General features: G+C 41.1%; 1 protein-coding gene, 1 long non-coding RNA gene and 1 pseudogene across 5 annotated transcripts; 1 reads left to right on the top strand and 2 right to left on the bottom strand.

Annotated features, from left to right (window-relative positions):
• Positions 1–11943: 11943 nt before the first annotated feature.
• LOC141374525 (uncharacterized) lies at positions 11944–23324 on the top strand. Its single transcript, XR_012381472.1, has 3 exons — positions 11944–12064; positions 21539–21703; positions 22822–23324. It is a non-coding gene; the product is annotated as an uncharacterized lncRNA (long non-coding RNA).
• Positions 23325–31776: 8452 nt separating this feature from the next.
• On the bottom strand, positions 31777–39163 carry CUNH11orf87 (chromosome unknown C11orf87 homolog). Of its 4 annotated transcripts, XR_012381470.1 has the most exons (3): positions 39029–39163; positions 38683–38822; positions 37476–37589 (listed from the first exon to the last, which is right to left on the bottom strand). XR_012381470.1 is itself a non-coding variant. In XM_073903704.1 (2 exons), the coding sequence occupies exon 2, from the start codon at positions 37328–37330 to the stop codon at positions 36737–36739; it is 594 nt and encodes a 197-aa protein (XP_073759805.1). In that variant the 5' UTR covers positions 37331–37589; positions 38409–38537; the 3' UTR covers positions 31777–36736. The 4 variants fall into 4 exon arrangements, 3 of the variants coding, with proteins under 3 accessions (XP_073759805.1, XP_073759803.1, XP_073759804.1); XM_073903704.1 differs by lacking the exons at positions 38683–38822; positions 39029–39163 and adding an exon at positions 38409–38537 and having other exon boundaries at positions 31777–37589; XM_073903702.1 differs by lacking the exons at positions 38683–38822; positions 39029–39163 and adding an exon at positions 38266–38394 and having other exon boundaries at positions 31777–37589.
• A 15009-nt stretch (positions 39164–54172) lies between these two features.
• The window catches only part of LOC112840213 (52 kDa repressor of the inhibitor of the protein kinase-like), a 24521-nt pseudogene continuing 6604 nt past the window's right edge, over positions 54173–72089 (bottom strand).

The following is a 72089-nucleotide window of genomic DNA, read 5'->3' as shown; positions in this document are numbered from 1 at the left end:
AAGATCATATTGTTACTAATTTCTAATTTAATTCCACAGTTTCACAGAGTATGTACTGTATGATTCAATCTTTTGGCATTTATTCAGACATATTTTACAGCTAAGCATGTAATTTTTATACTTGAAAACAATGAATATGTATTCTGAAACTGGTGGGTGCAATGTTCTATAAATGTCAATTTGGTCAAGTCATCCATTCTATATCTTTAATGATTTTTTCTGTGTGTATCTATCTCAGGCAAATCAGTTAATACATTTCTGAAAATAGACGTAGATTCTTTTCCTTTTCCCTAAAGTTTTGTCTGTTTTTCTACATGAATTTTTAGGCTCTATTATTAGCTGTATATATATTTAGAATAGTTTTTTTTTAAGATGAGTTAACCTTGTATTATTATGAAATAACCCTCCTTATTTGTAATAATACACTTTGTCTCAAAGTCTACTTATTTGTATTAATATGGCCATATCAGCATCATCTTTGTATGATATACCTTTTTTCACCTTTTGCTTTCAACTTGTTTCTTTACATTTAAAACATTTTTCCTACAAATCACAAATATTGTTTTTTTTTCAGCCTTAAAATCTCTTCCTTTTAACTTAAGAGTTAGTATATTTACAGTTAATGTAAATATTAATATGGCCAGGCTTAGGTCTCTCATCCTCCTATTTAGTTGTCATTTCACCCATGTGTGTACTGTTCCTCTGTTTCTCTTTCCTGTTTTCTTTTTAGTATACCTTTAATTTTTTTATTATATTGTATCGTTCACATTTTCATTTTTAATGGTTGCTATAGAGATTTTATTATGCATCTTTCAATGATCACAGTCTACCTTCAAGTAATATTGTACAATTTTATAAAGAACATAAAAAACTTACTTTATAGTTTGATTTACCTCTGCCCCATTCCTTTTTATGCTCTCTTGTCTTCTGTGTATGCTATAAACCCATAATATATTGTTGTTGTTTAGTGAGAGGACTTTTAATGTATACTTTAACCAAGAATTTTATATTTACCCTTTCTGGTGCTATTAATTCCTACTGACAGATCCTCAGTTTCATCTACTGTCATTTCCATTCAGACTTAAAAACATTTTACTTTTTAGCACCTCTTGTAATGGAGGTTTACTAAAGATGAATTTTCTGTCTCTGTCTGCAAACATATTTATTTCATCTTCATTTTCATTTTTTTATTTTGAAATAATTGTAGGCTTATAGATAAGTTGCAAATATAGTGTAGAGTTTGCATATATATTTTACCAGTTTCCTCTAGTATCAACACTTACAAGAAAACCAAGAAACTGCCATTCATACAATATAATGTACTAAACTACACAATAGTCTAAACTAAATTCTGCCATTTTCAAATTTCATCAGTTTCCCCATAGTGTCATTTTTCTTGTCCAGGATCCAATCCAAGTCCTCACATTGCATTCAATTTGTGCGGATCCTTAGTCTCCCCCAATAAATGACAGATTCTCATTCTTTGTTTGACTTGCATGACCTCGAAATTTTATGAGCATGGGTCAGTTATTGTGTGGACCGTTTCATGATTTATTATTGAGTAAATTGTTCTTATACATTTTTGTCAAGAAAACCACAGGCATGATATTGTATTCCTGTCTCACGGATCCCATGACTACTCACTGGTTTGGCAATTACTCACAGGACTCAAAGATATATTCACAGCTAAAGTTGCTACAGCAAAAGATGATGTGCAAGAAGAGCAGGAAAAAGATATATAGGCATATGCTAAAGAAGTCTTTGCCATCCCTTTGTCATCCTTTTGCAGGACAAAGATACATAGACACATTTTTCTTTCTAGCTGTGAACTACAGGAATGTGTATGAGATATCTTTGCCCAAGAAAGCCAGCTGGAGTCTTGGAATCCAAAATTCCTAACAGGAGCTGGTCACACAGGCACATCTCTGCCACATGGCCAGACCCTGGACCAGGTTCTAAGTAAATACCATGAATCTTCATATTTACTTCAAACATGCCAATAACCTGGTTTATCTCAAGCCACTACTTTAGGCATGTGGAATAACATCATTACCAATTAATTTTGTGATTATTCTAAAGTATTCAGAATTTGACAGAGTCATCATTCTGGCTACAGAGATAAGCAAGAACTCAACAAATCGGACCTACTACATTAACTGTATTCACAGTTTTTAAGTGTCTTATATAAGGGGAGCACAAGATGTTAATTTGTCTTACTACTAGTTTTACTGACTTTGATCATTTAGTTAGGGTGCTGTTGGGCATTTATCCCAGAGAAAGTACAATTTATATTCACACAAAAACCTGTACATGAATGTTCATAGCAGCTTTATTCATAATAGCATTTCCTTTTTAATTGATAAATACTTTGGGAGAAATATTTTGAGGCTATGTTAATAGCCTATTTCTCCTCAAATTTTTGACCACCGATTTTAGCTTTCTTCTCCATTTGTATTTGGGGTTTTTCTGTATAAAAGAGTGGTCTCTTCCATTTATATGTTTATTCATTAATTTGTATCAGTTTACTCCTATGGACATTTATTTTATCATATGAATTATAATCTGATACTCTTTATTATTTGTTTTGTTGCTCAAATTATTCCAGCATTAGGCACTGGGAACTCCTTCTGTTGACATTTGTGTTGGTATTGTTGCTTTGTCATTCCACCATCCTTTTTCTTTAATTAAACTTTCTGTTTGGAGATAAATATAAATTTGTATGCACTTGTAAGAAATAATACAGAAAGAACCCTGTACCTTTTATTCAAGCTCTTCTACATGGAGAGCTTGCAAATTATAGTACAATATCACAATCAGCATACTGACATGGATACAATCCACCTATCATATTCATATCTCTCCAGTTTAATTTGTATTTATTTGTGTATTTAGTTCTGTGCAATTTTATCACTTGTTTGATTTTATGTATTCACCACTATAGTCAAGATACAGAACAGTTTCAATACCATAGGATCCTTTGGGTGTCCATTTTATAAACTCCACCTTCCTCTGACCACCCTCCCCATCATGGTCCCTAACACTTTGCAACCACTAATCCATTTTCTATCTCTAAACCTTTGTCAATTCAAAAATGCTATATAAATGGACTCACAGTATATAATCTTTAGGGAATGGCTTTTTTTCACTCAGCATAATCCACTGGAGATTAATCTAAGTTCTGGTGTGTATAAATTCATTCTTTTTTATTACTAATATGCCAGGGTTGAGATATTCAATAGGTGTTTTACCCATTCACTCATCAAAGAACATCTCTTTCCCCCCCTACTTTTGGGCTATTATGAATAAAGTTGCTATAAACAGTCATGTACAGATTTTTGTGTGAACTTAAGTTTTTATTGCTCTTGAATAAATTCCCAGAGTGCAATTTCTGGACCTAATGATAATTGCATGTTTAATTTTATATAAGAAAATGTTAAACTGTTTTCCTGAGTGACTGTACAATTTTATATTCCTACCAGAAACATATGAGTTATCCAGTTTCTCCTTATACATGTTTAAGCACTTCCTTATATTCTGACTTCACAAGATGCATAAGGTTCACCTTGTACTTTCCATGTTTCAATCCTAGAATCAATTTCTCCAACAAGTTCTGGTTCCTTTTGTTGCAAAATGGTATTTTCTCAATATCTGAGCTCTAGCTACTCTTATTGCTCCTAGGCTCTTTCAGCAAAGAGCTATGAAATATACTGAAGTATTTAAACACCTGTGTGTGTATGTACAGAGTGACATATATTTCTTTATCTGTATATATATTTTTAAAAGCCATGGATAGTACATACTGATACCTTTGACTGCAATCCAATATTACAAGTTTTATTCCACTGTTTACTGCTTCCTTATTTGTAAATTCTTTCTGTGAGAAACGTTGTTCTCCTTATCTATACAGCATTCACTTATTTGCCTACTCTTACTATACACATAAAGTAGTCAGAGAATTCGTAACCCATATACTTATGTATAATAGATTTACTAATTAGACCACCATATTTCCCTGTAGTTCTTTTTGCCTTTAGCCTTATAATATACAGTCAAAATACTGCTTCCCAACATTATTTAGGTTAGTTCTTTTCTTCCCTATACCCTTTAATGTAGTTATGTTATTCATTCATACACTGCATTTGTAGTAAAGTTGGGTTAATTGGATACTGTCTGAATTCCATTTTAAGTTTTCCTTACAACATGGTTAATTTTAACTATTTTCTGGAGCATATAAAATGTTACAATGGTTCTAATAGCCAAAATTATACAAGCTGTTATGCTTCAAGAAGTTATCACCCCATCTTCATCCCTACTAACCTGTCTTCCATTATCCACTCCTTTCCAGCACTTTCCCAGCCTCCTCTAAGTATCCAATCTCTAGTATCTGGTGTAGCCTTTCTGTATTTCTTTTGTACAAAAGACTGATATGTATATTATTACACCTTCTCTTTCTTCCTTGAATGGTAGTACACTATAGCGACTCTTCTTTTGTTTGTTTTTTTTACTCATTAACATATTCTAGAAATTATTCAAAATCTGTTCCTAGAGATCTATCTTATTTTTTTGACAACCGCTTAATACTTCCTTGTGTGGATATTCTATTTATTCAACCACCACTCTCCTATGCATGGACATTTTGATTATTTCCAATATTTTGCTATTATAAACAATGCCACAATGAATAAGCTGTGCATATGTATATTTGTACTGCTAGAGGTGTATCTTTTTTTAGTTTTTTTTTTTTAAGATTTTATTTATTTATTTGAGAGAGAGAGAATGAGAGCCAGAGAGCACGAGAGGGAAGAGGGTCAGAGGGAGAAGCAGACTCCCTGCCAAGCAGGGAACCCGATGTGGGACTCGATCCCGGGACTCCAGGATCATGACCTGAGCCGAAGGCAGTCGCTTAACCAACTGAGCCACCCAGGCGCCCTAGTTTTTGTTTTTTTAAAGATTTTATTTATTTATTTATTTGAGAGAGAGGGAGTGCATGAAAATGAACAGAGGGGAGGAGAAGAGAAAAAAGCAGGCTCCCGGCTAAGTAGGGAGCCCAACACCAGGCTGGATCCCAGGACCCTGGGATCATGACCTGAGGCAAAGGCAGACGCTTAACCAACTAGGCCACCCAGGCGCCACGGCTAGATGTGTATCTTAAGGTTATATTCCTAGAAGTGAGATTTATAGGTCGGGGGTAAGTGCATATACAGTTTTAGGAGAGATTGTCACGTTTTCTTTCAAAAGAGTTGAACCAATTTGCATTTCCAATTGCACTGTATGAGGGCCTGTTTCTCCACATTATTGCCAGGAGAATTTTGTCAGTCTAATAATCATCTCTCTAAATTTATTTGCAAATTATCTCTTTATATCTGTTATTTTTTTCTTTTTTTTTTTTTTTTTTTTTTTTAGTCTTTTTTTTTTCTTTTTTTTTTTTTCATGTCATCAAACTTATCAATCTTTTACTGGTTCAGGATTTTGGATCATATTTAGATCACATTCCCCTACACCATGGCTAAATAAGAATTCATCTTTACTTTCTTATAGTACTTGAAATTTAGTCTTGTATATGGTGTGAGATATGGATGTAATTTTAACTTCTTGCAAATTGCTACCCGGTTGTCCCAGAATCATCTATCTATTTTTACCACCAGTGATTTGAATTACCTTTTTAAAAATGTTTTTTTCTAGAAATAGAATTTTAGCTTGACAGTATTTTTTATTCTAAGCTCCTTGAAAATGTCATTTCATTGCTTTCTGGTTTCTATTGTTCCTGGTGAAAAATCATCCTAATTTGTATTATAATCCCTACATGCGCAGTCTGTTTTATTTTCTCTGGCATTTTAAAGATTCTCTGTCTCTCTTTCTTTCTCTCTCTCTCTCTTTTAAATAGCAGTTGTGATGTACCTGCATGTGGATTTATTTCCATTTGTCTTTCCTGGGATCACTGGTCCCAGGTCTTTGGTTTGATATCTATATTAGAAAGTTTTTAGCCATTATTTCTTCAAATAATTTTCTGCTTTCTTTTCAGGGACTCCAAGTACATCCATGTATGACTTCTTGATATTATTCCACAAGTCTCAGTCACTGTTTCATTTCCTATTTTCATAAAAATGAAAATGTCCACATAAAGACTTATACATCAATGTTCTTAACAGTAGTATTCAAAATAGTCAAAAACTGGAAGCAACCCAAGTGTTCATCCACTGGTAAATGGATAAGCAAAATAAAATGAGATACTATTCAGGATAAGAGGCAATAAAAAGGAAAGAAGTACTGATATATGATACAACATGCTTACCGAAGTCCGAGGGCAGGGAGATGGGAATGGAAAATAACTGCATATGGGCATATGAGTTTTTTCTTATTTTTTTCTCCCCTTTTACCTCTTCAGGCTGCCCCCTGACCTCCTAGAGCAGTTTACTCAACCTCTTCTTTCCCGAATCATAATTTTTATTTAAATGTGTTTCCTCTATTGGACATAAGCTCCTAAGGGCACAGACTATGCTAGATACATACATATATATTATATATTACATACTACATATTACATATTATATGTTATATATATGCATGTGTTTGCGTATGTATGCATATGTATATAAAACAATTTTTTTACTTATCAATGGGCATCTAGGTTGTTTCCACATCCTGGCTATTCTAAATAATGCTACAATTAACATGGGAGTAGAGATATCTTGTTGAGTTCATGCTTTTCTTTTTATTTTTGGATAAATACCCAGAAGTGGAATTGCTGAATCTTATAGTAGTTCTATTTTTAATTTTTTGAGGAACCTCCATTCTGTTTTCCACAGTGGCTGTACCAAGTTACATTCCCACCAATAGTGCACAAGGGTTCCCTTTTCCCTGCATCCTTGCCAACACTTGTTATTTCTTGGCTTTTCTATAATAGTCATTTTTAACCTGTTTTAGGCTCACTGATTCTTTCCATTGTTACATCTAGTCTGACCAGCTAATGAACTGTTAATTTCTTTTATTTTATTTTTCACTTTTAGCGTTTCTATTTGATTCTTTTTCAATAGTTTCCATGTCTCTGCTAAAATTTCCCATTGGTTCACACATTTGTCCACCTTTTCTACATCCTTTAGCACTTTAAAAATCACAAGTAACTTTTCCGTCTGATAACATCAACGTCTGCATCAGCCTTGGGTCTGCTTCAATTGACCACTTCTTCTGTTGTCTATGGGTCATATTTTCTTTGGCTTTATACATATTGTAGTTATTTATATTTTTTAAAAGTACACACTGAGGTAAATAATACTCACCCTCAGAAAAAGGGCACATTCCATGTTGTGTCAGGCTCCTAGATTAGCTGCTTAATTTTATTCAGTTCTCCAACACCTTCAAATGTTTTGTTGGTAAAAGCAAGGCTTTCTTTTCTGTGTGACTTAAGTAAGATCTGAGCACTGGTGAGTTTCCAGAGTTCTCATTATGATTTAAAGTTGAGCCACCATCCTAACCATAAAAGATCTCCCTTTCTGCACTGTGGCTGGCTGCCAACTTATTAAGCAACTGGGGAGTTCTTATTGCTTTCTGATACCACTATCAGCTTTCTGTATCTCTGTAGAGACACCTTGCATTTGATGAAGGCCTTTAATGCCTCAAAGGGATTTCTCTCAGTTCTCTTGTCTTTCCCCCAAGCCTTTGGTAGATAAATTCCTAAAAAGGATCAGATGGATTTCTCTCAGCTCTCATGCTCTTTCCTTGTCTACGGGGAGTGGCCGACTTGCATTTGGAGTAAATACGACTTGTTTCAGGGGGTGTCTCTCTTAATTCTTCTGTCCTACCTCCAGGTGTTTAGTTTACTGTCCCTGAGCCCTTGGTGAATCCTTAGAGAAATGGCTGGAAGGTAGTTGAGATTCATTCAATGGCTAAGGCGCACTGGAATTCTAATCTATCGTGACTGTCTATATTCTGTTAAACTACTTAATGTTTTGACTGGTTTCTCCTTTTTCCCATGTATGGAAAATTAGACCTCCCAACACTCTACCAGATGAGAACAGCCATGGGTCTCCTTCCTTCTTCTTTTTTTTTTTTTTAAAGATTTATTTATTTATTTAAGAAAGAGAGAGCACGATCAGGGGGAGGGGCAGAGGGAGACAGAGAGAAATACTCAAGCAGACTCCCTGCTGAGTGTGGAGTCCTACATGGGGCTTGATCCCAGGACCCCAAGATCATGGCCTGATCCAAAACCAAGACTCAGACGCTCAACCAACTGAGCCACCAGGTGTTTTGTTGTTGTTGTTTTGTTTTGTTTTGAAGATTTATTTATTTACTTTAGGGGGGAATCTCCTTTCTTCTACGAAAGACTTGTCATTTTCTGGAAGCTTAGTTAATTTAAGTTTCTTTGTATCATATTTAAGCTCTTTAGTTAAAAAAGAAAATGTGATTTTGTACCTTACCCAGATTATTTTGGTTGTTAAAATAAGAGTTGTAGTCTCTTGTGTTTTCTACTTGCCAGGTCAGTCAAAGATACGCCTCCTTGGAGACAGCCACAACCCATTCATACCAGCATTTCTCTCACCTTGAATCACCAGCTAGCATAAGAAGGAATGGGGATTGCTTTTGACAACACCCACAAACACTATGAAATTCTCATTTCCCTTTAAACAGATATTATAGTTCCTATACTTACATTTCTTTTTTCTTGATGTATTTATATCTGTAAACCTTACTTTCTCTGGGGATTAATGTAAATGTCCACCCAGCAATGTGTGAAGCATCACTTCTTTCTGAAAAATAATTCCCAATCCCCATAATTAGTTGTGACCTCATTTGAATTAGTTGTTCACAACTCTAGCCAATGCTTACTATAGAATGTAATGATGTCTTTATACTTCCCCCTAGAGATATATTTTTAGCTCTGTACTTCTAGATCCATGAAACTCTAATTAAAATATTATCTGAATATTTATATATAATATGGGCCTGCTCAGATTTTCACAGATGGTTCCTCTCCATCATCAAATGTCTATATTTATTGGTGGGCTATATAAATCCTGTAGCAGCCTCCTCACAATGTCATGCTGCTATGGGGACAGAAATGCCTATTTGATTTCCTATTGTTTTAGAAATATCTATAGAATGGTGCATGTGCCTCAATTAGAACATTTAGTGCTTCTCCATCTTGTATTAGTGTCACTTGGATGTCTGCCTGTGTACGCCTCCCCTGACCAGAATTGCAGTACTTGAGGTCAGGAACTGGTCCCCTTCAATTGTGTATTCTGGATTTTCAAAAGTCAGGGCTCCAACACGAGGCTATGCAGCTTGCACACTACACCAAAGTGCCTAATCAACATGGCGAGTCAGGGTTGAAAATGATTGCTAGCTCTAATAACCAAGCTTTGTGCCCTGGGCCAGGGCTTGAAGAAAGGTATGAGTTACTATTTTTCTGGCAGATAAAGTCTTTATCCCACAAATTATCTTCCTGTAGGTGGTGCTTTTTTTTTTTTTAATTCTATAAAGGCACGGTAACCTTGAGTGCAGTCCATTAAGAATAGTAGGTACGCGATATACAATTTTTAGTTAAATTGAATCCCACAAAAAGCTTCAAATTATAACTCTACCTCTGTTAGTGTTCTTGGAGACCAAAAACGCTGTCAGGAATTCTTAAACTTGAATTTCTAAAAAGTCCCTTCCATGAACAGGAGTGCATCTGTTGTATTCCCAGGCGATTAGATCTTCTGCCCTCTAGCCATGCCAACAAGTATTGGAGACATAAAACAAACATTCTCATAAAGAATATTCTCATCATTCATTCTATATTTCTGATTGTCTCGAGATCGACTGTAAAACAACAGAGTCCCTCCTACTGACCCTTTCTTTAAGGATCTGTTAGGTAATAAATCTACATAAAAGAACATAAAAATATACTACCTTTATTTTTGGTATTTGTATACAGTTGTGTCTCCAGAAAAGCTATGACTGTGGCTAATTCCAAAGGCTCTTAAACCTCAAGTTATTTATAGAGTCTTACACACATTTACTCACAGATTGGATCCATAATGAGTTGCAAGAAAGCACATTTACTGCTTATCTACTATGCTTCATTTACTGTATCAGATATGAGTATATAAAAAAAGAATAAGACATAGCCCTCCCCATATAAATACTATAGTTTGGTTACAGTGAAAGTGGGGGAGACAGTATTCTCTTCCTTTGAGGCAAGAATGCATGGTAGTAGCTTCCAACCTCATCATCTACTTTCATAGACAACTGACAGATTTGATTCAGAGTTCCACGGGAAAGAAAACTCTCCTATAAAGGTCTAATTTCTGCCTGAGCTATAGACGCAATTCCTTTCTGATTTCTTGGGACCACATTCCAGCAGTTATCTCCTCTCTCCTTCTTCTCTACGTCCTCTCCGACTCTTCCTGATTTGTGCTTCAAAAACATCCCTTTTCTTAGCCCATACATCTCTTTCAGGCTCTCATCACAAATCACAACCTTCTAAGTCATCTCCCCAAATCTAGGCATGATGTCCTATGCAGACAGTGCCATAGTTCTAAAATCCAAATCTGACCACATTGCTCCCCTACTCAAAACTTTCAAATTCGTTATAGAATGATATCAAACTCTTTTGCATGGCTACAGTTCTTTATAATTGGACTGCATTTAATCATTCTTCTCCCACTTCCCCCATCTTTCTTTTTTAACAGCTTTATTGAGGTATAAGTGATATACAAAGAACTGTACATATTTAATGCGTACAGTCTGTTGAGTATAAACATGTAAACACCTGTGATACCATCACCACAATGAAGGGAATAGACATATCCTATATCTTCCTTTGTGTGTGTGTGTCTGTGTGTGCAGTAAGAACACCTGACCTGAGATCTACTTTTTTTTTAAGCATTTATTTATTTATTTGAGAGAGAGAGAGAGCACGAGTGTGGGGGGGAGGGGCAGAGGGAGAAGGAGAAGCAGGGTTTCCCTGTCTCAACAGGGAGCCATTCATCTCTTAGTGGGACACATCAGCTATTTCCATGTCTTGGCTATTGTGAATAGTGCTGCACTGAACATTTCCCGTCATCTCTTTTTAATTTCTCCTTCTCCTTACCTGGCATGCTATACTTAGCTAACTCTTCCATTACCATCACACATCATAATCTCTTGTCTCCCAGGGTTTGTAAGAAACGTCACCTTTCTCCATTCTCTCCGAAATCTTCCCTGATAAGCAATTCCACCTCATCCCACACACTCTAATTCCCCTCCTCTGTGGTCTCATAATATCTTACATATACCTTAATACTAATGCCTACAACCCACTGTCTCAGCATCTGTCTCCCTCAAAGACTATAAACACCTTGAGGAGAGAGACTGTGCCTTTTCATCTTCCTATCTCCAAGATTTCTTACAGAGTCTGGCACATAAAAGACTCTCAATAGATATTTGATGAAAAAGTAATTTATTTTCTACATTTTATCTGAATCTCATTCTATTCTTTAAAAGGCGTACTCTGTTGTATGGCGAACAACAGGGGCAGTAAGAATGGAAGGCTTATTTAGACATCTGAAAGATAAAAATGCTCATCTATTTTATAATCCAATTGAATGGCTTGCAATCACTTGTAAACCCATTGCTTAGGCAAGCAACTGTGTATGAAGCATTGGTCGGTTTTGCCAGTGAGAAACAACTCTAAACTGAGGCCGTATGGACATGCCACTTAGCATCGGTAGTTTCAGATACATAAACACACACACATAAACACACAAATTCATTTGATACCGTATTGAACATCTATTTTATCCCCCGCTTTTCTTTCCCTCAACAAATATTTATTGATCCACAGTGTACTAATGCTGTGCTCAGTGATGGGATAGAATGATGTACAGACACAGACCCGACACTGTGGAACTTTAGTGTTCTAGAATGCCTTCCATCAATAATTATGCTTACCTCCTTGGAAACTCAGAACAATGCTTTCTGCCCTGGAACCCTTGCCTGGCTCCTCAAGGAAAAGCTGCGTGCCTCTGGGACTGAATACCTCTACTTGGAATTGAAATTGTTAACTCATTCTCTACCCCACTTGATTATCAGTTGAAGAGGACGGGTGAAGTATCTTTCATTTTCGTTTTGTGTCCCCGGTACTCAAACAGTGGCCAGTGCAAGGGAGGCAGTAAATAAGCATTTTTTAAATAAATAAGTGAAGAGATGATCACCTGGCATTAAGCAGAGCACTCACTGCTCTAAAAAGTACGTGTTTCACCGTCAATAACCACAGTCTACGACTTAGTGCCCTGCTACTTTAAAGACAATTTTTCAGCTCTGTTTCACCTCAAAGGGAAAGGATGCCATTTTAACTCTTTGAAGCTGCAGCTTTAACATGAACGTTTTTATTTTTTTCTCAGAATAAGAAGCAGACATAAGATTTCATGGCTCTCCTGCTGTTAACTTCCATATTAGGTAGTCTTCAGGCTACTAAAGCCTGACAATGCATTATTAGTCCATTAATAACTATGCCATTCATTTTATACATCACCTTAATGTGCCCTCTTTGTGGTAAGTTAATCTACCTCAGGAAAAAACTAAAAATAATATTTGTCGAACATATAACAGAGTCCATTTCCAAAGCAGACCTATAGTGAGAAAGTAATAGGAACAAAGCATTCATCCCAGCAATTTAAATGCTAAGTAATTTGGAAAAAAACCTTAAACTTCATAAGAGAATTTTTACTTTTCTGCATTCCGATGAGCTAAATAACAATTCCAGGCAGACTGGACACCTATTTTCCACATAGAATTATTGGCAAGATTAAAAAATATGAAGATCTGGGTGATATCATTGAGAAACTGGTTTTAAAATGTTAAATCATGTTTGAAAAGGTGTTCTGTGCTTTTAGATTAATACCTTCTGATAGAATTTGAGTGCTTGTAACAAGGATCTCTGGGGATTAGGAAAACTCTTAATGTAGGACCTCAATTGAAACTGAGTCCAGGTGGGGATATCTAAATTTTTCATAAGCCTATTTAGTCTAACTCATCTAAAGAACAAGGTGACTAACAATTGTGTTAGAAAATGCAGTTATAACTTCATTTAATATTGGTGGGTTAGCTGTATATGTTTATCTTTGCTCTTTTCCCAGAACCTCATTAAAATAACTACAGAGGATTCTTTTTTTTTTTTAAGTAAAAACACAAGATGTGAGGCAAACAGAAAAAGATGGCATATGAGAGTCTACTTTATCAGAAAGTAGATCCTGACCACTCTTTAAAACATGAGAGACTCTCGACTTCAGGAACCAAACTGAGGGTTAGAGGAGGGGGTGGGGGGATGGGGTAACTCAGTGATGGGTATTAAGGGGGGCACATGTTGTGATGAGCACTGGGCCTTACATGCAACTAATGAATCGTTGAACACTACATCAGAAACAAATGATGTACTATATGTTGGCTAACTGAAGATAATAATTTTAAAAAATAAATAAATGATAAAATAAAATAAAATAGCAACCCAAATCCCCATTCCCTGGCTTGATTACACTGTTCATGTCTCTATATGGTACTTATATGGTAAATAATCTAAGAAGGTCGTGAGGGGATCAGTAAATATAATAATGAGGAATCTCTAGGCAGGTCACCCTTAGAAATCCAGGCATGGGTGGATATCTCATTAGGAAGCATGACTCTAATGTAGACAAAGTTCAGTCTTTAAGAGCACCTGGAGACAGCAGGGCTAGCAAGGTAGGACCCCATTTATTAAGACTAAGACTCAGATGCAGGGAAACAAGGCAAAGCCCGATCAGGCTCCGAAAGAGGGCCTGAGGACAGGCCAGATAGGAGCAGGTGTGCCCATGAGCCGTCCTGTCTTGGGGAAGAGTGGAAATCAGAGCCTCGAGGACCCTCAGAAAGACAACAAATGGCCTCAATTTTAGAAGCACAGAGGTGAGAGTTAGAGCCTAGCTCCTTCCATTGTTATCATACTGGTTAACAAAGAAGTTTTTAAGTGCTAAAAGGAACAAAAGGAAAAAAAAATTCTATCAATTCTATTGATAGAATACTAAACAATGTTCCATGTGAAACTTTTCTTGTTTGCAAGTAGACACATCTCTTCATTCATCACTCTATATTACAATGATCAATTTACTTTTCTGCTTCTTCCACTATAAATTGAACTCCTTTAAAAAAGCCGATTTTAGGGGGGAAAATGTTCACAAAATCTTTAAGTTTCCTATAGCCCTACCTCATTCCTGAAAGGAGAGACCTTGTCTTATACTATTTGTATTCTTTATAGGACTGCTTATTGACCACAATATGAAATCACCTGGGAATCTTTTTAAAAGGCAAATTCTGATTGAGTACCTCTGAAGTGGGGCCTAAAACTCTGCATGCTGTCTAACAAGTTCGCAAGGGATGCCTGTGCTGCTGGTCTGAGGACCACATTTTAAGTGGGAAGGTTCTATATGAGCTCAGTAATAGAAGTAAACTTGTTTATGTGATCCATTCACTTGCCTTCATAACCAGATAATATCCTCCCTGTTGTAATATAACGGTCCGGTGAATCATGACGGGCCAGTCACACCCTCAGCCTCCCTTCTGCAGTCGTCTTCTCCTTCCCGTCCTTGTACGCTCCCCCATGCACCACCTCCCTAGCTCCATTTCCTACACAGTATTTCTTACAAGATAGGGATTGTCCTTTTACCGAGGTCAAGTCGCTTTATACACAGAATGTGGTCAATAAAGTTTGAGTTATAAATAAATGCAAGAGGTTCAATAATTTAACCCAAAGTGAACAGAGAATTTCAATAATTTCACAAATCATCTCAGAGTATCAGATCTTAATAAGAAAAATCTTTGGCAGTCTCCCCCAACACACACATGTAGCACTTAGTCACTGCCTTCAAAATGCCAGACGTGGTGGCACTATCAGACGTGATGGCACTAAAACGTTCTCAGGACAGCTCTGAAAGAAAAGTTAACTTGTGTATTAAAATAATAATAATATTTAGCAATAAATGAAATAAATATATTGATGTTAAGTCATTCATTTTAATGGATTTTGAAATCATCTTCCCTGGTGTTAGCACAATTCTGTTTTTCCGGGAAGCTAATCTTGGATAAAAGTTGGCTAACTTTCGGGCGCCTGGGTGGCTCAGATGGTTGGGCGCCTGCCTTCGGCTCACGTCATGATCCCAGGGTCCTGGGATCGAGTCCCGCATCAGGCTCCCTGCTCCTTGGGAGCCTGCTTCTCCCTCTGCTTCTCTCTCTCTCTCCCTCTGTCTCTCATGAATAAATAAATAAACTCTTAAAAAAAAAAAAAGTTGGCTAACTTTCAACAAGACAAGGAGGACTTCAGGTGACTACACTCGGTAAGAAGTATTCTTACGGAATCTTTCCATTGGACTTTCTTCAGCAAATCTCTTGTGGAGCCTGAGGAACTCGCTTCCCCATAGGAATTACTTGGATGTCAGAGATAGCAGAAAATGGATCACCAGAGAGCTAAGGGACACAATTGCTGAGGCTTTCACAAGGATTCACAGAGATGATTCACAGCAACCAAAACCATAGGCTAGAGACAAAGATCAATATACTAATCATTGCAGTCACAATCATATGAATAACTTGCCTTAGGACATTGTTTTACAACGTCTTTTAATACATGTTTTAACCTGATCACACAGTCACTCTGTGAAGGATTCAGGGCAAGTCTTTTGAACGAGTTTTATAAAAAAGGAAAGGATGCCCAACAGAAAAGTGACTTGCTAAGACCCATACAACTGATAGGTGGTAAAATCAGGATTCATGCTCAGGCCTCCTAACTGTGAACCCAGGGTTCTCCCACTACCTGCCTTTGCTTGCCAACTCTGTTAGACATTAGTAAACAGAGTACTTATGGTGTGAGGGGGAAAACGGGCTGGTGGGTTTCTCATAAACCAAGACTTTTCTAGATGCAGAGATGAGATCTGAGTGCAAATTCAGAGCCCCCAAGATTAGCAGGAAGTTTTAGGAGGTATCAGAGGGAGAGACGCTTTTACAAGTGTTCCTTAGTAATAGCCAATGACTACGAAGTCCAGCAAGAAGTCACCTGCTTGGGGGCTGGGGAGGGAGGAAGCAGATTACTGGTATACTTTGTATTACCAATTGATCAAGAAGCAGGATAAGCATTGGTGGATTTTTTTTCTAATTACCATGGCAGAAATTACTGTAGATAATATGATATACATTTTATGGAAATAGAGAAGTTCAACAGTAACTGATGGTGTCCCACTTGGACACTCTTTACCAGTGTGCCCATCCCCCAGCTACTGGGAGTGTTGATGGCTAACAGTTCACAGATGCACCCTTCTGCTGAGAAGTGTCCTCTGCAAATGAAAGCCACCTCCCCCGGAAATACCTAGGAGGTTATGCCTTCCCTGGAGGTACACCATACGGGGACTGACTGACTGACTGACTGACATGGGGGTACAAAAGAGCAGCAGCTCTTTGTACCCCTTGCCTCAGTATGGAATAACTCTGTAGAGCCATTCATATTCCAGCGCTTCCTGGGATCAGGGATTAGGTTGAGTCTAAATTCAACTGAATCTACATCTTGGCTTAGCTGCTTTTTCTGTCCTACCCTGCCTTCCTCACTCCCTTACAGGTTTTACCTGAGTGCTTCCCCAACAATAAATTACTTATACAAGAATGCCCATGTTGGGCTCTGCTTCTAGGGAACAAGTGCCCAAATCAGGAGCAATGTGTTAATCCAGGGGGATCATATCCCCTCCCCCAAACCCTGACCCAAATCTCCATTTATTATGTAGCAGGAAAATGAAATCTACAGATTTCTGTGTCTATCCATACCTACTTTTCTCTTTCTTAATGAAGGGCATAATGTGGTATGTTATGCCTTGGGACATAATATGGCATATTAATGATAGCAGCTACCTATTTGGGTATGTATGATGTGCTGGGCTCTAATGACAAGGGCTTTAGTATTATGGCATTTAACTCTCCCACCTTTCTGAGGTAGGTTCTATTATTATCTTCCCCATGTTATGGTCAAAGGAACTGTGACCTGGAGAGGCTAACTACTCTGCTCCAAGGTCACATACATGGCAAGAGTCAGAACTAGGATCTGAACCCAGTTCTGTGTGACTCCAGAGCTCAAGCTCTTAACCACCATATTGTGTTATTTCTCCATATAAGCCAGATATATACAAAATGATTGCTGACATGCTCAAGTAAATTGAGAAAGTTCTTCACAAACTGTCTACTTTCTCTACACACTTGAATAAGTCATGAAATTCTCCATCAATTTAGTTAATTGCAATGTCTCAAGCCCCTCCTGCCTAGAGGAACCTGGGTGAAGGTCATGTTTACCTGGGGCATTTCTCAGGGGGCTATGGTAGCATTGAGGGGCTGGGATCTCTTACTCTACGTCTCCAGAGGCAGATATTAGTCCATGTACTAGAGGAGGCTCGTGTCTAAAACTGGAACAGTATTGTAAGTTGGATACTCTGAAAAGCAGACCCTGAGACAGGATTTAAGTAAGATTAGTTTATTTGGGAGGTGATTCCAGGAAGCACTCATAGAGGAGGGTAAAAATGGGTCAAAAAGAATCTCTAGGAGACTATAGACTACGTGCCAGTATTGGTCCATCTTAGGAGCAAGGAGGCTGAGTTATTTATCTACCATTTCTCCTGTGTCATTGGTGGTTATCTGCTCCCAGGGGTGTTAACTCCCTGGGACTTCTGGTTACCATGTGAGGAGCCTTGGCATTCTCCTGCAGCCTGAAAAAGCACTCAGAGAGTTGTGGTATTTTCTGTAAGAAGCCATTCACATGGAAGGAAATCCACATGACATTCACGGGTGTCAAGGGAACGGGGAGAAGCACTGACAGCATCTGTTACAGATGACAAGACTGAAACTGGGTCATGGATGTAAGGGCTGGAGGGGAGAACAGGAGCCAATATTCAGCATGCTGTAAAGACAACAAAGAGAGAAGTGGCAGAGCAAGTAAATCAGAGCGGCTTGATGCAATTTTGAAGAAGACTGCTGGTGGTCGTCTGAGAAATACCCAACTTGCATTGGTGTATTGGACCCATTTAATGGGGACACATATGGCAGACGGTTAGGATAGTGAGTGGTAACTCATTTTTACCAGTATGTGTGCCATCCCTAAGACCATCTCTGTAAAATGGCCTGTCTACCTATCTCCAGAGTGGAAAGATAAAATATCCTTAATCCTTTTAGAAGAAAATAGTCTCATTCTGCACAAAGGTACTCCTAACCAGAAAGGAAAATGTCTCACACAATGTGAGATGCATCAGATGTATGCAAGTGTGTGTGCTGTGCATATCATTTTCATTTTGGTTTCAAGTCTAAGGAGAATGTCCCAGATGGTGAAGCCCACTAGGGAACACTGCCTGTGCTATGGGGTTTTTTGCTATTTTATTTGCTTCTCTCTCTCTCAAGCCGGGGTAGGTGAAGTTCATTACTTAGGGGGATTCCCAGCTTAAATGAGCTGTTCTTATAAAACCGTGAAGTCCATATTTCACTGACTGTCCAGGTACATTAGTTTCCAAATTTGGAGGCCCATTAGCCTTCCCAGGATTTACTATTATAAGAAGGAGTAATAGAAGTCAAGGAGGTGATAACATGCCCAGTGAACTACTGGAAGGTGTTTGGGGACCTCATTCAAGGATAAAAATGAGTGAAAACATCATTGATTATCATGTGCTAGAGTTTTAATCAGAGGCCTTTAATTAAGCCAGTATGATACCTCCAAAACTCTGTTGTGTAACAGCAAGACTCAGCGTGTCTCTTCTGGAGCAGGTTATTTCAGAACTATAGGATTAGAAGAGCTGAAAATCATGGGGCGCCTGGGTGGCTCAGTTGGTTAAGCGTCTGCCTCTGGCTCAGGTCATGATCCCAGGGTCCTGGGATCGAGCCCCACATTGGGCTTCCTGCTCAGTGGAGAGTCTGCTTCTTCCTCTCCTTCTGCTGCTCCCCCAGCTTGTGCTCTCTCTCTCTCTCTCAAATAAATAAAATCTTTAAAAGAAAAAAAAAAGAGCTGAAAATCAGCCCCTCAAGTGCATCTTCCTTTTGAAGATAAAGTGCATCCAACAGGATCGGTCAGGTCTGCTGCCTGGCCCTGCTTTGCTCACCCCCAGCTGCCCTGGCCTTTTCTGAAGGCCTGAGGATAAACACAGACCCTGGGATCACTAACACTGTAGTCCCTATGTTTGCTCTCAGAGTGGGTGGTCTTCAATGCCATATGTTTACCTTTGAACAAACCAGAATGAAGTAGAGATGGCCAGGGAATGGGCAGTATGAGAGAGGCAGGGGTTTAGACTCCAACAAAACCAGGATGGAACCATAAATCTCACCAGTCCTAGCCACGTGACTCTGGGTAGGGCATTTTACCTTCACAACCCCAAGTTTCTTCATTTACAGAGAAAAGAGTTAATAGAACTTATCTCCTAGAGCCTTACAGAGATAAAGGGACATAATGAATCCTAAGTGCCTGACACAGAGCCTGGGTGCATCACAAGTACACAATAAAGGACAGCCGCTATCCATGGGGAACCACAGCTCTTGTTCTGCTTATGTTAGATGCACAATATGGATTAAAAAAAAAAATCAAACTTACTGTATAAGTAGGCATTAGCATCCCCATTATAAGGTTGAAGAAATAAAGGCTCAGAGGGTCTGAGTAAGTTGTTACAGGCCCCATGGCTGGTAAACGATGGAGCAGGAATTCAATGTAGGCTTGACTAATTCCAAAGTCCATGCTCTTTGCACCACAAGATGCTTCTTCATGTGTCCTGCAGAGGTGCTCACCCAAATGCTCAGATCCATGGGGCACGTAACCGGGTTTAGCATTGCCAAAGGACGCTCTTGTTGGGTTTGCCATGGGCAGGGTCTGGGAGTGCCCATAAATGGGAGGCTGTTTATGCTGCTACTCTCCCCCTACACTTCCTGAGGTGTGAAGGGGCACTTTCACACCATCAGAGGAAGATCACGCAGCTTGAGGCCCGAATTTCTCAGAGCATTATCTGGGGCCTGTGGTACCTGCAAGAGTTTCCTTGATGGTCAGAGAACTGCTCCCAAACTGCAAGCCTTGTTTTCGGTTCTCACTATTTTTATTTTTGTATGTGATCACAGAAGCCCCTAAGGCCTTCAGTCTAAGGGCTACTGAGATTCGGTGTTCATAAGCTGAGGTTCACACATTCCCAGAGTTTGCTAACAAGTCTGACTTCAACAACTGGCAAAGTTGGTCTTTTGTTGTTTATTAACCAACACGTAGGCAGTTCTTGCTATGTCCCAGGCATTTTCTAAACACTCTGGAAATGTTAACTGGCTGTTAATCTTTATAATATGACTTTGAAGGAAATACTCTTACTATTACTATTTCTGTGTGAAAACTGAGGCAAGAAAAAGTTGAGCGAACCACCCAAGGTCCTACAGCTAGTGAGTGTCAAGCCAAGATATGAAGACAGGTGGTCTGGTTCAGCCTCCACACTCCTAGCGTCTCCCTGTTTTATCTGAAAGTTACTGTTGCTCGCTTGTGGATCGTTTGGGTAGCACTGCGTATCACTGCACTGAGGGCCCCAAAGTTTCTCATTATGAATCTTTCATGACAACAACAAACACAGCAACAGTATCTGCGGAGTGTTCACTGTGTGCTAGTCACCGCCCTAAGCGCATATGAGTTCATCTAAGAGATTAACTCATTCAGCCCTCCCTCCGGCCCTCCCACTCTCTCATCCTCACATCAGTTTTGCAAACCACAGGAATGGGGAGGAGACAGCTTGGTAACCTGCACAATGCCACCTGCACACAGCCCGAAAGTCATGGCGCAGGGCTCAAGCCCCGGCAGTCTGCCTCTACACCCGATGCTCTTCGCCGCAGCCTATCACATTTCAGAATGGGCCATCGGCACCTGTCCAGCTCTTCCTCCATCAGAAAGCAGGGACAGGTCCAGTACCTACGCTGGGAGGGCGTCTGAACCCCTTGCTTACAGACCATTTTCAAAACAGCGGCAAGAGACGTTGGCTGGAGTCAGCGTTCATGGAGCAGCCACGCACAGAGGATGAGTTCTTGTTTTGGACCAGGCATCGCCTGCTGTTAGCAGAGAACGGGGATGGGGATGCAGGGGCAATGCAGGAACTGGATGAATCAGCCAGAACCAGAGCTGTGGGGCCAGATGGTCTCTGTGACTCACCATGTGGTCACAGGCAAGCCACTCACCTTCCCCGAGCCCTGCTTTCCCCCCAGTAGTTTTTGGGTGAGGACAATCTCCACTTCAGAGAGTATTGTGAAGAATGAATGAGATAATAAAAGTAAAATTCTTAGCATCATTCAGGCAGCTCATTATTACTGCATAGATCATAGTGAAACGTTTCCAAATATTCCATTTACATTACTTAAAAAAAAAAAAAAAAAACAAGCAAGCTCAAATCTCTACCAAACACTTGATACCAGTCTCTTCAAACACGGGACAGCTAATGGTCCTTTTTTTTTTTTTTAAAGCACCTTTCCTCATTCTTCCTTCCCCCTAAAGCCTAATTTGAAATTTTTCCCCTCTCTATTCGGCTTCTAGGAAGAGAATGATATTATTAGTATTTCTGATATAACATATGACCTTCTTTGGTCCTAAAGGAGAAACTGATGATTTCCACCAGCAATGCTAATATACCAACAGCGATATCAGTAGCATTTTATTTCACAGCATTCGGAGCTGCTGTGTGCTTCCTCTTGGCCACAGGTCTGTTTTATGCAATTCGGTGGGTGTCTGTGGCTTTTGGGCTTGTTTCAGAGGCAATGACTGTGCCAACCCAATCTGCATAATTCTATTTACTTGCCCTTGTGAAAGAGAGACCTTGCCAGATCTACTGACTCTGACATGAGGGCCATGGGGTTCTTTTGTCTCTTTCACGCCAACAAAAAGGAGCCAAGCTCAAAAACCTGGGTAAGTCCATTCAGTTCCAATGCTGTGTGTTAGTACACAGAGAAGTAGCATCTCTGTTCCACCCATACAATAAATAATGCATATGCCCTCCATAGAATCCTGAAAAATAAGCTGTTTCCCTTTCTGATCTTGATAAAATGTACAGAAATGTACAGATTTCCCTCAAGGTCTTCATTCTTCTTCATCAGGCACCCCTCTAGGATGGTGGTTTTAATTTGCATTAGCCATCACATGGGGACTTTGCTAAAGGTGCTTTTTCCTAAAGACGTATTTCCAGAGATTCAGATTCAGTGAGTATTGGGTAAAGCCAGGTCACCTGTAAATTCCATAGGTTGATAATCCTCTCCCTCCTCCACACACAGGCCTTCAGATTCTGATGTAAATGGGTTCTTGTACCCCATCCTGAGGAGTGCTCTTGTATATTTTTGTCATGTCCCTTTGTTACTGAGGTGAGTGTCACAGAAATAATTTAATTACTTGAAATTGGTAAGAAAAAAAAATCACAGGAATGCTATTGTCTTCTAGCAGCATGGAAAAGAAAGATGAGGGGCTTTGGAATTAGGAAAAACCTTAATGCAAATCCAGACTCGAACACTTACTAGTGATCTTGGGGAAATTACTTAATATCTCTGAGCCTCAGTTTTTCATCTATAAAATGGGAATAATAACCCCCAAGAAGTTTACCCTGAGGGTTAACGGAGATATCCTGGTTAAATACAAAACAGGCACAATCAAAGCACTTACTTCGAGTCTGGATAGGATAGTTCCTAAGTGATGCTAAAGTATCCCTTCGTTTAAATGAAGTTGATATGTTTTTACAAGGAATAAGTATAAAGGTCGATGATGCTCTGTTGGGTTAACATGGGGTCTTCCTGGAGATTTGGCCCCTGACTTGTTTTTCTTCTGCATTCAAGGAAAGGAAACAAAGCCTGGGAAGACTCTACTGTAGGCCCACAGATGGAGTGACCCAAGGGAGCCTATGTCAGTGGTGACTGATGGCCCTGGACAAACTCCTGAAGTAGATCTGGCATCCAAAGAGGCAAAAGAGCCTACTGATGAGAGTCTGCAGGAGTGAGCACACTCACATTCCACCTAGTCAAGCTGACCCTGAAACCCGATAGAGAGTACAGAAAACAGTGTCAATCCGGCCTAACAAGACCCTGTGGCCCCAGCATTTCCTCCCTGCATGGGAGGAACCACACCGATGTGAAGCCAAAGACGTCCCTTCCTTGAGGACTAAGCCCAAAGCGTTGAGAGGGTTGGTTGATAAACTTTCCACAGACAACCCCTCAGTCATGACCCCAAATGTGAGCCTTTGTAGAGGGGGCACTAGGTTGCCAACTCACTCCCTTAGGTCTGCTTGGTGCTGGCTAGATTCTTCCATCAGGCAGCTGGAGCGTGAAAAAATAAAAAATTGTTATCATAACAAAGCATTAAAATAGTTGCCATAGGAAAAATTCAGAACTTTATTAATGGACTCCCTTATTTATTTTACAGTTTTGTATTATTTTTAACCAACTGAGCCACCCAGGCGCCCTGTATTATTTTTATATTGAATCACATGATGAGGATAGACTGGGAAGCCACATTTTTTTTTTTTTTTAAGGCCAGAGGTCTCTATAGGTCTTAATCCATCCTGAGCGTTTCCTGCTGAGCAATGAGTTGAGTAGGTGGTTACTTCCTTGATCAGATCTTAAGGGTCTTGAGACCAACACTCCTACACCCAAAGTCCTGCCTTGAAATATGCCCTCCTACCTAAGGCACTGTGAAAATGAGAATAGTATCTTAAATTATTCAGTCATTATTAATACCAAATACACATGCTCAATATTGCAGAGTACAGTTCTGAGAAGGAAAAGTCAGATAACGTTACAAGAGGAACACACCTTCATACTGAATTTTCAGAGAGAGAGACAATGGTCCTAAATAGAAAGTACTGTAGAATACTAAATAGAAAGTATTGTACTTTGGGAAGTACAATATTGTGATTTATAAGAAAAATATATATTTGCTCATTCAGATGACCAAAATATATTTCCCATATATATTTGGTCTTGATCCATGTTTCCTGGCTCACAGCTCCGGAAACCCTAGAAATTTTCAAAGTGTTGTGTGTCATCAAGGTGTCTTTTATTATGTTAATGAAGTCACTTTTGGCTAAAGCACAGTCATGGGTGGAGCCAACTATGTGATCAGAGGGTTGGAACTTTCAGTCCAACCTGGGGAGCAGCTAGCGAGGGAGATGGGAAAGAAGGGCTGGAGATGGAATCAATCACCAATGGTCAATGATTTAATCAATCACGTCTATATAATAGAGCCTTCATGAAAACCCAAAAGGATGAGGTTCAGAGAGCTTCCAGGTTGGTGAACACGTGAAGATTTGGGGAGAGTGGTGCAGTCACAGAGCATGGAAATCCACACCCTTTCCCAATACTTTGCCTTGTGCATTTCTTCAATCTGGCTCTTCCTGAGTTACATCTTTTTATAATAAACTGATGGTCTAGTAAGTAAAACGTTTCTCTGAGTTCTGTGAGCTGCTCTAGCAAATTAATTAAACCTGAGAAGTAGGTCTTGGGAATTGCTGATTTGTAGCTAGAACTGCTGGTTGTTACCTGTGCTTGCCATTGGCGTCTGAAGTGGGGCGGGCAACACTCTTGTGGGACGGAGCCCTTGACCTGTGAGATCCGATGCTATCTCCAGGTAGATAGTGTAAGAATGGAGTTGAATTGTAGGACACCCATCTGTTGTCAGAGAATTGCTTGTTCCTGGTACGGGAAACATCCCCCTCCATAGGTTGGCATTGGGTCCAGCAACCCAAAAAGAGGAGGATAGATCTTCAAGTGGAAGTAGGGCACCGAGTGGGACATTGGGCAGTTCAGAGAACCTAAAAGCATACTGGAGTAGGTGAAAGGATTAAAAAGAGGAATGATAAATTGTGGCAAACCGGCCACAATCTGCCAAGGGCCTGTAGTATGTCTAACCACTGAAGGATAGTGACACCTTTTCTAGTCCAAAGGGACAGAGCCTAAGCCTCTCTTTGCCTCAACTCCAAATCTTTCTGTCAGATCCAGATTTCTCTGTCTACATGTAAGTGGGATGCTATGGCACCCTTTTTGGACAAGAGAGTGAAATAAGATGATATAATAAATGATCAGCTTGTGTTCATTCAATTTGGCTTATTATTTATATAATTGCAACTTGAACTTGGTTTTGCTTGTATTATTTCTTTCTGGAAGTCTTGTATCCATAACTGAGTCATAATCTCTTTGAGAGAATTGGGTCCTACCTTCTTCTTTAGCATCTCCCTCAGTGCAGAACTGATGGGCACTGAGAAATGCCAGGTGACTGACTGCTTTCCTGATTCTTTTCCTTCAGTAAATGTTCATTTGGCCTCAGTTCTGATGGCTGACTCACTGTTCCTATACCAGCCATGAGAAGTATTAAGACTCAGGTCAGCTTTGCTGGCTATTCCCACAAGCATGGAGTAGGGATAGTGTGTGGTGGAAAAGCATTGTATCTGCCAAACATTTCTTTGAAGATACAGAACACTGAAAATGCCAAAGATTCCAATGATGCCATGCTCCTTGTCATCCAGGAGTCAAATGAAATTGGTGACTGTCACAAATATTCTGTTAATTTTTGCTTTTCTGCTGCTGGTGTGATTCAGGCTAGATTCCTACAGTAGTATCAAAGTACTTCATCAGGCACGTGTCCATAGCATTTCAATTGATTCACTCACTTGTTTATTCAACAACATTTATACTGAATAACTAGTAGTTATATGCCAGGCACTTTGCTAGAGACTAGAATGTGTTGTCAGGGCACAGAGAACATGAGTTTGTTACTAACGATCTACCAAAAAACTATGCCCTCCCTTTGCCACCCAATCCCCATAAAAGAAGCAAAAACAGGAACTACCAGGCACTCATTGCCCACTATTGGTAGGCCTTTGCATTTATTTTCTCATGTAATCCACACAACAAGCCTTCACAAACTAAAGCATGGAAAGGTAAGGAACTTGTCCAAGGTATCATGACCACCAAGTGAGAGAACCATGCCTTTCCCCATAATACTGGTTGTACTGGTAGTTCAACAAATTCACCAACACCCTAGGATTCCTTCTCAGCAGCATACAGATTCTTATCACTGCCAATGGTGTCATGTCTGATTATTTCTCTCCTCTAAGAGAGCCAAGCAGGGCTTGTTGTAGATCCTGTATAACTTCACAATTCTCTGCAGGCATGTCTCAGAATTGCAACAAATGCCCTAGAAGCTAATGTCAGAACACACACACTTCCAGACATACGGAGAACTCCTCCAACGTGACAGACGAGGAGTTGTCATCCAGGAATTACATGATGGTGACAGTGCTATTTCTTGAAGCTCATATGCCAAATTGCAGGCTGCTCCATAGAACTAGGCTTCACCACAGGCTGAGCATGGCCTGGGGACAAACCCATTCAGGCTATGCCAGCAAAGCCCAGACCTCTGTTTGAACTCTCATTATTAATGATTAATTTTGTCCCCAACTCATGACAGCTAAGCAGCACCCCGGCTGGAGTTGCTCTCATCAACAAAATACAAAGTACCCATCTATTCCCTGCTTTTTCCTTCTCTCTTTGCTTCTTCTCCCTCACACCACGCATCTATTAATCACCAACTCCATCAATTCCATAACCTAACGTATTCTTGAACATACCAGTATTCTTCATCTCCACCCCTATTGGTTCATTCCCTCATCTTTTGTGGCAGGATTTATGAAGCTGTATTCCATCTGATGTCTCTACATCCAGGTCTGTTACCACCATTACATCTATTCTGTATGTTGAGGCTGCCAGGGTAGTATTTTAAAAATGCAAAAAAAAAATGTACAGTTCTGCTCTATATTCAAAATTTCCCACTGACTCCCCACTGACAACAGAACAGCATCTTCTCAAAAGCTACTCTTGAAGGGCCCTTAACAATCTGGCTTACTTCTACTTTTCAGACTTCTTTTATGTCACTCCCAGTACAAACATAATATTCTCAAAATATGCGCCACTTTCTTACCTCTGTGCTTTCAGACGTGCTTTTCTTTCTGCTTAAAATGCTTTTCCTTTTCTTGATAAACTCCTATTCATCCTTTAAAACCCACCTAAAGTATTACCTCCTCCAGGAAACCTTTCCTAACCGTACCATATAGCATATTTTGTGCTCCCAAAGTAATTTTTACATGTATTTCCTATCACAATTGAACTGAATTGAAATGTATTGTTTAATCACTATAAGCCCTTCAAGGTTAGGGTCAGATTTTTACCCCTCCCCCGTTACTTGAGGCATGTCTCTTAACATACTGCTCAGTAAGCATCAGTTTCCTGCTTTCTGCCTACCAAGATCACTATTTGCTTACTTACAAAATTAGGGGCGTGAGTGAAATGGGTTTTACAAATCCTTACAGCCAAACAGTCTTTCATCAGTTAACTCATATATTTGCATGGCTTCTTCAGGTCTTTGCTTACGTATCACTTTCTCAATGAGGCTTTCTCGGACCACCCTAGCTTACGTATCACTTTCTCAATGAGGCTTTCTCGGACCACCCTAGCTTACGTATCACTTTCTCAATGAGGCTTTCTCGGACCACCCTATTTAAAACCCAGACTCTCTCCTGGCACATTCCCTATCCCCCTTTGCTGCGGGATTGTCTCTATAGCTCTTTTCTCCTTATAACATATTCCCTAGTTTAATTTATTCACGTCTTGTTTACGTCTCTCCAAACACAAAAACAAAAACAAAACAAAACAAAAACAAAAGGGCAAGACATTTACCTATATTGTGCAAAACTGTATTTCTGGCACAAAAGTGATAGCTGGCCTAGAGTTGGCTGTCCATAAATATTTGTTGACTGAAAGAGCTCTCAAGTATTAGAGGTAAAAGGTTCAAAGGGATCATCTCATCAACCAGATTTAAAAAAAAAGTCGACGACACCTAGTCAGTGGCCAAGCCAGAATTAGCTACAGTCATGTGGTTAGACAGTGAGGACTATGGGCTGATTGGCAACTGTCAGAAACAGGGCAGTGTAACTGGCACAAAAAAGTGAAGCTACCTGTGTGTGAGTCTAAGAACAGGACTAACCTGGGTGGACCCTGCAAACAAGCCTGTCATATCACAGCCACATTCTCACATGTTGGGCATAACCATGATCTTTTGTACATCTCCCCATAGGATACAAAGTGGCAGAAAGAAGGGGGTGTGGCTGGCGCACAAGGGCAAAGATAGAGAAGGGTGGCTCCTGGCCTCTCCTTTCTTTGTTCTTCCCTGATGATGCATGCACTTTTGGAACTTAGGGATCTACACGTCCTCCTCTCCTTTCTATGGCAGGATCTTTAGAAAGGCTGATCCCCATACTAAGGCACTGGTGACACTTATTATCTCTCCCAGAGAGACTGGACTGGGGTCTACAACATAAACCCCTGGGACCAAGCTCTTAATTTAGCGACTTCACACACTGCTAAGGAGAAGGCGGAGATGGTATCTTTCGACATCACCAAATTCTAGCCATTCAACTTGAAATAACTCCCTATGTATAACTAAGCATAACCAATAAAGTATGTCTTAGGCACCTCTTAACGGAGGCCCATGTATTAGTAGGTCAATCCCTCTTCTACACCCTATCCTCCATTTAAGACTCACCTGTGAGGATTGAGTCAGGGCACAGGATATTATATTTAGAAAGCAAAATACCCCAAATCTACCACTTCTTGTTTGGCTGTACCAGAGGACCATATAAGGGACCACAGAGAAAAAGTCTATCCCTTCTAGTTCTGGGTAATTTGGGAGGAAGAAGGGAGCCAAATATTGCCTGAGGAGGATGGATTCCAAGGCTCTTGGTCCCCAAAGCCCATGACTGCCCTTGATTCAGGGACAAACAGTTACAGCTAGAGGCCCAGTGGTTAAGTATTCTGAGAGGATCAGACAGTCTGTGGACTTTGAAGCCAGCAGGGGCTTTGGAAAATCTCCCTGGCCATACTAGGGGGAACCATTACTAGAGAGATCTATAGTACTCTCCTCTCTCCTATAGAAAGGCAGTGGCACTGTGACAGCAGTGGGGACTATAGGCCACTAGAAGCCTTCTTATTTTGCATGGTCTGAATGGGATGTCCTAAGGGACTCAGAGATACTCATTTGCCCCAGTTGAAGGGGCCCAGAGATGCTGAAACACAGCAAAAACAGCAAAATCCTGCATTTGGCACAAAAGAGCCACTGTTGGCTCAGTTTGGGGAGACTATATAAAAAAAGTCCAGAATCCTAGGTTCTGATGTTGGGTACAACCCAGGAAGCAGACAGGACTAGCCACTGTACAGCTCAAACCAAAAAGGATCTGTTTAAGACTGCACAAGTCCGAGGAACCTTCCTCCTCAGCCACCATCATATAACAGAAATCATTCCCAGACATCACCGTGGAAAGAAGCAGAAAAGAAGAGAAAATCTTAGAGTTTGAAAATTTTCTCAAAAGGGCTACCCAGCAAGTTGGTCCCTATGAGAGATAAGATGAATCATAGGAAGATAGAGTAGCCATGCTTGTTTTGCACATCTGTATGTGAAAGGTGAGTATTTTTGACATCTCAGTGCATTTCAGGGTATTTCTCAGGATTTTTAAGAATTTGTGTGGAGCTTTGTACCAATGAGTCACTATAAACCTCCAGGCTAAAATTAAAAATCCTAAGTCAAAGCCATGACCCAGGGAGAGAGAAGACTTGCAGATGCAGATAAAGAATGGTCAGCATAAAGTAGAAAAGAGGGGATAAGAAAAGTTATCACTAGAGCCCCTTCTTGATCTGTAAAGTTTTGAGAAGCAGAACCAACTTTTCAGAGAGGAACGCCCAATACTATCAGCATCAGTTCAAGACTGGGACAATTTAGAGAGGTATTACTGGAAAAAAGAGATTGGACTTCAGCAGCTGATCAGAAAGAGAATACCCAGCCGGTATTTAATTAGCGAAGTCAACCCAGGAAGATCCAAGGAGTTAGTGAGTAGGTCCATTGTCAGTCTTGTGAGACCTAGCTGAGTAAATACCAATCCCTTCTCATGAACCAAAAAAAACTGAGGTTAAAAAATATTTACCTCCTGGGAATGAAGGAGACCATGGTTAGAGATTAGATTGTGGCACCAAACCATACTTCCTGCCACCTTTTGGTAGAGAAAGCTATTCATCTCCACTCCAGAATTCAACATCCACTAGAAGTTTTTCCCAGCTCAAGGAAAACATTTCCAAAGTGCAATCTGCAGCTTCTTGGGTGGGGGTAGGGCAAAGTAATGAACCAGTATTGGAAAGAGGCTATGCCTTCTTGGAGACCAAATAGTAATACAGGGTAAAAGATGCAATCCATACCCAGATTTTCTAGCCAAAGGTGGAGGGATTGGGTAGAAGTTCACAAAGAAATAAATGTAGTATAAAAATCAAGCTCTCACCTTCTAGGAAAGTGGGAGAGTAGGACCTTAATTATGAGTTAAAGTCCTTTCAGGAATACAAAGGTTTAGTATGGTAGGATTATATGTTTTAAATATCTCCCAATTTAGGATTCCTTATCAATAAGCTTCTCTCTCTGTCTCCTATACCCTAACTGCCATTAAAGGCTAGTCATAAGGCTGAAGTCGGGAAAGAGACAAAGCCCACTGCAGAGATGGGATGCCACCTATGGTAGAAAATCTCCAGTAGATAAAAGGGGGCATTGAGAGGAAAATCTGCTTCTTGCAGTTTGGAGCAATTCTGAGAAAAAAATGAGATAGAAGAGGGAGACAGGCAGCTGTTAAGGCTTTCATGCTTCTCTTCTCCACACACAAAAAGACGGGGTGGTGCTTCATAAACATGTAAATAGCTTTGGAGAAGCCCAGGGATTAGGGTTTACTGGCAACCCCACCCCCTGGAATGTATCAGAGTGGAGCAGGAAGACCTAATTCATGGCACCATCTGACACGGAGCAGGACTAGCTGAAGCGGGGTGGCAAGGGCGCATGGTGCCATGCCTCTCAACAGTAGGTCAATGGGGGGTGCCTGGGTGGCGCAGTCGGTTAAGCGGCTGCCTTCGGCTCAGGTCATGATCTTGGGGTCTTGGGATCAAGCCCCACATCGGGCTCCCTGCTGAGCGGGGAGCTTGTTTCTCCCTCTCCCTCCTGCCTGCTGCTCTGCCTGCTTGTGCTCTCTCTCTCTAATAAAAAATAAAAAATCTTTAAAAAAAAATAGTAGGTCAATGGCATGCAGGATACCCAGAAGTTCCTATATCTACAAGAGGACAAAGTGTGAGAGTCCTGCTGGACCTAGGGATGGCAGGGTGCAGGATATACAGACTCCTGTGGAAGATGACTTGAGACTCAGGGAAAAAGGTCCAGGGTCTAAGACTGCAGTGGCAAAAGTCGGCACAAAATCTAGAAAGGACAATAGCATCTTAGACTGGAGAGCCGTCCTAATCAACTGCTTTCCAGCGGAGTTCAGCTAGGACCCAAAGAATGTATATGAATGTGAGGCTTCCCATTTCCCTCATCGCCACAAAATCATGTCAACCATATCCTTTCTCCACATACCTGATTATATTCGAGAAGGCAGGAAAAGAGGAAATCTGAACGACTAAGTATATGACCTAGAGACCCTGAGCATCTGCCTAAAAGGACTGCTAAATTAATGGAGTGGACTCAGTTTATTGGGTGATACTATAAGTTTATAAATTTATAAAGTTTATAAGTTCCCATTTTTGGATGCAGTTGGTTTGTGAAGAAGTTCTGATGAGTAATAATTAAAAATAAAAACTAATTTCTTTGAGCATCTGAGGGCAATAGAATGAATAATTTTATAATCTTACTATATTCTAAATCAATAAGGAAATAGTGTCCAAAAAGCCAATTAACAAGAAAACTCTTTTATTGATAGAAAACCAAAACAAATTTTTCATGAATTCTAATATCTGTTTCATTCTGTCGCATATATTTGAGTTCAAAAATCATTTTTTTCTGTTGCTCTTGTCATTCTTCTTGTTGTTAATCTCCCTATGGTGGCAACCCAACGAAATCACAAGTGTCCCTGCTTCAAACAGGTAGAACTACCTTGATAAGACATTGTCCTCAACTAAAGTTAATTAAATTCTTATTCTTAGCTAAGCATTCTTACATGGCAACAACTGTATCACTAGGTTGGTGACATTAATAAGTATTGATGTCAAGTCATCAAAACTGTCTCAAATGTTATCAAGTAAATCAGAAACCAAATCAGAATCAGATTGATGTTCAATTCAACCCCTCCATAGATAGCTCAGTTCATTCAAATGTGAACTAAAACATCTATGAGCCACAATCACTAATTCCAAAAAAGGATGGCTCAGAGAAGTGGTTTTCCAAATTCAGATTCAAAGTCCAGATTCACAGGGAACTGGACCTGAGGAGTCTGACCAGATTAAAGTTCCTGGTTCTAATTTAACCTATAAATTCCACGTAATATCAGCTAGCAATTGCTCAACTGTCACCCACAGAAAAGCATTTAAAGCATATGTCTACACAATGGAAAAAAAATGGGATTTTAACCATTATCTAATTAATTCAATCGATATAGATAGAAATAGTGGAGAAGTCAGACGCCAAAGTTTTTTTTAAAGCTAATTTATCCATATTTTCCAAAAATTACATACCAAACTAAACAGATAAGGGTCAAATTCTCACTTTACCTTTAGCTATGCAGATAGAAGTTGTATCTCCACACAACATATAGGCTGAAAATAAAAAAAAAAAAAAAATCAAGCCACAATCCAAGTTTGTGGTCTAGATAGCCCTAAAGCTCTTCTAGATATTTTTGCTTTCCATCTAGATATTTAGACCGCACAGGTATGGTCACAAGTTCATTATCATTGCTACATTTGAGTCACTAACTAGGAAAGGAAGCTTATCTAATTACCAATTCCCCGAGCCAAACAAGACTCTCCCCTTTCATTAAATAAAGAGAAAGTCATTCGGATTTAACCCCAGAGAAATAAGTACATGCATATACCTGGCTTCTCAGTATCCTCTCTGGATAAGAGGATGGAACAACGATTTGGTTTCCATCTCATTCTTATAATGACAGAAAAGAGAATACAAAAAGTCCATTGTAAATTTGTACAAAAGGTATGCATATATAAATACATATCTATGGGTGTATATAAATTCTAAAGAAGATTATATTCATCTACATCTTTAAGATTCAGAGTCCCATACAGTTGACATAATGGTATTCTCGCTCCAATTTTCTCATTTTTTAAAAACAGTAAGAATCAAGCATGCCACCTTATTAATATTGAATAGCAAGTGCAGAAGTTGAACTGTAGCTATAGGGATTTGAAGCAATTCATTTGACGGGACATCAGTGAATAAAATCCTTAAAATAAATTCAGCTATTTCCAGATTGCCTTTTGTTTCATATAAATGAAATCCAAAATGCCCTGTTGGTAGCATCCCAAACTCCTGAGACTGTCAATTGAGCTCAATAAGATGCAGTGCTCTAAACAGGGTCTGTGCAAATTGCTTGGATATTTGCTTATTGCAATAATTTGGTGTGGGGACTGGTGTTACTAGAATTTCATGTAATTCACTATCTCATAAAAAATCTCAAGTGACACCACCAGAAGCTTAGAATTCTGAGTATATTAAACTCAGCAAGAAATTTGACTCACAAACCATATCATCTTTACAAAGAGCACTATTAAAAATATTAAACCACAGTCAGTTAATGGAGAAAGGCATACATATTTAAAGGTGCACAATAAGAGAATATTATGGATGCGTGCCCATGTTTAGAGGTATAAAGATGTTTTTTAAACAGTATACATAATGCTTTCATTTCTCCTGTTTCCTATTCCTTTGGGGAAAAATTATATAGGACAATTTCATAATTACCCCCTAGAGTGTACAGGCTGCTCCTTAGAAGGGGATTATTATTGCATGCCTTGAATGCACTGTGATTCATAAGGCAAAAACGTATGAGTAGCTTCAGCACCAAGGAAATGGAATCATCATCCAGCACTGCTCACAACAGAACATCTTATTGCTTTAATAAAATGGGAAATTATTCACTGTAAGAAGTGCACCAAACAAGGGGGAGAAAGTAATATCCACGCACTTAGTGGAGCTTATTGGAAATGAGGAAGCTCCCTTCTGAGTCCCTGATTCTATTCAAATTTCAAGTCCAAAAGTCATTCTGTAATAAGGTCTTAAACAGCTACAGCTAAGTGGGGGTGAGCTACAAAAATTAATGGACTTTCTTCTTCACAGTGCCTTAGTCATTCTGATGTACAATGTAGAGCCTGATGCACTAAAGGGCTCCCTAGTGGCCCGAGGGAGTTAATGCACTCTTTTACCTATTACTAGGAAGTGACTAAGGCACTGGAGAGAATCTGGTTTCTTGATTAATACACTGAACCCAAAGATTATACCTGGTCTTCCTAATATTACAACAGGGCATGCTTAAATGATGATCCTCTGTGCTTCAGGAAAGGACTTGAGTGAATATCTAATGGGTGATTAAAATTAAGCTTATTAAATTATTTGTATAAAAGATGCAGACTGAGCTTGGGCAATTTAACAGATGACCTAAAACCTCAGAGGTAATATTCTTCTCTAGATAAGAGCACAGAAGCCTGGAACCAAGACAGAGAAGCTAGAATTACTAGCTATTTGGAAGAGGGATGCACTTAGGGGCACTGTTGCCTTACACCCTGCAGGTTAATAAGAACTCTTTTAGTTGGGCTTTTGGTAGAACATTCTCATTCATACATTATCCAAATATTTAGATAGCTGTCAAAGAATTGGTTCCCAAGAAAGGATGCCACTGAATATAATTAAGATTGTAATACCCTTCTGGCCCCTTCTTATCATCAATCCAAGGGAAACAAAGTGGTAAATAACCACAGGTGGACTGCATTTCTAACATAGATGGCCTTGTCTGGCATCAGGAGAGAGAATAAAAATATCGATCTTCTTCTCTCTCACTTTGTTTTTCTCTCCATCTTTTTTGGTGTATCCAGCGAACGTAGGTGAGCCAGACTGAGAAAGAGAAAAAGAGCCCTTCCTTCACTGCATCTCAGATGCAGGCACAAATTTTTTAACTGAACAAGCTTCAAATACTGTTATCCTACAAGTAGTTACTGGGTTTAACTTCTCTTGAAATTTGCATGTCCTGTCATCCAAATTGCCCAATATCCCCACCAGTCTCACCCCCCAAACACATACAGTACAAGCAAGCACACACACCACTGCCTCCAGGTGGTAACTGCATGCAGGCAGGACTACAGGCACTGTTTAAATATTAACCATGTTTTAATAGATGGCATTCCTGCACATCCATTATTCGTTTGTTTTCTGTTGTGGTTGTTTCTGTTATTCGCAAAAGAAAAAAGAAAACATATGTGTTATCTTTTTATAACAGTCTACTACAGAATAAGGTACAAAAGAACACTTCTGGAAACAGCAGAAGCCAGGCCTGCACCACTGAATTGCTCATCCAGCGGTAACCATTATATCAACAGCTGGAAATTAAGAACAAGACTATACAGTTTGGAGGATGTAGTACAGAACTATAGTTTGCTTCTGTATTTGGTACCAATATAATAAATATATAACAAAGGTGCACTTGTTCTAAAAATGAAACAGAAACATTTTGGTTGGTTAGATACTGCACTTTCAGTACTGCACATCACCTAGTATTTTTTTTTTTTTACAAAAAAAGGTAACTTATGCAATGTTTAATAATAAAACCAATAGTACACACAAACCCGATTGTAGAAAAAGAAGAAAGAAACCAACAAAAAGCTAAAACAGTCACTTCCCCAAACAGCCCCTCCTCTGCCTGCACAACCAAACAAAGTAACCAGTCCGGTGAAGCAATGTCAGCACCACACCCGGCTGGACAGCTTCTGGATCTTCTGTGAATCCTAAAATGCCCCAAGTCAAAGGTGTATATCTGGGGTGTGGGGCAGAGAGCTAAAGCAGTAGAGTTTCTTTCTTTCTTTTTTTTTTTCTTTCTTTCTTTCTCTTTTTTTCTGTCTCTTTCTTTTCTTTTCTTTCAACTCATTTAAAGATTTTCGACCAGCGAGGGACGTTTCTAAAAGTAAATTTAAATGCCTGGTCCTGGAAAAGGGAATGGTTGACGAAGGGGTGAGAAAGAGGGCTGACCAGAGATCGGTACATGTCATACACGTTTTTCTGGGACCGTCTTTGCGGCCTCTTGTAGTTCTGGTGCTTAATGTAGACGTTTTCTTTATAATATAGTATTGCCTGAGCCCTGCGGAGGTGGGAATGGGGAAGGGAGGGGAGCTGAAGGAAAAGTGAAAGCTTGGGTGGGGGGGGGGAAGGAAGGGAAGGGAACTGAACCTTAACTTGACAGCTATGTACAACACACCAGGCCCCCTCCACTCCCTTTGGTCCAGGAATCAACGCCTTTTTTATATCTGGTAGCTTGTGCGGTTTCTCCTCCTTATTGGGGGGGAGGGGTGTGCAGGGTGAAGAGGGAAGACGCGTCCTTCATTGACAATGAGAAATTATGTGATTTGTCATGCGCTTGGATTGTGTTATTAGTATTATAATAATTACTATAAATATTAATAATAAAGTATTATCAGCGTTATTTCTTCTTCCGAGACTTTCCTCGCCCAATATTTACAAATACCGCACAGTGCCTCGGCGGAGGAGAGACAGTAAGGGGAGGGCAGATACGGAAAGAAGGAAAAAGGGAGGGAAGCCAGAGAAAACTGGCAGAGGAAAGATGGAGGGAGAGAAAAAGCAAGGACGGCAAAGACGCTGGAAATGAGGAAGGGGAGAGCAGAGGGGGCTAAACAATCAGGAGAGTACCACCGTTTGCAAAAGGCCCTCGCCAGCTGTGTCCAAACAGGAGGTTTCGTGGGCTCCCTGAGGACTGGGGGCCGGCGGGGGAGGCGGGGGAGCGCAGGGACCCTGGCGCGGGCGGCCGGGGCACGAAGACGACGAGGAGGCGTCGGAGGGGGCGCAGAAGGCGAAGTCCCGGGGCTGCCTCTCCAGCCGGGTTTCTTTCGCGTGGGTTGGGGCCTGGCCGCCCGCCGGGGGCAGCCCCCTGCCGCCGAGGTTGCTGCTGCAGTGATCCCGCTCATATTCCTCCTGCGCCCTCTGCATCTTCCGCTTCTTCATCCTGCGCTTGTGGATGTGGAAGGTGGAGAGGGACAGCACGATGAGGCAGAAGATAAGGGTGACCAGGACAATCAGCACCAGCGTGGAGGAGAAGGACTGGAAGAGCTGCTGTCCCACCTGCGTGATGCAGGTGCCGCCGCCGCTGCCTCCCGCACCCGGGCCACGGGCACTCGCGTGGCCGCTGCCGCTGGCGTTGGGGGAAGCAAAGGTCCGGTTGAGGAGACACGGCGGCAGCGCCAGCCTCAGCTCCTTGGGCGCCCTGGCACTCATCGGCGCTGGGCTGGGAGGGGCCGGGCCCACCAGACTTCCTCTCTCGGGCACACCGTTCCCACCAGGCAAGAAGAGGACGGAGCCCACGCCACCCAAAACTACTCCCTGGTGTGGGAGGGGATGCGCGCGCGAGCGAAGGACTGAGGGAGCAACTGCGGGCAAGCAAGCCGGCCAGGAAGCGAGCGGTGCCCAGGAGATCCTCTCCGGCCCCGCCTGGAACGCGTGTCCGCGCGCCCTTTTCCTCTCCCAAGGCACCAGGCTGCAAAGAGAACAGGCTTAGTTAGGATCCCGGCCGCTGCCCAGGGGAGTGCGGAGGACCGGAAGGATCAGCCGCCGCTGCAAAGCAGCCCTCTGGGCACACTGCCTCAGCTGGGCGCTGCCCGTCTGCTCCGCAGCCCGTGGACCCCAGCCCGCCCGCCCCTGGCCGCGCACCCGCGCCGCCAGCTTTCGGGCTCGCGCCACTCGCTGGCAAGGGGTCCGCGCCAGCCCCGCGGAGATACAGATTACTCAGCAGATAAGGCAGCCTTCCCGGGCCCTCCACAACTTTCTAATTGCAACAGACACACAGCCGCCTGGGAACGTGGTCCCCTCTCCCCAGAGCACCGACTCTCCTCCTTCCTTCGCCCTCCGAGTGGATGTCTTCCTATGGATCCTACCCTTCCCAGCACCCACCCCCAACCGCCGAGCGAGCGGGCTCCGGGGACGCAGTACTGCCTTCTCTTCCCTCCCCCTCCAGACTCTTCTTCCCTGGCCGGCTTCAGGTCCCTTAAGTCCCATTCCCATGGGGGTACCACAACAGCCACATCCCACTCCGCCTCTGTCCGTGGCCACAGCGGACGCGCCGGATCGCGCTCCATCCATTCTCCAGCCTTCTTCCCTGGTACTCCCCCCAACCCCAACCAGAGGGGGGAAAAAAAAAAAAGCAGCTGAAACACCTTTTCCAGCTAAAGCACATCCCCGCAAACGCCCCCTTCTCGCCATCTCCCTGTGCCCCGCACTCGGCAGGATCCTGCTTCTTTCTAGGGGGACAGGAAATGGAAGGGTATAGGTCCTCGTCTGCAAAGTTTGGGGAACAGACCTGCCCTCCAGCCTCCCCAGCCCCAGCCCGAGGCTCTTCCCGGGGACCAGAGCTAGGCAGACCCGCAGAGCATAGCAGAGCCCCCTGGCCGTTCTCGCGAGGGAGCTGCAAACTGTTGCACTGCGGAGCACAGAGGAGGCGCGCAAGCCGGGGCTGGGCAGGGCGGGGGCCGAAGCTACCGCCAGGGGTGCCTGCGCAGGCCGCCGGGCTGTCCGACCCACTCGCGCCCCGCCACCCAGCAGCCTGGAACCTTTAGCGGCACCGCGTCCCTTACCTGGGGCCACCAGCTGGCTGCAGGGAGGGAGCCCCCGCCGCGCGGCTGCAGTGGCGGCTGCAGAAGGCGCGGAGTGAAGGGGCCAGAGACCAAGCCTCGCTGCTGCTGCCGCCGCCGCTTCGGGGAGCTCAGCTCGCAGCCTATTGCCAGAGAGGCCGGTGACGTCAGGCAGCCACAGCCAGGGCTCCAAGCCACCCCTCAGGCCCCCACCCCACCCTCATACCCCAACATCTCGTCCTGGCAGAGTGAGCCTCTGCCACACACATTCCCAGTTCCCAGTCCTTCCCCTGCCAGAGGCTAGGCATGAGGAGGAGTGACCCCCACCACCGCGCCGTGAGCAACCCACCTTCTGCACTCCTATGCCTGGCAAGGGAGGGAGCTTCAGCTCTCTGGCTGCCCGATTCCTCACCCTCAGCCCTTTTCCAAATGGTCCCAGGAACACATTTTTACACTCTAGAGAGCCATCTCCCCTCGGGGTACACATTCAGTTTTGTTTTGTTTTTTTCTCTCCCTCGGCTGATGAGGATTGCTCTCCTCTGCAAGCCTGTCTATGCTGGCCTAGTTCTGAACAGAAAGAGCGTGAATATGAGAAAGGAGACGGGCATTTCTGAACGTGTGGCAAAACATGAAATACAAACCCAAACATGTATTTAACACCAAACAATGTGAATTAACTGTTTTCCTCTCCACCAGAGTCTTCAACTTAACCTCTCACTCCACCTCACTCATCTCCAGGCCCAAGACCCACTCTGTATATTAAACACGCTCTTTTGAAATCCAGACACTTGTGAGCACACAAAGCACATGCAAGGCTTACAAGGCAGGAAGGCGAAAATAACTCAGAGTACAGAAATAAACTGTCCTATGAAAATTCTGAGTGTAGCCCTTACTTTGCTATAGTGTTAACAATAGCCTTTCAGCACAATGGATAGAACTTCCTGAAAGAGTCTCATCAGCCTGCCTACAGCTAGGCAGAGATGAATCAACTCTTGCTTTAGGACCCTTGGAAACACATGAATAGAGCATCTGGTTACAGTAGGCAACTTTAAAATGAAGTATTCTCATTGTTCTATTAGAGAAACCAGCTTGGAATAGCACATAAAGACACTGTGTGATCTCTGGAATCATTCACTTGTCTTATTAAATGTGCATTTCCTTCTTCCCTCCCTGTCTTTTCTTCCCATCTTTGAGTCTAATGTAGTGCCTGTACAATACTTGCAAAATGGAGTGGTGCAGTAAATAGTGCTTTTTTCTGATATGCATCTGAATTGGGAGATAGTAGGAATGACTGACACCTCCCTATCTGCTTACAAGTAGAGGGTTTTATTAAAAAAAGAGGGTGTGACACAGGGAGTAAAAGTCTGTCTGTCTGCAATCTGGGGGGTCCCTTTGGACCCTTGTGATCCTATCTGGTCCGATTCCAATTTCTCTTTTTCCTCTCCCTGCTCATGACTTATTACATATGAAGTAAGAAATGCATCATCACTCCTCAAAATTTTGTTTTCATCTATTTGAATAAGAGCAATCAGATTTTTCTTCATAATTGTCTCAATAAAAAAAAAAGCATCCCTATTTAAGCTAATGTCAGTACATGCTGAATAATGCAAGATCGTTTCAGAGCACAGATTAATGCCCTCGGCTGCCAGACTCACACGGTTAATGATGGTCAATGACCCCAATGCTGGCTTAGCTTTCCTACCTAGAATGAGGGCACCCAACGCCCTGTAGAAGCCACCTGCCATATTTGGACATTCTGACTTTGATGGGCTCAGTGGATGGAATGGTGAGGCTTGTGATCACTAAGTGAGACTTCACCAATAACACTCGACATGCAATGCCCCATTTTTGTACAATCTCTTTGCTCCTGAAAAGTTGAGTTTAATCAACATTTTGTAAGGCAAATCCAATTTTGAATACTCCAAAAAGAGATGTGGCTATTTAAAGAGACTCTTTAGAAAAACTGTCTTGTAAAGCAAAGAATCTTTACGTAATTAGAATTAACTCTCACTAGTCTGTTTTCTAGACTTTGAAGAATGAGTTATCAGGTTTTCCCAGTGAGAAACATGCATACCTTTACACTATGTTGTTACGGGATTATGACTTATATAAATATATAAATATAAATATATAAATATAAATATAAATATGTAATGGGGTTCCTTTTGCACACCAAGCTTCTAGGACATGAGTAGGCTGCCATTGTTCTTATTCTTTTGTTATAAATGATAACCATCTGTTATACCACAAGTGCTGAAAGTGTCTGCACCATTTTACACAATCTATGAAAAGACAATGTCTTACCCTGGAGAATTTACAGTCTACAGCAGATGAATGTGATACACAAGACAATGGTATTTAACTGGAAATGATTTAGGTAAAGACATCAATTTTCAGATCAAAAGCCCAGCACACTTCCCCACCCCACATCTTTCTCTTTCAAGAAGAGTGGGCTGTAGGTTCCTAATTTGTTCTTACCCAGAGAATGAATGTGCCGTAGACTTGGATGTGACTGGTAGTGGAATTCAAGCCCCAAGAACACCAGTGACAGCAAACATGCACACTTCTTGGCCTGTAAGAACTGAGCTCACTGAGTTGCTGTATGATTTTGGAAAATCTGGCACAATGGCGAGACTTCTCCCAGACAACACGCTGCCACTGTTTTCGCCACCCAACTTCTCAAGCCACACCTTCAAGACTGGAGGGCCAAGAAGCTTCTGAGGTTCCCAGAGTCTTCCCTTTCTAATAGGCATGGCCCTCACGACTTAGGCACATTCCAAATATTCAGCAACATATAACACTTGCTTTCAATTTTGATGAGGGATCTCCATCTAGCATAGAGAGAAGTACCACATGGGCACCTGTTAGATCAATCCAAAATAAAAGCACTGAATCAATAATGACAAGTGTTGTTGTTGTTGTTGTTGTTGTTGTTATTATTATTACTATTATTATTATCTGCAAAACACTTACTACGTGCCAGGCTGTAGCAGCATTAATCCTCAACCTAACCTTGCAAAGTTATTTTTGCCAAAGTATAAAATTATTTATTTATTCATTCATTGGCTTATTAGCTCAACAAAAACCTTTGACTACCTGCTGTATGTCAGGTGAGGAAATGAAAGCTCAGGGTAGCTAAAGACCATGCCCAGGTCACTTAATCACTTAATAGTAAGTATATTATGGATATCAAGCCTAAGCAAATGGACTCCAAAATTAGTATTCTTTTCATAACTAGTGGTCTCTCTTTCTCTCTCTCTCTCACGCGCGTGCGCGCGCACACACACACACACACACACACAATCTCTAATTCTGTCCCTATCTCAGTTCTATCTCTACTGCTATCTACAAGTATGAACAAGTGAAGCAGAGAAGCAGAGAGGCAAAGCTCCATTTTGGAGGTCTCCCTCCCACTCCCCTGGCAGTGGTCCACCAGACCACTCCCTTGGACTGAGCAGAGTTTAGTTTGGAAAGCCCACCATGCACCAGGTTACCTAGGCACGTCATTCTAGACCACAGCAGCATGACACGTGTGAGGCTCCTCACAGATTTAGAGGGACTTGGCTGGAGGATATTCAGGTCCTGACATTCTGCCTAATCATCTATCTTGACTACCTTGGGCCCTGCATCCCTACACTCCGTAAGCTGTCATGTTGCTGTTACATCAAGTGATGGCCCAGCCGGCAATTAATTAATAAGGAAAGTAATGACTGAAGCTCTAGACCTTGTTCAAGTTACCTAGTCTTATTCTGATTCAGTTTTCTCATCTGTAAAATGAGAATAATAGCAACAATATCTTCTCTGCAATGTTATTTTGTGAACTAAGCATACACTAAGCATTCAGTAAATGGTAGTTCCTTACACTAGAAAGAAAATTACTAGGATTAATATTTTATCCCTGACAGTAGAAGCATTATACTGTTTTGGACATCAAAATTGAGGACAATTTTTATAAGTTTGAGAATCTGTTATGATAAGTTTGAGGATAACTATAAGGGTAAAAGGACTGAAAACAGTAACAGATAATGAGCAATTCTAGGAACTAAAAATATGAGTCTTAGAGGTAGAAAGACATCAGGGATGTAGCAGAGAATCTTCAAATGTTTGGAGCATCATCAATAGAAGATGAATTTTTCCTACTCTAGGTATTTATGAGAGAACTGGAACATAGTAGAAGAGATAAAGGGTAGAAAGTATATTTCAAATCACTATTTCAGTATTAGAAAGCCATTTCTAATCATGCAGAAGATTGTCATCAAAACCAGCAGTCTTCAAAATGGGGGACTCAACCACAATAGCCAAACTGTGGAAAGAGCCAAGATGTCCATCGACAGATGAATGGATAAAGAAGAGGTGGTATGGGTGCCTGGGTGGCTCGGTTGGTTGGGCGACTGCCTTCGGCTCAGGTCATGATCCTGGAGTCCCGGGATCGAGTCCCGCATCAGGCTCCCTGCTCGGCAGGGAGTCTGTCTCTCCCTCTGACCTTCTTCTCTCTCGTGCTCTCTCTCTACCATTCTCTCTCTCTCTCAATAAATAAATAAAAATCTTTAAAAAAAAAAAAAAAAGAAGAGGTGGTATATACATACAATGGAATATTATGCAGCCATCAAAAGGAATGAACTCTTGCCATTTACAACGACATGGATGGAACTGGAGGGTGTTATGCTGAGTGAAATAAGTCAATCAGAGAAAGACATGTATCATATGACCTCGCTGATATGAGGAATTCTTAATCTCAGGAAACAAACTGAGGGTTGCTGGAGTGGTCGGGGGTGGGAGGGATGGGGTGGCTGGGTGATAGACATTGAGGAGGGTATGTGCTCCGGTGAGCACTGTGAATTGTGCAAGACTGTTGAATCACAGATCTGTACTTCTGAAACAAATAATACAGTATGTTAAAAAAAAAAAAGAAGAAGAAGAAGAAGATAACAGGAGGGGAAGAATAAAGAGGGGGGGAAATCAGACGGGGAGATGAACCATGAGAGACAATGGACCCTGAAAAACAAACTGAGGGTTCTAGAGGGGAGGGGGGTGGGAGGATGGGTTAGCCTGGTGATGGGTATTAAAGAGGGCACGTTCTGGGCACCTGGGTGGCTCAGGTGGTTAAGCGACTGCCTTCGGCTCAGGTCATGATCCTGGAGTCCCGGGATCCAGTCCCGCATCGGGCTCCCTGCTCAGCAGGGAGTCTGCTTCTCCCTTGGACCCTCTTCCCTCTCGTGCTATCTCTCATTCTCTCTCTCTCTCAAATAAATAAATAAAATCTTTAAAGAGGGCACGTTCTCCATGGAGCACTGGGTGTTATACACAGTGAATCATGGAACACTACATCAAAAACCAGTGATGTAATGTATGGTGATTAACATAACAATAAAAAATTTTTAAAAACGGGGGACTCAAATCGCCCAGAGTACATTAAGATTTTTCCAGGGGTAAATGGGTATGTATAGTTTCCAAGGAATCATTTCCCAAATCCTCAAACTCTATGGGTCCTTTTCCCTAAAATGTTTCTATCTAAAGTTAAAACTTATTCTTTAGCAACACTCCAACTTTACAAAAGAAGAACCTACATTCGCCAATCCTCACCAACCGTGCATTACTCAGGATATAAAAACAAAGGAATACCGTGAGGTTGTATAATTCCTGACAAGGTGACAGCAAAGCATAAAGATCATCTGTAACAAATATTGATGGGGCAGCGCCTTATCTCATCCAGGTGACAGACTCATTTTAAGGCTCTATGTCTATCCATATATTGATTTATCTTAGAATTAGAATTTAGAAGTGAGAAGTTGTCACAAGGATACAAGGATTCCAGTTTATTTAACTGAAAAATGAATCGACTTTTTGCCCAAAAAGTAAACCTCATTTGTCTATTTTGATTAATGTGAACTGCATTTACCTGATATATTGTATGGAAGACATATTATACAAATTGAATGAACTAAATCTATCAATCTAATGTTTTGAAAACTATACTGAAAGCACATACATGATATGGAAAATGCCAGAAATTAATTCTTTACAAATATTATAGTTAAAAAGTTTTAGATACCAAATTAAAATATCCAAAGGAATCCATGATTTTCCAAAATTCTTTAGGGAGGATTCAGGAGAAAAAAAAAACTTTGAAGATTTCTATTCCAAAGCAGCCAAATCCTGTGACACCATCTGGAAAGTTTCAAATGCAAACCAGACTGACCCATCAGAAGTGTTATAAGATTTCATACCGAGGTAAGAATTTAAACCAGGTGGCTGCTCTAAGTTTTAGAAAGGCTGAGAGCCTACACACCTTTATATACCTATCAAGGTATTTTTAGTCTCTGGTTGCATAAACATATGCTTTATCCCTTTATACCTCATAATAAAGCATTGTCTAATCAAGCCTATGACCCATTTAAATCTGGGTATTTGTACCAAAAGTCAAGATTTGTCTTGCTGTATTATCCCTGACTGCAAAAGTCATTCATTCAACAAAGAAATAATGTGTCCCTACCATGTGCCACAGATTGTACTAGGTGTTCAGGGTATCAGTGACCAAGGAAATGTCTCTGTAATCAGGAACTGGCATTCTAATTACATGCATGATTACATTCTGATTATCTGGTCAAATGCAAAAAAAAAAATGTTAACATTCTTCTCTTTTCCTAATATATTTAAATAAAATATCACTTGCCTCAAAGAACAGAAGAATGTAAACTACACATACTGATGGATGTGAAGCTAGAGTGGTCAATGGGTAAAGATAAATGGACCAGCAGGTATCAAATAATTCATAAGATCTTTGTGTCCAACAACTCCTGGAAAATGAGAGTTTGGGGTCATGATCAGAAAGCCAGTGGCACATCCCTTCATGAGAAAGAGAAGCTGAAGATATTTCCACCACACACAAAAAGGTACACCTAGACCAAGGTTTCTCAAACTCAGCAGTACTGACATTTTGGGTCGGATAATTCTTCGTTGTAAGAGACTACCTTGTGCATTATAGACTGTGGTGGTAAACAGAATTCTCAAGATGGTCTCTCCTCTTCCAAATAGTTAATCAAAAGCTAATGGGGGCTGCTGTGAAGAAACTTTTGTAGATGTAATTGAAGTTCCAAATAGGTGACCTTCAGTTATGGAGATTATGCAGACAGGCCTGATCCAATCAGGTGAGCCCTTTAAAAGAAGAATTTTCTCTGGCTGGTGGCAGAAGAGGAAGTCAGAGATTCAAAGCATGAGGTTGGGGTGGGGGGGTTGGGGGGTGTTCAACATGCTGTTGTTGACTTAGAAGATGGAGGGGGACGTGAGCAAATGGAGGGGACATAGTGCCCTATAGGAGCTAAGAATGTCTGACAACCAGCAAGGAAATGGGGACCTCAGTCTTAAAACCACAAGGAACTGAATTCTGCCAACAACGTCAATGAGATTAAAAGTGGATTCTCCCCCAGAGTTTCCATATAAGAGCCCAACCTAACCAACATCCTGATTTCAGCCCCATGATACTCTACATAGATAACCTGGTCAAGCACCCTTCCCAATGTCCCAGACTTCTGACCTAAAAAAGTGTGGGTTAATAAAGCAGTGTTGTTGTAAACTGCTATGTTACACAGAGATAGGAAACTAATACATTTGTTTAGCAGCATCCCCAGCCTCTACTCACTAGATGCCAGTAGTACCCCTCCCCGGGGTACCATCAAAAATAGCTCTAGACATTGCCAACTGTCACAGGGATGGGGGTACAAAATCACCCCTTGTTGAAAACCACTACCCTAGACATACAACTTCTCTCTGTACAGTTAGGAAACATTGGCCCAAAGGAAGAGATGGTCATCTTGAGCCCCACCCATATTTTATGACAATTTCAATTACTGTTTTCTCTGAGTTGCTGAATTTGATCAAGATAGAATGAGACCATCAGGAATTCTCTAATAAGTCAATCTATAACAAATTCAAAAAACATCAGATCCCAAGGATCAATCAAGAGCATTTGTTGGAGAATAAATAGTTCCAACAAAAATTGCTGCCTTCCATATCAAACAAAGATTCACGCAAAGAAAGAGGAAGTGATCTTGCTAGATTTGATTACAGCTGTGGATTGTGTTTTCTACAACACAAAAATACACAGCAAGAGAGAAACACTTGGTTTAGGTCACAGATCTGTTTCTGGGCACACTCAGTGCTCTTGAAGATTCTGAGGGAACACAGTGATGGTAAGTGACTTACTGCACAATTCCTCCTGTTTCTCTCTTCCTTATGAAGCAAACATGACTGTATTTATGTTGAGAATCAAGAAAGAAAGCCAAATGGCCTCATGCTTTTCAACCTTTTATCTCTTATACTTTTTTTTCCCTCCATTGCCTATACATTATTTTATGCTTGCAAAAGAAGACAAATGAAACAATGTTACAATATGGCTTTAAAATAGCCTGGGAGTTACCAACCACCAAGTATAATGGGCTAGGCAATACACACATGAGACAACTAAGATTTCTTCCAGCACTTTATGTTACCTTTTCTCTAGGTCAGTTGCTATCAACTATGCCTTTTTTTTTTTTTTTTTTTTGGTAACAGAACATATGGGGAGAAAAGCTGGAGTGTTTCTGAGGAAGACAAAGGCAACAATGTAGTAAGAAGGGACATGCTGAACAGACACATCTGATGGAATCAAATGAAACTTTGTTTTGGTTTGTTTCAATGTATCTTTAGAGACTCCCCAGAAATAGTTACTCTGTTGCTGAGTAGAAATGTGATAGGTATCATAATTTTTTGGATCACTTTTAGTTGAAAGACGTTCTTCTATCCTTTTAAATCAGAAAGAAGGTCAATTCAATAATTAGAATATCTACTCTCAGACATGCATAAAAATTCAAAAACCAATTAGTCACATATTTTCTCTTTCCTCACAACTTTAGCTTATTTTAGACTGAAAGCCTAGAGGCACGAATAAGAGCATAATATTTGGCTTCTTCTGTAGTTCTCTGACTTTTTCCTCACCACCCATCCCTCCTTCAACTGCTAGATAGTCTCTTATCTCTCTGGTGTCAGAGCAGAAGAAAAAATAGTAAAGGGATAGAACATTTTTACTTGGACTGTTCTGTCCCAAGATGACTACACACTCCTGGGACTAAGAGCTGTTCAGGTTGACTCAGGATGGAGAACTTCCTCCTTGACTCGTTATATGCCCTCCTTCACTCAGCTGTTACTGGTGACTATCTCTTCATCCCTAGGAATCTGATATTTCTTTCAGCTTCTAGCTGCTTAATTTTAAGGGAAAACTGTGGGATTGAGTGTTCAACACCCACCTAAGAATTTCCCCACATAAGGAGCAAGAGAGCTGGGTATTTATACACTAATGGCATCTTGTTTGCGGCAAGCTATCATTTTCCAAAGTTGGAAGAACTATCCCAGCAGCATATTAGAGTAGTTCTGCCTAGGACATTAAAGCTGATGTCACGGGAGAATGCTCACACTTAAAAAATTCTGTCCACGCAGCCTTAAACTCCTCATAGTTGGGGCAGCACCCTCAAAGAATAGGTATAATGTTCCTGATTCTGCCAAGACATATTAGCGAAGTCTTGCAGCTCTGCTGTTAAGGATCCCTTTTTTTCTTTTTTTTCCTGGAGCAGGGAAAATATTTTCTCAGGAGTTCAAGCTGAGTTTTGACCCTAGTTACTGTCCTAAAATCTCTGAAGCAAGTAAAGGAAAACCTTGAAGAAGGTATCATTTTATGAGGTGTTTCTCTCTGCATGATTTCTAGGCAAGGAAAATCTGCTCTCCTGTAAACAAAGGGAAAGGAAACCATTTTCAGAGAAAGGGATTCAGGAGAATCTGTTAATTCAGGTTCTCAAGTACATCAGTCCCCAGTCTCCCCATCTCGGGTCTCAGGTCCGTACTCCTCCCACACCCAAGGCCCTGGATTTTAGCACAGGAGACTTGCCAGGGCTAAGAATCAAGTCTCTACAATCCCACTTCTTTCACACTCAGGTGGGTCTGCCTTATGAACACAGGAAATATGGGTTCTTTAGATGTTGAATTAAAGGTCTTCTGGGCCTCATGTGGAGAATAATTTGATGGTTAGCTAAACCAAGGTGGTCTTTTCCCTTCAGTGCCACTGTGACAATTAACATCAATTCTACAGTCATCATTACCACTGCCACCATAGCTAAAAAATGCTGGAGATATTCTGTAAGGCTGTTTCCCATTCCAATTCACCACAGATGAAAATATTCATAATTGTGATGCTCGGCATGCCAGGGCTTATCCTCACCTCTCTTATCACCACCAATAATAAAGCCCTTTTTGTGATCTGGTTGGCAAGTTCCAGAAGCCTATCATAAGGGTATTCTTCCTTGGACCTCTTCTCGTGCCACCTGTCTTAGTCTGGGCTCCTCCAAAAATAGACACCGAGGAAGGCTATGAATGCCAGTAATTTATTTGAGAGTTGCCAAGAACCCCAGAAAGGTAATGAGGGAAGAAGAGACAGTCAGGAAAGAGCCCGTTACCACTCAAGTTTCATCCCACAAGGAAATTTGGGAAATACTGTCAGATGCATGCCTCAGAATCATCCTAGCTTAGAAACAAGAGAATCGTGGTATTTGTAAGTATACAAATACACCCCAACTTCACATTTCAAGTCAATCTTAAGACTGCTCCAGAGGAGTTAATTCTCTGACACATCTAACCTACTTCACCCAGGCAGAGTGGCATGATCCTGTTCTAGAAAAATCCTTAGAAAAGAGTCATTAGTAACTAGAAGTCAGCAGGAGCACACTGAAAGGGAAGGGTCTAAGGAATATACATGAAATACTGAGGACATCTGCTACAAGCTCCCCCATATGGCCCACCTTCACGCAGTGGGAAACACTCAGGTACCTTTGCCCAGAATGAGATCAAGGAATGCAGATTCATGCAATTTGAGCAACCCTCCCCTGGATCTGCCACCAACACAACTGCCAGACTTTTGTCCTTGAGATTTCTTGCCTAAGAATGTGACCCATGTACACAGAGGTCCCCTCCCCACCAACAGCAGCAGCAACACATACATCTAACTGTCCACAGAGCTTTTCCATATAGAAGTCAATCCTCATTTGGCCCAGGCAGAGGAGGGAAGGGGTATGGAGGGCTAGTTACATAAAAGCAATCTTTGCCTGACTCTAATACTGAATGGATAGAGAAAAGCCATGCAGAAGAGGAGAGATGGCCACTGCACACTCAGGTCTGATGGGTTAGTGAGAAAGGGAGGCATGGATTATTTTTTGTCTCTAATGCCATGACACAGGTATATTTTCTTTCAAATAAGTTTATGATCATTATTAACATCAAGAAACCAAAAATGAAAAAAGGACAGATAATCCAACAGGCAGTCTTATATTATTTTTTGTATCACAGAATACATTTTTGCATGATTATGTTGATGTACAAAAATCTTTCAAATGTTTCTTATTTGTATTTGTCTTTCTCTGATTGACTTATTTTGCTTAGCATAATACTCTCTAGCTCATCCACATCATTGCAGATGGCAAGATTTCATTTTTTATGGCTAAATAATATTCCATTATATATAGATACCACACCTTCTTTATCCATTCACCAGTCAGTGGGCACTTGGGCTATTTCCACAATTTGGCTATCGTAGATAATGCTGCTATAAACATGAGGGTGCATGTATCCCTTTGATTTAGTATTTTTTGTATTCTTTGGGTAAATACCTAGTAGGGCAATTACTGAATCATAGGGTATTTCTATTTTTAACTTTATGAGGAACCTCCATATTGTTTTCCACAGTGGCTGCACCAGTTTGCATTCCCACCAATAGTTCAAGAGGGTTTCCCTTTCTCCACATCCTCACCAATACCTATTATTTCTTGTATTGTTGATCTTAGCCATTCTGACAGGTGTGAGGTGGTATCTCATTGTAGTTTTGATTTGCACTTTCCTAATGATGAGTGATGTTAAGCATCTTTTCATGTATTGTTGGCCATCTGGAAGACTTCTTTGGAAAAATAACTCTGCGTGTCTTCTGCCCATTTTTAATTGGATTAATTGGTCTGGGTGTTGAGTTTTATAAGTTCTTTATATATTTTGGATACTAACCCATTATCGGATATGTCATTTGCAAATATCTTCTCCATTCCATAGGCTGCCCTTTAGTTTTGCTGATCATTTCCTTTGCTGTGCAGAAGCTTTTTATTTTGATGAAATCCAGATAGTTCATTTCTGCTTTTGTTTCCCTTGCCTCAGGTGACATATCTAGAAAGAAGTTGCTATGGCCAATGTCAAAGACGTCACTGCCTGTGTTCTCTAGGAATTTTATGGTTTCAGGTCTCACATTTAGGTCTTTAATCCATTTTGAGTTTATTTTTGTGTATGGTGAAGAAAGTGGTCCAGTTTCATTCTTCTGCATGTTGCTGTCCAGTTTTCCCAACACCATTTGTTGAAGAGACTGTATTTTTCCCATTGGATATTCTTTCCTGCTTTGTCAAAGATTAACTGACCATAGAGTTGTGGGTTCATTTCTGGGTTTTCTCTTCTGTTCCATTGATCTATGTGTCTATTTTTGTGCCAGTACCATACTGTTTGATCACTACAGCTTTGTAATATAACTTGAAGTATGGAATTGTGATGCCTCCAGCTTTTTCTTTTTCAAAATTGCTTTGGCTATTTGGGGTTTTTTGTGGTTCCATACAAATTTCAGGATTGTTTACATAGCTCTGTGAACAATGCTGTTGGTATTTTGATAGGGATTGCATTAAATGTGTCAGTTGCTTTGGGTAGTATAGACATTTAAACAATATTTGTTCTTCCAATCCATGAGCATGGACTATCTTTCTTTCTTTGTTTTCTTTTTTCTTCTTTTTTTTTTTTTTTTTGTCCTCTTCAATTTCTTTCATTCATGTTTTATAGTTTTCAGAGTACAGGCTCTCACCTTTTTGGTTAGGTTTATTCCTAGGTATCTTGTTGATTTTGGTGCAGTTGTAAATGGGATTGATTCCTTAATTTCTCTTTCTGCTTCTTCATTTTTGATGTATAGAAATGTAGCAGATTTCTGTACATTGTTTTTATATCCTGCAACTTTACTGAATTTGTTTAACAAAATAGATGAGCAAAGTGAAGAGCGAGAGAGAGAGAGAGAGAGAGAAAGAGAGAGAGAGGCAAACCAAGAAACAGACTCTTAATTATAGAGAACACACTGATGGTCACCAGAGGAGAGGTGGGTGAGAGATGGGTGAAATAGGTGATGGGGATTAAGGAGTGCACTTGTCATGATGAGCACTGGGCCTTGTATGGAAGCACTGAATCAGTATATTGTACACCTGAAATTAATATTACATTGTACGTTAACTAACTCAAATTTAAATAAAAATTTTTTTAAAACCTTTTAAGGGTAATACTTAAAAAAAAAACTCACAGTTTACTTAGGTGGAAATAAACTATACAAAACTTATTTTCATCACCAAAAATAATAGTAATATTTTCTGTATTATTCCTAGACAAACTACAAAACACTTATTTTTGTAGGTTTTTCAGGTATTACTTATAAACCAAGATGAGGCAGTAGATACAGACATGGAAAAAGACAGAAGAAGACAGGCAAATCAGTTGTCAGTATCCATGGCCTCTGATCCTGTCTTGACCATGCAACAGAAGTGTTCAACTTACACCTGCTACAAAGTTTATGAAGATATAACCTCAACAAAAGAATGTTGACAGCAGCAACTAGATGTGTACCAACAACAAAAGCAGGCTGTTCCATTCAAACTTTAACTTGTTTAAGTTCATCCGATAAAAACAAAAACCTACTCTGAGATTCTTGTTTGGGGAGCTCATGTGTTTCTCTCACTGTCTGGTAATTCCCTTAAACTGTCTATTACAGATATTTAACAACATACTTAAATATTAAATATTTATATAAATATATAAATATTAAATACTATTCAGAGGTCAGTAGTAAACCTTGTTAATAATATTTTATAAAGTGTATTCCTTCTTCCCACACCTCCTCAAAATTCATTTCTTCAAAGAATTGATAACCCAATAGCCAGCAATTGGATCTACAGTGATAACAAACCTTATGTCTAGGGGCACCTGGGTGGCTCAGTCAGTTGGGCATCTGCCTTCAGTTCAGGTCAGGGTCTCAGGGTCTTGGGATCGAGCCCATGTCAGGCTCTCTGCCCAGCAGGGAGTCTGCTTCTCCCTCTGCCTCTGGCCCCTGTTCATGCTCTTACTCTCTCTCTGTCTCTCTCAAATAAATAAAATCTTAAAAAAATAAAAATAAATGTTATATCTAAAATGACAACTAACACAATTCCAAAGTGCCATTAGCAGAGATCTTGCAGAAGTGTGATGTGGCACTGTTAATGCTATCTTCTGGAAAAAGTTAGGTCTTCCAAGTGGGAAAGTTCAAACAGGGGCCATTAAAGGCAGATTATTAATGGCCAGTGTCCTCAATGAGAGGCCTAAGGTCAAGATATTCAGTTATTAAAGGGCCTACATTCACTTACAGCTTTTTTCTGGAAGCTGATTTGAAATTTCTTTCATATTTTTTCAAGTATCAAATAGAAGAGAAAGCTTATGTTTAAAGTCTCTTAGGCAGTCTCAATGGTTTCAGAATTATCTGCGGGAAGCTCTGACTTAGCTGTACTGAGTTTGGTATATGTGTCCACCATTATTAAATTCAGGTCACGTTTTACGTCAAAACTTATGTTAAGCAGAGCCAAGTTACCTCACCTTTGGCCTGTCAAAGTGTTCTTCAGGTAGACTTTGAGACACTTTGACTTATTTTCATAGCATTCATTCTCAACCCTCATCACAGAATGCATAGGACCTTCAGCAATGCACAAACATTAGGAAAAAAAATTGATGTCTGGCAGATGGAGAGCTTCATAAATGGTGGATGGAAACTGTCTCTTCCCCTCTGTGTTCCCACCTGATTCTTTAACAGTACGACTGAGCTGAAAGTGTGCCAGCACTGGGTAAGTCACTTCTGTACGCATCAGCACGGTGCTCCTCCAGTGTATTAAATGGGATCTGTCCCATGACTGAGGGCACCAGGGACAAGCATTTAAGAGCTTTCAGGTGCTGTTCTGAGACTATCTTTCAGTTCCTGAACAGTGTGCCCCACTGTTGGAACACTTACTGTTTCCTTAGGAACTCTCAGACATTAGCTGAGATTCCAGGTTGCCTTGCTGGGCTCTGCGGACGTTCTCAGGGAGTTTCATCTGAATACCATGCTTGGGTACCAAATTTGTGGCTTCCACAAACCAAAATTTATGATAAACTTCAATATGTTCCATCAATTCATTTAGTGAACAAAGCATTGCAGTCAAATGACTGGCCGCAAAGAGGCTATCAGAGGTTTGCCCTTGGAGATTTTTCCCAAAAGCTCTTGTAAAAGATAGAACATGTTCGAAAACAACAATGGTAACAATGAAATCAAAGTGTGTTACTGCACGACAGAGCACAAATACCTGGACAGCCATAGCTATTCCATCTAGTATTTGTGTCACTATACTATCTAAACATAAAGCAAGCGCTTGTAGGAGGGCGCGAAAATTTCAAAAGCATCATTCCTGACCGTCTGCTGAGGATGGCCAATTTCCTTCTGTTCTTTGCCCCTTTCTTCACTGTTCTCAAAGAGGACAGAAATTAAATTGCCATGCTCTAAAAGCAGGCGTGATGAGTGACTGGAAAAAACAACAACAACAACAACAACAAATTTTGTCAGTTGTTTCTAATGCAATGCAACAGATATCCCATAACAGACCTTGCTTTTGCCAACCACATATTTAAGGCACAGGAAGAGCAGAGTATGTAGATAGCTTGGGAGTATTTCTCTAAAAATCTACAGGCAACAACTTCAGTTTTGGAAGAAAATCCACCAGACACAATGTAAGCCTGGCTATGACAATATCCATGTTGAATCCCCACCTCTCAGTTACCACAGTGTGAAATGGCAAAGCTGAAATTTCTGCACCAGCTTCATAAGGTAGGAAGCCCACAGATTCCTCCCCCAGCTTATGGATTTGTCAACAAGCCTCGCCAACACAGGCAGGTGCTCTTCCTCTGCGATACCTACTACACGGTCAGTGATCATGGAAATCAAGGGAGGGTCTCTCACGTCCCTGAGGGTTTCTTCCCGAATGTAGCTCTCGCAGATGTCTAGCACCTGTGTCTGCTCTTCCCTGCCGGGGCCGCAGAGAGCTTCCTCAGCACCTCTTCACCTGAATCCCTCTGGCACCCCAGCAGGGCTGGAAAGCTATCAGGAGTAGACAACTGCTGGAATTTCATCCAGCCTCATGTCCATCCAGAGGTAGGTAAGTTTTGGTTTCCCAGAAGAATCAAAATTCCAAATAAAGGTTTTGAGTATGCTTTGTTTTCCTTTTCTTCAAGGGTTAAAGGTAATGTCTTCATCCTATTCTCGGCCCCTGTCTTCTGCACTGGGGTTCCGAGCATGGCTATTATTTCTTTCTGTTCCTGTTTAGAAGTTTCATAAGTTGTTTGTTTTTGTTTTTGTTTTTTTGGTTTTTTTGTTTGTTTGTTTCAGGGTCCTGATTTCATCTTCACCCAATTCTTTTATTCATTTTCTGTGTCTACTCTGTGAGTTGTTCGGATGTCTGATAAGAGCCAATACCTCTGATACTGCATTATCTTAAAGAACAGTCCTACGGGAGCCTGGGTGACTCAGTCAGTTAAGTGACCTGACTTGATTTCGGCTCAGGTCATGTGAATCTCGGGTTGTGATACTGAGCCCCTCGTCTAGCTCTCCCCTCAGCAGGGAGTCTGCTTGAGATTCTCTCTCTCCCTCTGGCCTTCCCCCACCCTCTCTCTAAAACTAATAAATAAATCTTGAAGAACTGTCCAGAGGTCTCAAAGTGTTATATCATCTATAATGTTGATTTACTCGATCAGTCATTTTATCATCTAAGTTTGCTCTCGCTACAATTATCCACCCACTTCTGGCATCTGGCGGGGTTCTGCGGGAACCTGAGGAAGGGCAGGTCTGAATGCTCTTCCACACACAGATGGGGGTGGTACAGAAGTTGAACATCTTCCCTGCCCTTGGCCAGCCTGGCCCTCTCCTCCCCATGTCCTCAGAGCAGCCCGCTTGCCTGTCCTCAGCTCAGCAGGTACCTCAAGTGTAATGCTTTCATTCTCAGGAATTTGATGAGACAATCCAAAGAAACTGACTTTTTCCCCTCTTTAATGAGAGGGAAAAAAGCAAACTCTTGGGATTATGATAGTATCCGATCTCACAAGGACCTCTTGCTCTTAGACTGAGCTTTCCAGCAAGGACACTGAAACGTAATACGTGGTAATCCATTATTTAAATCAAGTATTATGTCAACACGAGCTCAACTGTGTCTCAGAACATTAACACAATTCAAAATTATCTCCACATCTGTCACTCTTTGCTAACAATAGCAAGTTGCCTCTTAGTTCTCCACCACCATCTAGGAATTAATTCACTAGAAACAGAACCCAAGGAGAATTTAAGAAGGCTAATGTCCTTCCCAGACCCATAGTAAGGTGCTACTTCAACAGTGACAAGCCAGGAACCCTCTTTAGCTGCACTGTACATGAGAGAGAGAGCAGTCTGTGGAATTTACTGACCCAAAGACCTGGGCATACCTCTGTTATAACATTTATCACAGTCGTGAAGCTATTTACCTACAAACACAACTCCGTCGTTGGACAGCAAGGCCCTGGAAGGCAGGCATCATGTTTGATTTCTCTTCCTACTATCTAGAATAGATGCATCATAAATAGAAGCCTCATACATACTCACTTCCATTAAGAGCTTTTAGCCTCCTTCCAAAGTTGTGCCCACAGACGGATTTGAGTTATGCTTTTTCCCTGTCCTCTGGTTCATCTTTCTGTGGAGGTGATGATGAGGATCAAAATGCTCAAAGGAGGAAGCAGTCCCAGTAGTCAGAGGCAGAGCTCCCAAAGGCAAGGTGTGTGTGGGGTTATATCTGAAAGTACTTCCTAACAAGTCCTTACCCCAAATTGCAAACTAGAGAAAGAGGGACAGGCAAGGAAGCTATCAGCGGAAAAGGGATAGGGAACAAATACTCAGTGAACAGCTACTATAATGTTTGCATTTGCAAACATGAGCCTACTTAATCCGTGGCACACCACTATGGGATAGAGAATTATCTCCATTTTATAGAAGAAGAAAATGAGAGGTTAAATAATTTGTTCAAGGGCACACAATGACTAAGTGCTGAAACCAGAATTCTAACCCAAGTCTGCCTGTCTGCAAAGCCTGCTCCTTCCATTAATCCAAGGTGCCTCTTTGGAAGATACTGAGTAGATAGCCACTGGACTTGTGGATATACCTTCCATGGGCTGGGCCCATGCAGCGGCGACCTTGTCTGGGTCCATTGAGCCCTAAAGCCAGAAGGTTCATGTCATAGAAAGGGCAGAGCTGGTATGGTCTAGGCATTCCCTAGGACCCACAGAGTTAACTTGCTCTTTGCTGAGGTTGTGGCTGTTTTGTTTTCAATGAGCAGTGGGTGGGTGAGCTATAGTCTGTTCCATACAATGCACGGAGCTCCTATTTGTTTCTATACCGATAAAATGTGTTCGATGCTCTACACCAGGCCTTATATAATTAACATGTGTCTATTTGTAAGCCAATTGTTGAAAACTCACACAGAATTCACCTCCACTTCTTTCTTCCAGCCAGGGCTTTGGCTCTATCTGGGATGTCAAGTGGGACCACATGGGAGCCTGAGATTTCCTTCTTACACAGCCCATCCTCTTTAAAGATCTGGCAACAGAAGCGGTCCTTAGAAGATTTACAGCCTGGAGCTGGAGACCTGCCTACTCCTGGCTGGTTTCACGTGAAGAACAAAAACCCCGAACACCACCTAACAGAGGGAATGGGATCCATGAGCTTTCGGAGGTAACTCGTGGAAGTGGCAGGCCTAGAGCTTACTTTCCTACTACACCTCTGCTTACAGGAAGCCTCTCGACAATCTCATGAAGGTACTCAGTTCTTTTAAGCATTTTTTAACATTGCCGTTCTGTGGGCTGCACAGTAATCATGGAGAGCAGAATTGGCACCAGTGAGTAGTAGCTATAAGAACAATTCCATTGAACATAAGACCAAACTTCCAAATAACTATTGGTGAATGGGGAAGTAGTTGAACTGGAAGAGATCTGCGATTAAACTCTAGTAACTTCTAAAGTCAAAGTTACAATTCCATGATTTGAGATTTTCGAATGTAACCAGTTCCCTTGCAGGGCCTAAGGAGAGGGCGTACGGGAGAGCTAAGTTTTATTGAAATCTTCCAGCCTAGAGTGCTGTGACCTAGTAGTTCTCTTGGTGCAGAATCTTGTTATGTCCAGCATGGTCCTGAGCACCTGGAAAAAGGTCTGCAGGGCATCAGGATCCAAATAGGCTTCAAGGGAAACAGCTTCTGAGAGAAGGAGGTCAGTGAAGAATGGGTTACCTTGAACTCAGTCCTGATTCTCTAAATCAGAAAGACAAGCCCAACCCACAACCACTGCCCACAAATGAAACAAATCTCTGATGGCAGAATCACTGCTTATAAGCCCTTAAAGCCAGAGCTGAGGCTGACTTCAAAACAGAAGGTTGTAGAACAACGACAGGGGTTGGGGGGAGCTTAGGAATGGGCACGCAGTGCGGTGAAGGTATGGAGCATGCCTGGTCTAGGCTGAATCTCCTGGGCCCTGGATTCCCACTGCAGGCCTGCATGCTGTGCCCACCTTGAAGCAGCAGACCCATTCAACACCAGAGATAATGACCATCTCCACTTTGACTTTGCTAGGGGTCAGTCCTACTGCAAAGGTGCAAATACCTGATCAGATTCTCTTCCTGCCTTCCTCCCATCTCCTAGGCTCCACTAACATCAGTGTGGGAAAGTACGTCACACTTCGTAGAAGGCTTTCAACGTCTAAAGGCCAAGTCTACTTTCCCCGTCACTTGATTTCTGTCTCCTTTTTGATTTACCATGACACGATGGCATTCATTCTGTCTGACCTGCAGAAACAGCAGGATGCTTTATAAAAGGCACTGGCTTTGGGATCTGGCAAATCTGGGTCTGGAATCTGTCCCTGCCACTTAACCAACCATGCAACCATGGATTTATTTCTTAAGCTCTCTGAAATTCAACCTCAATTTGTTCATCTGTGAAATGGGAATCATAATAACTCCCTGAAAGGAAGGCCACAGAATTGGGATCAGTGAGGATTCCAGAGTGAGAGTTATAGGAGATACCCGGAGATGTTCAATAAATGTTCACTCTCTGTCTCTTTCTTCCTTCAGTGCCCCCTTAGACTACACCGTGTCCTTTAAGAAGCCAGATTCTCTCTCTGACAGGGTGTGACACTTTAAAAATAGAATACATTTTCAATGATGGTGATGTGATCTATATAAAATAAAGCACCTCCTGCCAACTAAATAGAGGAGAGCATGTACTCATTCCTGTTCTAATTTAATCTGTCTGAGTGCCTGGAGGTTTTTGCAAGCGAGGTAAATATTGTTTTCGCTCTGACCTTGGTGCAGCATTCCCATTGAATTTGTCTCAATTTGTCCTTTTGATGCCAGGCTGATGCCTTTCTAATAGATTGAAAGCACTTTGTTGAGAACAGAGATTAGTGAGATCTAATAATCAGTAAATACCTGTCTACCCTGGACAATCAGAAAGTGGGATGTTCTGGGTAACTTGCTGTTCTGCCTAATAAAGAGCGCATATGTACGAATTACCCATTTTCAAAGAATGGAACCCATCGAGACAGGAGACCAGCATGGAACACGAAGAGATATTTGGTGATTTGGGAGCCCCCTTGGAGGCTGGTGGGGACACGGAGCTCACGGAGAGGAGGTAACAACTCAGCAGCAGAAGAGAGTGAGCAGAGCCGTGCTCCCACGCGCTCTGGGTATTTTTCTAAAGTATCTTCGATTCTGATGTATTTACTTTTGCTTGTTTCTTCTTCACGAAGATTTAGAGAAAACATTTGTTCTAGGCTTTCCTCCATGAAATTAAAAAGAAAAAAGGATTTGCTGTTAATGCTTAATTGGACAATTCAGTGAAAAACAACTGTTCACGTCCAGTGGGCTGCTGATGAATGGGTCAGTACGGGTCAGACCTTCCCACCCTCTGGCCCCATGTGGACAGATCCAGGTATTCAGGAACAAAAGTGCTGCCTTGATTTCCAGATAACTTATTTTCCTTAGAAGTCATTTTTTTCTTTTTTCTTTTAAAGCAAATGTGTATTCATTGTAAAACATTTTAAAAAATACAGCCAAGAGAAACAAGAAAAAGAACAGTATCTGTCATTTACCATTTGGAGATGACTATTAATACTTTGAGAGTTTTTTTTAGGCATAAATAAAGATATACGTTTAAAAAATAGGTTCATGAAATATAAACTGCATGGGATCTACTTTTTTGCCTCTCAAAAAATATGTCACAATCATCTTTCTATGTTAATATTCTTCCTCAGCATACATTTGATTTTTTAAAAACATTTTATTTACTTATTTGAGAGGAGAGAGGGAGAGAGCACAAGCAGGGAAAGTGGGGGAGGGAAAGGGAGAAGCAGACTCCCCACTGAGCAGGGAGCAGGAGAAGGGGTTGATCCCAAGACCCTGAGATCATGACCTGAGCTGAAGGCAGACGCTTAACCGTCACCCCAGCGCCCCTCCACATACATTTTAATGAATGCAAAGAATTCCATGTATCATAAACCATAGTTTATTCTGAAATCTAGCAACACCCTCATAAGCAACACTATTGTCTAAAAAGGGGGGAACCCGCTCTATAAATCTTTGCTTACATCCAAATTTATTCCCACTGAATCATTTCTTTGGAGTGGAATTGAAGGACCAAAGTCATTTAAAAAAAAAAAAAACTTATATTATCACCAAACTGTTTTTCAAAGATTTGAACCAAAGGGTAGACTCCACTGACTACATACTGTCATTTATATGCTGGCTCCCAAGAAAATTGTGACATTCTTGATGTCAGGGATGGTGTCATTCATCTTTTCACCCAACATCTTTATGTTTTTGGACATTAAGTCACTGAAGTATTTGTTGAATGAATGATGTGATGATTCATTGTTTAAACAAATGTATGGCATAAGTTTGTATAACGTCTCTGGGGCTCAGTTTTCTCTTTTGCAAAATGAGAATTTTAGGTTATATGCTAACATTCTGTGATTTCACATCTCTTGTATGAAAAGCAATGACCTAGATACCTTAGAGGAGATTAGCGATATACAAAATCCATAACCATAGTTATCAGACCTGTAAGCATATATATTTCATATGTAAGCCAATTATAATTGTATAGAAACATACAAAGATGTTCTAAATATTCAGGGAGAATAAGGCTAGATGACATGACAGGATATTCCAGGAAGATGATGCTCAGCTAAGCACAGATCACCAGCTTTCTATCTGGAAAAAAAAAAAAAAAAAGTATTTTCCCCATTCTGGATTTTGTGTTTTATTGGTATCTAAAAAACAGGAGGTAGCATTATCTTGAGATTCAATTTCCTTAGGTAATTTCACCCAGGACAAGCAAGCTTATCCTACTAGATTTTAGGAACATTTCAATCACTTTTAAATTACCCAAGATAAGATTCTATCTGTTGACTTTCACACTCCTAGACCTCTTGGTTCATTGGCAGTAAATGTCTGTAGACCTCTCTAAACTACCCATGTAGCCATCATGCCTGCCTTCTATTAACACTTCCTTCTCCAGGCCTCCCTACTTTACAGAAATATTTGGCTCCCACCATCACTCAATTAATTACTTACATAATTTGTGGTTATTTATTGAAAATCTATAATGTGCCTTTTTATCTATTAGGAGGAAATGAGGCAATGTGGTATACACTACAATGACAAGCCTAAACATGATCTGCCAAACACAAGGAGGAAGAAAGCACCTCCCTCTGGGAGCTAGGGGAAGTCTCACAGAAGAGGATTCTTGAAGATGATACTGGAAATGATTCTGGAAGAATGAGCTCAAGCTTGCCTGGTGGAGGGAACTGTGCAGATGACAGTAGAGAATAAGATTCAAGCAGAGATAAATCACAGAAAGTCACAGAAAGGGGACAGAGGATGGTTGTCCATCAGTCTCCCCCAACTCATGGCTCTTTCCACGCCACCCCCACAGTTCACCTCATAGGGTCATCTGGGGATCTTCCACTCATCCCAATTCAGTCACCTCTGACCACCTGCTTCATCTCAAATGCCTCCACTCTCCTCCTCTGGGCAGACCCTACCAAATCCAGCCTCTGTGGCACTAGGTCATTTACTCTCAAAGTGGTAGCCACTTTACTCTTTGGGTTTAAGAATGTCTCTCTTCCTGGAAAAGAGACATTTCTATAGCAGTGTGAATACCCTCAGAGAATTCCTTCCAGGTTCCGAAGCCATGTTTCTAAATGTGTGTCTTTGTCTGGCTTTGGTAATCAGGACAATGCTGCCCTCACAAAATAAGTTCAGAAGTGTTCACTCTTTTTTAATTTTTGGAGAAGTTTGAGAAGGATTAGAATTAATTATTTTTTTAGTGTTTGGTAGAATTCACCAGTGAAGCTGTCTGGTCCTGGGCTTTTCTTTGTTGTGTTGTTTTTGATTCTTGATTCCATCTCCTTATTATTGATCTGCTCAAGTTTTCTATTTTTTTTTTCATTATTCTTTGTAGGTTGTGTGTTTCTAGGAAGGTATCCATTTCTTTGAGGCTGTTCAAAGTGTTGGTACATAATTGTTCATAAGTAGTCTCATCATTTTTATTTCTGGGCATCAGTTTTTGTTTTTTATTTTTAAAGATTTTATTTATTTGAGAGAGAGAGAATGAGAGATAGAGAGCACGAGAGGGAAGAGGGTCAGAGGGAGAAGCAGACTCCCCGCTGAGCAGGGAGCCCGATGTGGGACTCGATCCCGGGACTCCAGGATCATGACCTGAGCCAAAGGCAGTCGCTTAACCAACTGAGCCACCCAGGCACCCTGGGCATCAGTTTTAATGTCACTTCTTTCATTCCTGAACTTCCATCTTCTTTTTTCTTTGTTATTCTAGACAAACATTTGTCAATTTTATCTTTTCAAAAACCAACTCTTAGTTTTGTTGATTTTTCCACTGTTTTTTATATTATTTATGCTCTAATCTTTAATTTTCTTTCCTTCTGCCAAAATTAGGGTTAGTTTGTTCTTTTTTTCTTTGAGCTGTAAAGTTTGTTGTGTACTTGAGATCTTTCTTCCTTTTTTTAATGCAGGCATTTGTCACTCTAAATGTCCCACTTAGTTCTACCTTAGCTCCATCCTATAAATTTCAGTATGTTGTGCTTTCATTTTCATTTGTCTCAAGATATTTTCTGTTTTCCTTTCTTGATTTCTTCCTCGACCTAAAGGTTGTTCAAGAGTGTGTTGCTTAATTTCCACCTATTTGTAGATTTTCTCATTTTTCTTCTGTTATTGATATTTAGTGTCATTCTGTCTTCCGCAGAAAAGATACCTAGTATGATTTCAACCATGCTAAATCTGTTAAGATTTTTTGTAGCCTAACATGACCTATTCTAGAGACCATTCCACGTGCACCTTTTCTGCTGCTGTTAGGTGGAATGTTCTATATGTGCCTACTAGGCCCATTTGATCTACTATTTCCTTATAGGTAGTTGATCTGATATTCTAGCCGTTGTTTCAAGTGGGATACTGAATCCTACTATCATTATATTGGCGTCTATTTCTCTCTACAGCTCTGTCCGTTTGCTATATATATGTAAGTGCTCTGATGCTGGGTACACCATCACCCTGTTCTGTGCCACTCCTCCATGCTAAGGCCCCAAAGAATGAGTAATATTGTACTTTCCTTTTCGTGGTTTGTTTAAAATATGTTTAAATGTCCTACTATCCTTTACTTATCAGCAAGCTGGAGAAAATGAGCATGGAATAAAAGTCCGGGGTAAGGGAGGAAGTTGAAAGGAAGAACAAAGGAATTATCTACACCTATAAAACATGTACAGAAAGCTGAGAAGTGCTGTTTATGCACTTGGGTATATAAAGGGGGTGGGGGTAGGGGACCAGGGGGACACACAGCCTTGCTAAAGTTGCAGGAGTTTGGAAGGGAAAGAAAGACATAAAACTCTAAATCTCTGCATTAAAAGAAATCTTAATCGTCACAAAATACAACATTACTCATTGCAAGAGAAACACTATCTGGCCCTTTGTATAAGTGTTCCCTGCCTAGAATCTCTCCCGGAATTCTGGGCGGGCGGGGAGGAGGGGGGTGTGAAACCAAACTGAAGAAGTTTTTGTTCTTCCTTGAAGATTTATTGAAAGGCTCCTACCTGAGAGGGCAGATGAGAAGAGGAGGAACTTGAGATAAAAATGCATGCTCTGAAGCAGTGACATTTAGCAAAGTGATTAGGCAGTGACATTAAATAAGCTCCCAGGCCATTTCCAAATGATTTCTATGGGCACCTGTGCTGCTCAGGAAGGCCAGGTTTGAGGGGGGAAAAAAAACTCTTAATTAAAACCTGAGGGTACTTGCAATAGAAAGTTCAGGAAAGAATTGTTTATTTTTTCATCAGTATGACTTTTTCTTAGTTAAAAACGATTCCTTCTTACCCTAAGGAGCATAATGAAGGCAAACTATTTGGCCAGAGTAAGTGGAAGGTGTGGATGGGAGGAGGCCATTAATGATGTTTCCTAGAGTGAAATCATCTTCCTCTGACTCTTGCCTCTGCCCAGGCAGACGGGTCAGAGTGAGCGCTATGATTTTATCACAGCAACATAATTCAAATCCCTCTCTGACTGTCCAAAATCATTGTCCAGAAAACGAATGGTATCTGTAAGATGCAGCCAGAGTGAAAGCTCCCTAGCAAGTCATACGTGCTTAGTCAAAATCCCATATACCCCTTCTTTATCATCACCACTGTCTTTTTGCATCTGCTTCTTGCTGCTGGCTGCTGGCTGACTTCTCTGGTCCCCAGCTGGGTTCTATCCAGGACCCTGGATATGTTCTTGCTTCTCATCCCCTGGCTCTTATATTACTTTGGGAGGAAGAGTCTCTGCCCATCTTCAACATAAGACTTTCAAGGCAGCTCTAAACATCCAAATCCAGTTGGCAAATACGTGGCAAGTTTTTATGGGTCTAGTATGAAGCGACAAACAACATTTACTCCTGTGTTCCAGCGGCCAGTTACACGGTCAAAGTTGACTACTTGCAAGGGAGGTGAGAAAAGTCTACCTGTGAGTTCAGGAGAAAAAAGGAAACAGATTTAGTGAACAGCTATCCAGACTCTACCACATTACTTTCTCCAGTTTTCACCCTAGCTGCCTCCTTGATTTTTGCTTTTTGACCCCTTCATGGGATAATTCAGCAAAGTTCTGTTATTTGAAACAACTTCTGATCGTTTGAGCCTGATTCTGGATGATAAACTTCAATTTCTGGACTCATCTTTGTCAAGTGCCACATGCAACATAAGAGGTAGGGTCTCCTAGACTCCACAGAACAAGTGGTGAAGGGAAAGGAGAAATCAGGGTGGGTGGTGGGTAGAACGGGCCTGGGATCCTCACAGGACAAGCTGCCCAAGAGGGCTGTGCGAACACCTCAACCCTTCAGAGTTCCAGAGGAATGGATGGGTCATTCTCTGAGCATCCAAGCTTCGAACATAAGGAAAGTTTAAGTGAGTGAGAGGCAGGACAGCTCAGGGCCTGGATTTTGGCTGTCAACCCATGTTTGTGCACTTTTTCATCTCAGGTTCTAGACCAGTTGGAAACAAGACTGTCGCCGGTAATTTCTGCCAAGAATTCGGAGTCATTTACCTTAATCTGTCAGCAATGAGATGAGAGAAACTGCTCCTTACATTTATTTAATTAACCAGAGACACATGGATTTTTACAGGGATAGCCTTAATGTGAATTACCCAAATTGTTCGACACCATGAGACACCTCCCTGCCTAAGCCCACATCCAGCATGATTCTTAAAGTAAGAGTGGGATTTTCCAAAATATTCTCTTCACTTAAAGAATCCCCTTCTCTCCAATTGGGCTACTGACATTTTGGGCCAGATAATGTTTTATTGTGGACAGGGAGCTGTCCTGTGCGGTGTGGGGTACGTAGCAGCATCTTAAACATCTACCCATTAGATGCCAGTAGTACTCTCTCCCCCTCCAAGTTCCAGCAATAAAAAATATCTCCAGACATTCCCAAGTGTCTACTGGGGGGAGCAAAATTGTCTCCAGCTGAAAACTACTGAGGTGGAGAGAGGTACAGCTTGAGACTTTCAAGAAGAAGAAATTCCAAAAACATGTATTTTCCTGGCCTATCACAAAAGTAAGTACTTATTTACAGACCCCAGGATAGTAGGTACTCATTAACATACTTATTTACAATTTGTTCATTGGTTGATTAATCATTTGGTTAAAGGTCAATAAAATTAAGGACTATAAATGTGTGGATGAACTGGATGTGAGAGGAATGGCAGCATAGTGTTGAAAACAGAAGCTCCTAAGAAGTCACTAATAAGAGAACTGATGTGCGATATAAACACCTCCTATTTGCCAAGCATGATGTTTTACATAAAAATATGCACTGTTTCACCTAATCCTTGTAGCTACCCTTCCAAGTACATTATAAATAATCAATAAATGTCATCAATTACAGTAATATCAGTTACAGAAGATAATATCCCAATTTTCAAATAAGGGAATTGAAGCTCATCATGGGTACCTAACTTGGGTTTACAGAGATGGGATATGGCAGAGTTGTGATTCAAACTCAGGGCAGCCTTACCTGCAAACCCACACTCTGTCTACAACAGATCTCACCCATGAAGTCCTTGGTAGCCTCTCGACGTTCTCAGGGCGAACAACAGTCATCCAGGAAAAGATTTTACATGTGCATCACCAGCAAGAGATAGCACCGGGAGTGTCAGGGCCCAGCAGAGACACTGCAAGTCTGCATTAGGCCAATCAAGAATTCTCTTAAGGAGACACTTGGAGTCTATACCATAGAGGTGACAGAAAGACGAAAGGAAAAGAAAAAGAGAGCTATTGTTGCCAAGAGCAAATGAAGGCTTCAACCAAATATATTGTAATTATTTCTACAAAGGTGGAAATAAAGAACCAATGTTTTACCCTTGAATAGATTTCAATGACTCTCAGGGAAATTTTTGATCAGGGTCCAATCTTTCTTCTGCTTTCCATGCAAATCCAGTAAATATACCATCCAAATAAAGATACCAGCACCTGCCCATCTCAATTAATCACAGTGCCACAACACAGTCCTTATTTCAAATGCCTGAGAATTTGGAAACACTCACTGACTGCCTACTCCAAACCCACAGCACCCCTTGAAACCACTCTCACAGCATTCAGACCCATTTCTGGACTATCTCTGGGTATATGGTAGAGGTGAATATATGAAGCAGGCGATAAGCATATCAAAAGATGCTCTACATCATATGTCATCAGGGAAATGCAAATTAAAATAACAATCAGATACCATTATACACCTATGAGAATGACCAAAATCCAGAACACTGACAACACCAAAGGCTGGCAAGGATGTAGAGCAATAGGAACTCTGATTCATCACTGGTGGGAATGCAAAACGGGTACAGCCACAATGACAGTTTGGCAGTTTCTTAAAAAATTAAACAAACTCTTACAATATGATCCAATAATTGCACTCATTGGTATTTACCCAAAGGAGCTGAAAACTTATGTCCACACAAAAACCAGCACATGGATGTTTTTAGCAGCTTTAGTCATAATTGTCAAAATTGGAAACAACAAAGATGTGCTTTAGTAGGTGAATGAATAAACTGTGGTACATCCAGAAAATGGGTTAGTATTCAGTACTTTAAAAAAAAAAAAGAAGAAGAAGAGTTACCAAGCCATGAAAAGCCATGGAGAAAACTTAAATGCATATTACTAAGTGAAGGAAACCAAGCTGAAAAGACTGCATACTGTATGATCCCAACTATATGGTATTCTGCAAAGGCAAAACTATGAAGAGAGAAAGATGATCAGTGGTATCAGGGACTGGGGGAGAGGGAGGGACGAACAGGCAGAACACAAATTTTTAGCACAGTAAAAATTGAAATTGCAGACCCTTGGGCATAAGAGTAAATGCTTCCTGTTTTAAGCTGCTAGTTTTTGCAGTGGTTTCTCACATAGCAATTACACAGACAGAAGCACCAAATAAGTAGCCCCTAACAACTGCATACACACACACACACACACACACACACACACACACACACACACACACAAACTTGTATGATACAAATTGGCCTTAAAAGGAGATTAAAAAAAAATTGAAGTGGAGAATGGAGAGAAAGATTTTTAATAGCACAGAAGTAGACAGAGGCCACTGCAGGTAAAAAGTTTGGCAAGAACAAAGATAATGTAGCTGGAAATGGTGAGGTGCTTTGGGAGTCCAGTAAGGAGCCATTCTGGCTCAAGGAAAAGCGGTTTTCTTGTTTTGGCATAAACTGCAAAGGTGGGCTAGGGTAAGCCTGTGAAAGACTCTGAATGTCATCCTGAGGAAATCTGACCTGTATCCCAGGAGGAGGAGTTAAGAAAGACTGAAGCTGCTTTTGTGAGATGGGACTGAACAGGCAACTTGAAGTGAAAGCTCTTTGCACAAGTCTTAGAAACAGGAGTTGGAGGCAATTCTCGAGGAGAGTGATTTCAAAAAGGAGAGGAAATAAATTCTTTTACATATAGTGAGGTGGCTCTGTTGTGTCATGTGTTTATGTGAAGAGACCCCACGTGGCTCCTAATAAAGACGTTTTCAAGGCTCAGAAGATGGACATCTGAATTAAGACGAAGATCAATAGAGGAGGCTGAATTAGATGTCTGTCTGTAAATTTCCCTAACATGGAACATTCTGAATCACCTCCTCGTTACTGATGAAAAGGGGGGCAGGGAGCAGGAGAAGGAGATACCCTTCAAGCTGGATTTTTCTTTGAGGTGTTCAGAGCCTCGGGAGCTGCTCTGTGCAAAACGATGTGCTCCCTGAGAGAAACCATCCAGAACAGGTCCTGAAGCTAAAATCTTAATCCCTTTTTGTAATAAACTCCCTAATCCTATAGCTAAGAAAACCAGTAAAGTTCAAGAGAGAAGGACGGGGCCAGTTTGAGGCAGGATTTCATTAGAGACACAAAGGTCTGAAGTTTGAAATTGCAAATCACAATCTCAATCTGTCAGTCAAAGGTGGATAAGAAAGGGCATTTTATGCAGAGTCCTTTCTTGGGGAAAACTGCTAAAAAAAAAAAGAACATGCCCAGATGGCTAGTGCCTAAGGGAATATGAGATGGGCCTACAGGAAGTCAGGCAAACGAAGATAAAATAAATTTCACATGCACTGTTTCTTATTGCCATTTCTTCTTGTATAGTTGCTATGGGAACTGTGTTTTGGAAGCTGTCTAAGGCTATGTCTCTCCAGTGCAAAGCAATCAAGCATTTGGGCCAAAATGACCAGTCAATTTAATCCAACTGGTTTAATTGATTTATTTCCAACGTATACTCTCCCTCACCCATGGCCAAAATGAGTAGTTGCTGAACTGAATTTGGGGGCATCTTACAGATATAAAATTGCGGTTCACCTGGTTGTATGTATTTGCATTCCATCCTGGTGATAAGACTATGCCATTGGAATATGCCTTCTCCTACTGGGGCTCTGTGCATTTGGGGATTGTGCACAGCTCTAGAAGGGTGTCAAGGGTGACTATGAAGGCAGGAAAGGACTAATGGAATAATTCATACACTGGCGTGAAGGGTCTAGGCTCTCTCTCAAATGGAAGAGTGGAGAAAAGGAGGGCCTGAGAGGCCAGGTAACCAAGCAGAAAAGATCCAAGACTGAGTAGCTGCCTGCGGCAAGGCAGGAGTGAGAGAGAGAGAGAGAGAGAGAGAGAGAGAGAGAGAGAGAGAGGGAGAGAGGGAGGGAGACACCAGCACCCAGAGGAGACCCGAACACTGAGGCCATCCTATCCGAGTCAGAGGCTGCTTATCAAGCCACTGCCCAGACTGTTAACCAAATTGCAGACGTGAGCTATATCCTCTGCTGCCACCTTCTTTCTGCAATCCAGCATCTTTCTGAGTCTGGCAGCACATCACTAACCTGCATCCTTCATGTGGCCCTGATGTGACATCACGTTATGCTTCTGGACAGGTGATGCAAGTTGCTATTTTCCATCAGATTCCCCCAAGCTCACGCTCGGGGCACCTTTGCTGGTTCAGCATCAAAGAATGAACCCTCGGGGTGCCTGGGTGGCTCAGTCATTAAGCGTCTGCCTTCGGCTCAGGTCACGATCCCGGGGTCCTGCAATCGAGCCCCGCATCGGGCTCCCTGCTCCGCGAGAAGCCTGCTTCTCCCTCTCCCACTCCCCCTGCTTGTGTTCCTTCTCTCACTGTGTCTCTCTGTCAAATAAATAAATAAAATCTTTAAAAAAAAAAAAAAAAGGAAAGAAAGAACACTCTTCAGCCCCACCCCACATCATCAACCCAAAGTTCCTCGCCCTTAGCCCACACCTGCTCTCTGCCTAGGTCTTCAGCCTGCCTCCTCCAGGATCAGAACTCACTGGGAACTAGAACACCATCTCAGTGTTGCTGTTTTACAATCTCTCTCTCATTCTCTCTCTCTCTCTCTTCCCCTCTGCAACCAATGAAGAAAAGAGCAAAAAGGAATAACCACATATAAGGCAAGAGAGAAAGCCAGATTTACAAAACCCCTATTCATGTAGGGTTTTCTTTGTGGGAAATACTGAAGACATGTCAGTATAAATCTTTCATGAGCAGAACGGGCCTGTGACGTCATGAGGTGGCTTACAGTGCTTTCCTGTTTATATATTGTCCTGCATCTTAGTTGCCAGGACCCTCTGGTCTCCCTAACTCTCCGCCATTCCCAATACCCCAACCACATGCCCTGTGACCCAGGTGGCTTCAGGCTGCCATGGCCTCATTTTTCTTATCAAATGGACCACTCCTGTGCCTCACTGAGAGACAGGGCCCTTCCTCAGCGAAATGTGTGATGAGTAGAAAATTCTTGAAACGCTCTGCCCCAGACAAACTATTCCATGAGGGTCCCTTTTATTTCAACTGTAAAAAAAAACACCTTAGGAAAGGAAATCAGAGGTTGTCTGTTGAAAGAGATGTCCCTAGTAAGTCGGATGGAGTAGGGAATTATTCCCATCTTTCAAAAAACCACGCTTGCTGTTTTCTAGAGACCAAACCTCAGTGACCTGCTCAATAAAAATCAGTCTAATTGTAAATAGTGAAAAATGTAATGATGATGATAAATAATGACTGATATACCACTGGAGTTTATAAAACGCATGCACACACACCCTTCCTTGATTTCCATCTTAACCTAGAAGGCATATTTGATTTTACCGCTGAGTCTCAAAAACAGTAAATTGCTAACCTGGCCTTTTTGATTCCAAACTTCATCTTCTTCCACACACTTTCAGGCAATCTCCGGTTTCCTAACTCTGGGTTTTCCTGCCGTTCCAGCTGGTGGCTTTGCAGCCAGCATTTTTTCTTCTTTCATTTTGTATGTGACTGCCCGATACACTATGAACTCAGAGTTGGCCTCTGCCTCTACATAATAACTTTACTATATTATTCATATATTAATAGATTTATTATTTAAAACCTTTCTCAGAGAGAGACAAATACTGTACAATCTCACATGGGGAATCTTAAAAAAAAAATGAGCTCATGAGAAACAGCAGATTAGTGGTTGTCAGGGATTGGGGGCAGGACAGTGAAGGAAGGTGGCCAAAGGGTGCAAACTTCTAGTTTTATGATAAATAAGTTCAGGGGACATAATATACAGCATGGTGACTATAGTTAGCAATACCATACTGTATATGAGAAAACTACTAAGAGGAGATCTTAAAGGTTCTCACCAAATACACACAAAAAATTGTCACTATGTGAGGTGATGGATGTGTTAACCAATCTTATTGTGGTGCTTATTTCACAAAATACACATATACCAAATCATCATGTTTTACATCTTAAACTTACACAATGTTATGTCAATTATATCACAATAAATCTGGAATAAAAAATAAAGTTTTCAGGAGGTTGTACCCATGAAATTTGCTTAAATTTTATATTAAACAGGGGCGCCTGGGTGGCTCAGTCAGTTAAGTGTTTGACTCTTGATTTTGGCTCAGGATCTTGAGATCCTGAGACCTTGAGATCAAGCCCTGTGTTGGGCTCTACACTGGGCATGGAGTCTGCTTAAGATTCGCTCTCTCCCTCTCCCTCTGCCCCTCCCCCTCTCTGCGCTCACTCATGCACGCTCTTTCTCTCACACACAAAATTTATATTAAACAGGTTAATTTTTCTGAGCAATAAATAAATTGCACTTAATGTCTACTAAAGTTTCTCTTGTTGTTAATAAAACACTCCCCCTACCCATCTTGCCTTAAAT

Source organism: Callorhinus ursinus, unplaced genomic scaffold, assembly GCF_003265705.2.
Source record: "Callorhinus ursinus isolate GAN/ISIS: 27379988/994484 unplaced genomic scaffold, GSC_fseal_2.0 scaffold19, whole genome shotgun sequence".
Taxonomy (NCBI): domain Eukaryota; kingdom Metazoa; phylum Chordata; class Mammalia; order Carnivora; family Otariidae; genus Callorhinus; species Callorhinus ursinus.
Note: the sequence above shows the minus strand (reverse complement) of the source record. Positions and strands in the feature narration are given on the sequence as shown.

What these genes read in the sequence shown, in the direction of transcription:
- CUNH11orf87 (XM_073903702.1), bottom strand. Translation starts at nt 38,285, where the DNA reads ATGTGCTTTAGCTGGAAAAG. An exon ending in ATGTGCTTTAGCTGGAAAAG is followed by an intron (nt 37,590 to 38,265) that starts GTGTTTCAGCTG and finishes TTCTCTTTGCAG; the next exon opens with CCTGGTGCCTTGGGAGAGGA.